This window comes from Cyprinodon variegatus, unplaced genomic scaffold (genome assembly GCF_000732505.1).
Source record: "Cyprinodon variegatus isolate N-32 unplaced genomic scaffold, C_variegatus-1.0 Scaffold310, whole genome shotgun sequence".
NCBI lineage: Eukaryota > Metazoa > Chordata > Actinopteri > Cyprinodontiformes > Cyprinodontidae > Cyprinodon > Cyprinodon variegatus.
Window position 1 is genome coordinate 500,295 of NW_015150763.1, and position 71,276 is coordinate 571,570.

A 71,276-nucleotide genomic window follows, 5' to 3' on the forward strand; every position below is an offset into this window, starting at 1 on the left:
AAAGTCAGAGTTCCCCTGTTTTCAGGTTTAGAAAACATAAAGTTTTCGGTAAACCTGCTTCGTGAAACGTAGCCCAGGTTTGAGAACTGCTCGTCTTATCCCTATTTTTGGTTGAGGTCAGGCTTTAAAGACTTCCACACCAAACATGCACTCATTTCTTCATGAACCTTGCTTTGTGCACTGGTTTACAGTTGTGCTGTAACAGGAAGGGGCCTAAATTGTTCCCACAGAGTTGGAAGTTCTGAAAACCTCTCCACAGCATAATTCCTCTCTTCACAGACCTTCACCACCTTCAGCTTTTTCTTGTGCTAATCAGAACCCAACATTAACGTTGGGGGTCTGCCGTGGTATAATTACAGTTACTTCTAGTCACCTCCATTTTGTTGTATTACCAGTAAAATCTGGCCGTGGAATATTTTGGCAAAGTAATGTAATGACTGGTTAGGTCTGGATTTCATCTCATGCAAGGCAAAAGAACACCTGATAATAGTGAATATACTCTAGGAAACATTTATTTTTAAAAAGCTAAAATGACTGTCTTTCTTAGGAATAAAAGAAAAGTTGGCCTTGTTCTTTTATCCTTCAGCCTGGGAGGGCAGATCACCATGTAAGAAAGGATAGACTCAGTCAAAGCCCTGTACAACTAAGGAAAGTACCTTCAGTCAGTTTAGCAATATCTTTGGCACATTATCAAAAAGACTTTAAACCTTTTAATTGGGTACATACTGTATTTTTATTCTACTGTATTAAAAAATAAAAAGATCCAAACTCTGCTAAAAACCATACTTAAATGACATAATCCTTTTAAAAATGTTTAAGAAAGCAAACATTTGTGTTAAGAACAATCCCTGTTTGCAGAATTATGTTAAAGCCTTGTTTTCAAAGGTATCACTATCTAGGACTCTCAGATGAGATCCTGACTTTGTATTTCAGCCATAGCTTGAGGGCAGGGATGCGCTTTGTGTGATTCACACAGCCAACCTCTACCTCTAGCTTTACATTGTGTTTATAGTAATAAAATGTTTTGATGAAAAACCTGATCTCTGTTGCTCCAAGCTGCTGTAACTATGTTTTTGTTACCCTAAAACCCAGACCTCAATGGAGGCATCTCTGTAATAGCAAATGACTGTTTAGTCTAACAAAAAGTTTTAATGTCAGCAGAGGATTGGATCTTTATCTTGATAAAAATCCTTTTTTATATCTCTTGGAAAGATTTAATACCTTATAAATACTTAAAAATTGGATCACATTAGAAATATAGCAGATAAAGAATTTTTTATAGAAAAGAAAGATAACAAATCAATAAATTAATCAGTCATCTTAATTTGTCAACTCAACATTAGTTAGACAGTACATATAAATCTAAATATCATATTTCTCCTTAGAAAACCTGGATAATAAAATGAAAACAGGAGAAAGTGAATATGCCAGGTTATCCACAGAAGAAAGACACCAGAGTTCCTTAAACTGATGTTTACTGTGGTCTTGTATCTATATATAGAGCATAAACGCAATATTACTTTACTTGCAGCAACTTATACAAAATATACTTTTTTTTTAACCTATAATTTAAGTAACTAAAATAATAAACATACCACTTTGGCCTGCTACTGGACAAACCATAAGCTTGAAAACCCTTGTCTTTCTTCTCAGTTGCTCTTGTAGAGTCTGTTTGCATCACTTATTGCCTATCTTGACGAAGAACTGGAAGTGACGTCACTGTATTCTGAAACTTAACTTATCAACTGTTCACCATAATAAGTTACTCAAAAAATAAATCTGCTCTTCTTTGATCTCATAGCTAATAAACACCATAAAATAATAAGAAAACACAGCACTTGAAAATAAAAGCATTAAAATGAACTTATTTATGGCATCAAAGGTGCCACAGCTACCTCTAGTGGTGAAAAGATGAACTAAAATGACTGCCACTACTGTTACAGTGAATTTAACAATTAAAGCAATACTACTAGTGGAATAAAGAGGTAGGAATCATTCAGAAGATAGGGGACAGAGTTCAGCCTCCTGACATCCTGGTCGATAATGCTGCTTAGAAGTGTTCTTGGATGCTCTGGTACCCTCTCCCTGAGGGATAATGTAAGGATGGGAGGTCTCGCCAGCAATGCTGAAAGATCTGCAAATGAGGCAGCTGTCAGAAATATACATTATGGAGACCAGAATGGAGCTACTGATCTGTCATTTTCAATTTTCATTGTAGGGTCATTCAGCAGGTGGCATTGCAAACTCTGTACCACTCAAAGACTGCCCTGTCATTCTCCTTCCCTCTTTATTACAAACTAGTTATTAAATTTTTTCTATCTTTAAACGTGTGACTTATTTTTTATGAACACTAAAGTGAGAAAAAAAATATTTTTTCCTACTATTTCATGTGCATCTTCAATATTTGCGGAGATAAAAGTATTTGCTGTTTGTATTGAATAAAAAGAAATGTTAATGTAGAAAGAGAAGAAAACTGAATTCATTAACTAAGCCATTGTTCTGACTACAGACGTGAAACATACTTTTCCTCTCTTTTGACGAGCTTATTATATGCTGTAAACTAAAGATGACTGTTTATTTTTATAGAATGAAGGTAACAATTGGTATATTTTCTAAGATAAAGGCTTAGATCTGTATGTAAAAAGTGACCCCTAAATCTTTCTAATCATGTGTTTTTTTTTGTTTTTTTCTCTTCTCTTGTACTTTCCTGTCCAGGTTTTACCTGTAAATTCCCTGTGGCTCAAATGACTTAAATATTTTTATTTGGTCCCTAAGACCCAACGAGTGCCCAGCTCTACGCTCCTGTTCAACCTGAGCCTTCCATACCGAGGCAAGCTGTCCCACCCTGCATCCTCTCCTTCCTCCTCTCCTTCGGCTTGTCATTCTCCTTCCTCCTGGCATCCACAGGTCCATCTGGACTCCCAGTCAGCGCTCTACCCCAATGAGGGGCAGAAGGAGGCACCGGGGGCCCTGGATGAGGACCCCCAGCCTCTCCAGCAGTCTACACCAAAGAATGGTCGAAACTCAGGGCAGCAATCCTACCATGATGCTTCTACTATAACAGGTAGAAAATTACATTTCTAAAAGCTTAACTAGTGTACATAAAACAAACAGCATAAAACATTTAAATAAATGAAACTAATGAAAGCAAACAATGAATATCAATCATAAAACCTGGAAAGATGTCTTTGTCTGACAGACTTTGCTCATAAAGCAGCAGTCAGCGGTGCGCCATGAATTTTGGGCCCCATGAAAGACATTGATATTGTTCAAATTTGTACATACATAAAAAAGTTTCATTTAAATTTTTTGAAATGGTAAATAGATGGTTAGTTGAGCATTATGGAGGATCAACTAAGTAGTATTACTAAGTAGTAGTTTACTCAACAATATATGGTATAGTGTTCTTGGAATGCAACTCAGCATTCTTCTTTCTCACAAAGAGTTGAGTTTTTGCCAAAAAATTATATTTAGTTTTTTTATCTGACCACATAATCTTCTTCTAATACTCTTCTGGATAATCTATATGCTCTCTGGCAAACTCCAGACGAGCCGGGCCATGTACCTACTTGAGTGGTGGGACACCATTTGGCACCGCAGAAATGGAGCCTTGTTACTTTTGTCTCCAGCTCTCTGCAGGTCATTCCTCAGGTCCGTCCATGTAGTTATGGGATTGTGCTCACTGTTCTCATGATTATTTTAATCCCATGGGATGAGCTTGAGGGAGAGAGATCATTAGTCTTACATTATATGTCTTCCCTGTTCTTACAATGTTCCCACAATTGATTTATTCACACCACCCTGCTTGGCTATTGTAGATTAACTCTTCCCAGCATTGTGCAGGTCTACAGGTTTATTCCTGGTGTTCTTCACCATCCCTTCGGTCTTTGCCATAGTTAAGTTTGGAGTCTGACTATCTAAGCCCTTGGACAGGTGTCTTTTATACAGAGGATGAGTTTAAACAAGTGCCATTAATACAATAACGTCCTAAAGAAGACATGTTATATACTTATTTTTCACTTTAATTTACAAACCAATTATTAAAAAATCCTACAATGTTAATTCTATAATTGAAGTGTACCTATTATGACGATTAATGACCTCTCTTATCATTTGAAGTAGGACAACTTCCACAATTGTTGGTTGAATAAATACTTTTTTGCACATGACTCATTCCAAAACCTAAAACAAATCTAAGGCGAAATACATGTAGCGAGTGAGTATAGAAAACATCAGAGTACCTAAACAATTAAGCCATATCTTAACAAACTGAGCATATATTTTAGCTTTATAGTGTTATATTCTTGCCTAAAAAAAATCTAAAATGTAGTTTTTTGTCCAAGAAAGGATTTTTAAATTTTTTTTACAACTTTTCTTTTTTCCCTCTTTTTTTGGCAATCACTGCTCTCTGAGTCACAGTGAGTCACAGTGAGTCTTGTGACAAGGTGGTCTTGGGAACCGACGCCACACTGCTTCCAGCAGCTGCCTTCGTGAAATGCATGCAATTTAAACCATACACCGAGAATTGGCAATTATTGTATTATGGCAATTTGTATAGCCATAATAAAAATTCTATCTATTCAGTAGGGCTATCAGCTGGGTATCCATCTGACTTCTGCACAACACAACTGATGGTCTAAACCCCATTTATAAGGCAAGAAATCCCACTTATTAAACCTGACAGGGGACACCTGTAAAGTGAAAACCATTTCAGGGGACTACCTCCTGAAACTCATCAAGAGAATACCAAGAGTTTGCGAAGCAGTGATCAAAGCAAAAGGTGGCTACTTTGAATAAGACATATTATCACTTGTTTCACACTTTTTGGTTAAGTATATAATTCCACATGCGTTAATTCATAGTTGTTATGCCTTCAGTGTGAATCTACAATTTTCATAGTCATAAAAATAAAGAAAACTCTTTGAATGAGAAGGTGTGTCCAAACTTTTGGTCTGTACAGTATGTAATTGAGGAATGTGTGTCAACTATTTTCATGATGGATGTTGTTGACTATGTCAACTTATCATTGCAGCACTACCCATATTCTGGATAGTATCTTTGCGGCCAAATCCTTACTGTTGGTGTACCATTTAATGCTTTCATCACAAATCCTTGGCTTGTTCTTCACCTACTTTTTAAGAACCGATGACAGGTTTCGGGGGGTATTTAAGTGTCCTAATGTCCAATATATCCATGTGTTAATCATTGAGACACTTTTTTTAATTACCTTTTGACTTGTGGCATGGTGCTCTGCCATGCTGTAAAATACATAGATTTTAATTAGATTGTATCTGGGTCATTGGGAATTACTTTTTGAGGATGTTTTAATTCTGAACTGTGATAAAGTCTTCTCTGGGATGAGAAGAACATTTCTCTGTCCACACATTGATTGTATCTGTATCTGGACACAGTAAGGAAAAATTGTTGTTAAAGCAGAGGCAAAAGGTTGTAGTGAAAGTGGTCACAATGTGGACCGTAAAATTTTTTTAAATAAAAATAACAATAAACTAATAAAATACTGTACTGTACAGTGTTTTTTTAAATATAAAAACTGTGTATCTGGAGATGCATAATCACTTTAAAGCTGTGGACATGTTTACATCAGTGGATATGTGAAAATAGCAGCAACACCAGAGATGTACAAACAATGACAGCAGCATGTTATTTAAGTGATTAAGACTTAAAACTGTGCAAAAAATCAGCATGAATGTAACAACTTATTGAGTTTGTTGGGAACAGTGATGGTTATCAAGTCTTACAGCTGCTGGGAGGAAGGATCTGTGATAACGCTCCCTGGTGCATTTAAGGTGCAGCTGTCTGTCACTGAAGGAGTTTCCCAGTTCAGCAACAGCTTCATGTATGGGGTGGGAAACATTATCCAACAGAGATGTTGTTTTAGTTAGGGTACTTTCATATCTGGACAAAAGATTTTTCCTGAGGTCCCAAAAAGTTAGAAGAAACATTCATCAGAGAAAATCACCATTGAAAAGCACCTGGTCTGCTTTTTAGTGTTTCATCTATATTTGTTAATGATGCTGAAATTAAATTGCAGTAGTGGTCTTTTAAGACCAGTACCGGGGACAGTTATTTTGACATTATTCCAACCGATCTCTGACATTTGCCACCAAGTGATTTATTTATGTAATAATTTTTTAATTGATTCTTAAGGCCGGTTTGACTTAAACCACAACTGGAGTGAGTGGTAATGCATGTGCCTTATTGATCCCAAGGCATGGCTGCTGAAGGCATTTATCTAATCAGTGAAAATATCCACCTATTTAACAAAAAAACACTCACATTGGACAAGAATATCTTGAGGCCAATGTGTTGGTGTATCTTTAAATTAAACTTAAACGTGGTTTTGGTCATATTTTATTTAGCTATTTTAAGCTCATTGCAATGAAAAAAATATATGCACCTCATCATTCTGCAAATTGATCTAACAAAAAATGTGGATTATCAGCACAAAAGTATGCAACACCTACACAACAACAAGCTTTAGGCCATGAGTTTACAGAAGATCATTGGATCATTTTAAATACATAGTTTTACCACTAGAAGTCAGTATAACATTGTGAGTGACTACTGTTTGTTTAAATGTTTTTTTGTTCTTTTCTTTCCTCTTCCCACTATTCTCAAACCTGTCCATTAATGAACCTCACAAACTATTGGAACGCTCAGACCTTTGCTCAGACCTGCCGGAGCTGGAGATAGTAAGTCTGCTGTCAGAAGGTCAGCCCAAGTACACCCTTCGAGCAGATACAGTGTTTGGATATGACAATGACGACTGGCTGCACACCCCTCTGGTGCCACAAGATGTCGTACTGGGACTCACATATGAACAGATTGAAGAGACGTTCAAATATTTCTGTGAGTAAAACCCATTTGTATTTAATAACACAAAGTCCTCCTATATTCTCATCTAAAAATCCAATCAATTTCAAATCCAATTAATCTTTTTATTTTCACCTCTTTTTTTCCTCCCAAAGCATTTTTGCTGCTGAGATGGAATATCAAGTTTATTTCATTTAGTAAAGGCTTTTGGCCAGGTTGTCTGTAGTAATCTTGAGGATTCAATATCCCAAATAACTTATTTTGGGATGTGTTAAAAATGCTGCATTTTGCTCCTGCTGCTTTTTTTAAATGGCTTTTGTGCCCATTTTTAATTTGATTTAAATCAACATAATGCAGTGGTAAAGGGATAAAAGTTTGGATAGCTGATTTTTTTTCTCTCCATTCAACTTATTTGTGAAATATCAGGAAAACAAAACTAGAAATGTTAAAAAAGTATTTTTTCTGTATCTCTGGTTTGGATCTTTAGTCACACTTTTTCAGTTCTTCAAACAGTTTTTTGTGTCAAACAAGTGATGACCCATAAGGACACAATTTGGTTTTCATTTGTTAAGAGGTAAAAAGCTATTCAAACTTAGCTGACCTTATGAAAAAATAACTTCCCCCAACATGTTAAACCATTACTTTTTATTTAGATTTTGAAAAGCTGAATTTAGATTTCTCTAGTCAGGATTGATTCTTGCTTTGATAAATCATTTAAATAGTACATGTGTGACAACACTAAATAGGCTAAAATATATTTAAAAGCAACACATAATGTTATAAAATAATGATATTTACATACAGATTAATAGCAAAACTATATATATCTATTAGTCTGGAACTGTTTACAAATCAATTTTCTTCAGGACTTTTTCTTGAATGACAATGACACCCATTACTCAAAAAAATAAATAAAACATGAGTGCTGGAGCTTCCCAGGAATTCAATGACTGCCAAACTTGCCTAAAGAGTAATGTGGCAAAAAGAACAGAACCCGGGCATGCTTGGGTTAAACAGGGGAAAAAATATCTCTAATAAACATCAAGTTTACATCTGGATTGGTTAAAACGAAGAGAATTTGGAATGTTTTAATGAAACTGAGGATTTAAATTAAATTTAAATTCTGTTCTGTGACCTTAAATAACTTTTTATTCTCATACGCCCTTCTTGGTGGCGTAATCAAAACAATCCTAGCTCAGTGATGGTAAAGGACCATCATCCAGTCATCACAAATGATTGATGATCTGTATGGCAAGCTTTGTGCTCTTAATTTATTATTAAGTCATTATTTGGAAAAAAAAATAAAAAAAATAAATCGATATATTTTTAGCTATTTGTCAGGCTGTCTTTGTACGATATTTAAATATTCAGTTACAAGTTCTCAAAGATAATAACTCACTTTGGATTGTTATTTGGGCTCTAAATGCAGCTTGTCAGGTGTGAGGAAAATGAGCACTCTCTGATGAAGCTTATCATTAACAGGCAGACTTTAATACAAACACCCTGTACTGCTAAGGGTTGTGTTTAAGGAAGGAGAGGGCAGACAAAAACTCACAGCCACACTGGTACAGGGAATTCTAGTGTTGGCCTTTAATAAAACACACTCTTCACCAACCTTACAAAGCCCTGTTGAACGGCTGCTATATTCTCACACATGAGCAGAGTCCAAACAACCTGTAACATTACAAAGAAACTAGGTAATTAATATATCCGTCTGAGTACATGTATCTCTCTGCATTATGTCTCCTGTGCTCTCTAGAGAAGCAGTGACATGTAGCAATACAAGACTATCTTAACGAGACAGTACTCAATTAAAACTGTTAGAACCAAAATCCGAGCAGCATATCCACTTGACATTTCCCATTGTATACTGGTTTGATTAAAGTATTGAGGTTGTCTCTGTAAAGTGCCTTGAGATGACATGTGTTGTGAATTGGCGTTATATACAGCAAATTAACTGAATTTAATTGAATTGAACACAGTTTGAATAACGTTCTTTCATAAACAGATCTCAAACTCTTTTTCTCTCCTGTTTGCAGTTTAATTGTTGATTTTATTTTTTTTTTTTAGAGATTTGGATAGAGAGGCGGCCTATAGCTTGCTATTAAGACACTTTACTACTAGAAGTAGTGTTTTTGTAAGTGTTTTTTAAAGTCCTAATTATCTTAGTCTGAATAATAAAAACAACTCTGTTGTTTTGCTGTCAGGGCTCCACAAGCCTCCACGAGTCTCTTATTTTCCGATCACAAAAATATCCAGGTTAAGTGCTTAATTTTGAAGTCATTGATGTCAAATACCATTAAGCCAATTACAGTATTGTGCCATGCCACCCTAAACAGGTTATGCTGAAGACTGTGTATCCTCTGACATCATGATGACAGGGTTGGCATGCTGGCTGCTCCTGCAGCCCAGAGACGGTTTATTTTTAGACGAACAGGTTGTCTAGACTATGTAGGGTGATGACCGGATGTGCTGTGAGGTTGAGATATTCTGCTGTCTATGAGCTTTTTAACAACTCAATATCCATTTACCTTTTTTTATTCTTTAAGTGAAAGATATTTGCTTTAAAATATAGATGCTTCATTTGTGTATTAGATATAGTTTTATAGTTAACCCTATATATTTTTCAAACTGTTCAATGTAATCTATCCATAATTTTCTACATCATTCCCAATGACCTGTTCACTTTAGAGTCTTTTTATTTAGACATTGGGGTCATATAAGTAAATATTAAGAGCTTTCTAAAGTTTCAATCTGCCTCAGTTTTATATAGGCTTTTGGTGACATCTGTTAATCTTTATAGACCAAACTGTGTAGGGTTTGGTGAAAAAAACAGAACTGGCTTACACCAAGGATTTAATGAGATTGTACAGGTATGTCCTTTTAATTCCAAATAGTGACCCCGGCTGATGACAAACCACATGTTATCAGGAACAGGACAGACTAATCTGATTGATGGAAATTGTGCCACAACGTGCCACTGCTTGAACTGTTTAAGGAAGTGACATGTGGTGCTGTTTGTCAGTGCTACTGATTATTTTGGTATTCTCTCTCTCTGTTGTTTGTTATCTCTTTTGTATATTTACTATCATGGACTCAAATGCATTTGGTCACATTTGTCTTAACTGAAACACTGACAAATAGAAACCGTACATCAGATGATTATTGAAGAGAAAACAAAATGGGAAAAAGTTGTTTTATATATCGGTTATTGTTTATTTTAATCTTTTAATTTGATTCTTTTCTCCAAGTGTGAACCTGCATTTCACAGGCTAGCCTCAAGTTAGCAGAGGCTTCCACATTATACAAATGACTTGAAATAAAACTAAAGATCACAGAGTGATGAAAGCACGGACAATAAAAAAATAATAAGATTATATATATATTATTATAACTGATAATGGTTATCGCAGTTTTAATCTTTAATGTTGTTATTGCAACATCTTCAAATATCATACAGCACTAACATTACGTGTAATCACCTTACTGGTCTGGCTGCTGCTGGACCTGCCTCTTGTTGCACTGATATCAAGTGCGTTTTGTCTTTGTCCTTCAACATTTAATTACTGGTACGAAAAGTGTTTTGAATGGAGAGATTGTGTTTGTTGGTTGAAAATAAATACTTTCTATTCAGCTTTACAAATTTCACCTACTTTTTCTGCAGAGAGAATCACTGGAAGAGAACCCTCTGTAAACCTTTCTGTAGCAGCAAACTGGCATAATGAAATTAGAACAGCTATCTTTGTCAAGACTGCAATTAATCAATTGCAATAGTATTTGTGTAAATGACAGTAGACTGTCGTTTATACAACTACTGTTGTTTATAAAAGGCCACACTATTATCTCTTTGTTGTATTAATTAATATTATTAATTAATTCCCTTTTAGAAGTAGAATGTCTATGGAGATTGTTTTTGCACTAAAACAATTAGTATTGCTTTTTGTTTTTGCTTTAAAAGATGTAAAAGATGTTGGAAATGACTGTTGTGATTTGTACTCCATACAATGTATAATTTTCTATGGTGACCAGAAGGTGTAACACGCTTCAATTGTATGAATGAGATGGAAGCACAAAAACTATTAGAAACACCAAAATTATGAAAACATGAAAAGGAGAAATGCTGCAATATAGAGAACTTAAGGAAGAGGTATTAAATATCCTTTGTTTTGGAGCAGTGTAGTGAAAATAGTCCAGCCTTCTAGTTAGATCACAATCTTTATTATGGCTGGTATTTTGCTTGTTTAGTTTGAAGTTTATTGAGGGTGAAGCTCCTGATCTTAATCACGTATCCACAGATTATATATTAAGTTTATTAAAGGCACGTCGCTGCTCAGGGTGTTTTTATTTCGATTTTATGGACAAGGAAGCAAATCACCTCCCTTGTTTCCTCTAACAAAGAAGTATTTTTGATATCAGCTTTGCTGTTTGAACATGTAACAGAGTAGGAGACCCTGGTTAATATTTGAAAATTGAGATAAATTAATTTGTAAACCTTTGTGACAATGTTTTGAGTGATTGCTTGATAATAATCATGTTCTTGGGATATAGTGTTGTTTTTGTGTCTTTGTTTGGCTTTCTAAAGTTGAAAAGAAAGTGAAGAGTAAAGGGCTTTCTGCATATCTACCTTTAATTTATGATTTATTCTTTAAAGGGATTTTATTGATGCACCAACACAATGAGCAGATATCTGTAAAGTATATTGAGCCTGTGTTTTTAAATTGTTTATAGGTCTGAGGGATTCGCTTCTCATTTTTATTCAGTTTTTGTTATGCTGGAAAGAGATTCCTCATTTCTTCTCAAAGTCTTAGGTTTTCTCTTAGAATTACCCTGAATGTACTTTATAATTATGTCCAAGTTTTATATTGTGTGAAGGACGAGCATTTTTTTTTTAAATACATTGAGTCAGTTAGCACAGCCAAGAAATGCAACTTTAGTTGTATAGCACAATTCAGTATAAGGACAATCAAAGTGCTTTAAATGAATTAAACAATAAAATAGAAGAAAATAAAAGCAGAAAAATAGCAAATGATGATTAAAAAGGGGATTAAAACAGATCGTGAAACAAAAACAAAAAACAGTTAGAGGACACAACTAATGATACATCAGCTAACAGTTTAGCTCCAACAGTCAAAGACAACTTAAAAGAATTCTGGTTTTCAGCACTTTTACAGTCTTTTGAAAGTTTGTTCCAGTTAAGTGGAGAATATGAACTAAATGCTGCTTCCTCATGTTTGGTTCTAGTTCTGGGTGTACAGAGCAGACTTAGAAGAACTGAGTGGTTGATACACTGGCAACAATTCTGCTATTTTTTGAGGTGCTGATCCATTCAGTGATTTATAGACTAACAGAAGGATTTTAAAGTCTATTCTCTGAGCTACAGGGAACCAGTGCAAGGACTTCAGAACTGGGCTGATGTGCTCCAGTTTCTTAATTCTAACAACACGGGCAGCAGAGATCAGCTGCAGCTGTCTGATAAACTTTCTATGCCAAACCCTAGAAGACTCGATTGCAGTAATCAATTCTACTAAAGATAAATGGATGAGTGAGTTTCACTAGATCCTGCTTGGACATTAGTCCTTTAATCCTGAAGATGTTCTTCAGCAGATAAAAAGCAGACTTTGTAACTGCCTTTATGTGACTCTGAAGGTTCATGTCTGAGTCCATAATGACATCAAGATTTCGGCCAGAATCAGTTGTTTCTAGCTGTAGTAAAACCTCAGTTTTGTTGTATTCAGTTGGAAAAAATTGTGCCGCATCCACATATTAATCTCTTCTAGGCATCTAACCAATGCTCTGATGGGTTCATAGTCACCTGGTGACATTATGTAAAACTGTGTGTTGTCTGCACAGCAAGGGTAACTGATGTTGTCTGCTATACTGTAGGCTGAACAACACATTGTTAAATATAAAGATGTGCTACTTTTTTCAGGCAGTTGTAAAAACTGAAAAAATATTTTCATTGTTATGGAAGAATCTTCTTGCTCCAAATTAATCATTACTCAATCGATAAGATCAGCTGACTTTTAGTTAACTCATGAACTGTTCTGACATGGTATTTTTGGCTTGACTGTAGCTCTCACCACCTTCCCTGTCCCTAATAAAGATGATTTCATGGTGGATGTGTGGTGTTAATTTTGGACAGAAAATGTATTTATTAGTCATCAGCCAGGGAATATTAATTAACAATTTAGAGCCATTTTATGGCTTCCTTTCCATAATTGTTTCGTTCTTAACGCCCTTCCATAATGGCCAGTGAGGGACTAATGGTTGAGAGATTCTCCTACCTGTTATGTCTCCATTCCTAGTCTTTCAGTTGGTGCAGTTGAGGAGCAAGGTAACATCTTAGGTGGGTTTGCCATCCTCTTTGTATTTGCAGATGATGCAGTTTGCAATGCTTAGGAAACCTTTTATCACCTAATCCTACTCTAAACCTCTCAGTAGCCTCCTCCGTCACCTATCTGCTGTGATCCTTGCTGTCTTGATGTAGTTTGTTGACTAATGGCTCTTGTAAACCTCTAAGACGTTATTCTACATGTATACTGGGATTAGATTACACACAGGACTTAATAATTGGGTGAGTTTTAAAGGAATTTTATTTAGAGGTCAGAACAAAGGCTGTATGAAAATGAAAAGGACCCTTTTCATATTTTTATTTTGACGATGATGTACTCCTTGTCCGGAGTTTCTGGCCATCATGTAGAGCAGTGATTCTTAACCACGCTGTGCAGTTCCCACTGTCCTTAATGTTTAGCTACATCTCTACTCAAGCACACCTGATTCAAATGATTGCATTACATCCTAGGCAGCCATAAAATACTGAAAAGGCTGTTAGTCACTGTTTCATACAGGCCAGGTGTGTGGAGGCAGGGGAAAACCTAAAACATGTAGGACAGTTGGCCCTGAGGACCTGGGTTAAAAAACCCTGTTTTAGAGGAACCTCGTTTCGGTTGCTTGTATCTGATATCTGGCTCTTTCTGTCATGACTCAAATGTCATTATCATTGGTGAGGGTAGGAATTTAGACAGACTGGTAAATTAAAGCTTTTGCCATTTGGCTCATCTCTCTCCTCATCCCAATGAAGTGCTGTGGCTTTTTCATTACGACAACAGCTGAACCAATCCATCTGTAAACCTCCCACTTCATTCTACCCTCACTCAAGAACAGTAACTTAATGATCTCAGAGGTTATGTTTTTGGTGTTTTCCAATGCAAACAGGTTCTGGGTGATGGTAAGACAAAAGCCAGTGAGATTTGAGATTAGATTTGGGTTGTTTCAGTGAGTACAGTATCTGTAGGTCCAATTAACCCCTTGCAGGTTCCCGCCAGACTAAGCCTGAACTAGTGCCATGAAGCCATCCACCAAGGAACCATGAGGAGACCAGTGAAAAGAGAGTTGAGATTCAGTCAGAGGCGGCTGTCACCTGATCCACGGACACATACACTGGAAAAACGATCTAGAAATAAGTAAAAATTTCTTAAATTAAGTGCATTTAGATAACTTGCCAATGGAATGAGTCTTTCTACTCTTAAAATAAAATAATTAGATAATATGCACTTGAAATAAGACAATGGAATTGTGTTTTCTTATTTAAGATCTAAATTGTCTGTTTGCATTGGCAAAATATCTATTTTATCGCCTCAAATCAAGAACAAATTCACTTAATTTTTTTTTACGGCTCGTTTTTATGGACAGTAGGCTGACAGGAAAGGGGGTATGAGAGATATGAGACATGCGGCAAAGGACCACAGGCCAGATTCAAACCCAAGTCACCTGGTCGAGGACTAAAGCCTGGGTCGTGTGCGCTAACCTCTGCGCCACCCAAATGCACTTATTTTAAGAAAAAAATGACAATTATAAACTAATATGTGATAAGATCCTAATATGACACACTGTAATTGGTTCATGACATGGTATTCTTTAAGTGGCATAACTTTTAATGTATTTTTTGAGGTTTTTAATGAAAAGTAGTTTTAATGTATGAATTTGAATAACCAATAATTAAAATAATTGTTAACTAATTCAATAATGAATTATTCTTTAACTGGAGTATAGAGTTGTAAGACATGCCTTTAGCTAACAGAGCAAATCGCTTAGAGCAGTAACTATACCCCCATTGTGAAAAAATATATAAATATTTAGCATTTAAGATAAAAAAAAAAGTTTTCTCCTGTTAATATGATCTATTTAGAACTCCACAAGTCAAAAAGTTTAGGTTCACCTGGTTTGATTCTATAAAAAATCTTCTTTAAGGAAGCTTTCACTAGAATAATAGACAGAATAATTGATTGTGAAAATAATCATTAATTGCAGCCCTTATATAGAGTTAAAGGCATACTTCTTCCCAAATAAACAGATACAGAAAGATAGACTTGGACGTTTGTGGTTGTTACGTGAAAAACGTGAGACACTTGGAAGGCACTGTAGATTTCAATATTTAACTAGCAGATGGTGTTTAAGTGAGGCACGTGACTTTTGTTTGTTTGATTTTAGGATCAGAGTCCTTAGTCCCTTCCTTCCTTTAACCTGTTTTTCTTCGAGTCTTGCTGTAATAAAACGTTTTATGCTTGTAGATATAAGTAGCTATTCAGGAATGTATAATCTAGCAGAAACATGTTTACTGGTAATAAAGACGAGATACACCACCAGTGATGGAGAAAGTTGTGTGTGTTACTGTTCAGGTGATACACTTCATGGTCACTGAATTTTTAATGAGGTTAATATGTGATTGTTAGAAACTCCCATGTCTAGTTCACAGTTGTTTTGGCTGACTGGACAGGGAAATATGTTCGCAGGCAGCAAACTCCATAAGATTCACAAAGTTTTTGTGTTTTATTCTTTATGCAAAACTATGAAATATGAACATACAGTATAGTTTATAACAATAGAAGAACTCCTTTAGTAAACATTCTGGTAGCTTTTCCTGGGTTTATTTCAATATCAGTTTGTAAAATTGTTGTAAAATTAATTTCCGCATCTTTCAATATTTAGCTTTTTTTGTATTTTGACACACTACCTAGGTTTTATTTACCAATTTTCTTAATGGGGTCAGAAGATGAATTGCTTTAAGAAGGCTCTTAGGTGTTCTGCAAAGTAAGACATGATTTGTGCTTACTGTGTGTTTTTTATATTTTGCTTACAGAACTTTGATCAACCTTATTATAAAAGTTCTTTTTAGTAAACTGGGATTAGCAGGTCATTATTGGCCTGATATTGAAATTTCTGTGCAGGTTGCAGGCTTCATCAGGACCCCGTGGGTGTGGCTCTCTCTGCAGCAGAGTTATGCTCAGCCTCCTCTCTGTCTGTTACGTATGAGAGGAGAAAAGAGCAGCTGCTTGGATTCTGGGAGCATACCATCTCAATCAAATCATGGGGGGCTTTGTGCAGCATCCTTTTTAACTGCGTCATCCTCTGAATTATCTCTTCACCTCTATTCGCATCTCAATGATCTTCCTGTGGATGTTTTCAAGTCAGAATGATTAATTTGAATAATTAATTAATTGATCCTCCTTTTCCTCCTAAGCTTCAGCTCTTGATCACTCCTTCACGTCCTCCTTAGCATCTCCCTCTTTCTTTCCAACCCGGTAGTCCAACGTGGCCAGGTGAATGGAGGCAGGCATGACGACAGATGGCGTGCACAGTCAGGGATTATATATTAACTCCCAGCAGCCCAGATTCTCTCACACACAGCCAGCCTCACACAGACTCACAGAGAAGCCAGCAGAACCATGCAGCAGAGACAGGCAGCGCATCACAGCACAGCCAGCAAACAGTAAACTTAGATGAACAGAGGATTTAACTTATGGACAAAGTAACAGAGGCCAGTTTTTCTGCTGTCACCATGGAGGTATGGAGCTCCTCAGCTTCTGAGGGGGAAGAAGACGACAAGAGCATGACCAGTTGTGTGGAGGAAATAGTTGAAGAAGATATAATCTGCAACAACAGCAATAATAACAACAACAATACAAACAACAGCCTTTGCAAGGAGGTAACACAAGGTGAGCTATGGCAGTGAATATTTTTATTGAGGTATGCAGAGGATGCAGAGTGATGTGCAGAGATTATATCATTACAGGAAAGGAGATTCTTAACGTTCAGGGTTATAAAAGGCAGCATAACACGTAGAAGCAGCACTGTGTCAAATTATGTTGTTTACAGATGGTGAGCTGCAGCATGGAGATTTGATTTGTTAATTGTGCGTATAGTTTAGACTGCAGAGGCGTCATTTGGAGTCCTTCATGCATTATGATATAAATGCTAAAAACAACATGCTGATCCCAGGTTTGAGTATGTTAGCTCTTAAAAAAATTGCTAGCATGAAAAAAGAAATACAGCTTTAGGTCATTTCCATTTATTCTGTTGAAGGTCACTGAGATAAATACTGTATGTGTGTGTGTACAGTCTGCAGCTGTACAGGGAAAGCCTTAACTGTGTGCGTCATCACTTATTATCATTGTTGTAAAGCTTCTCTTCTCAAATGGCATTTGCAAATTTGGCACTTTTTTTTTCTATTGCAGCAACTATGACACCAAATCTTAAATTAGTTAATACTGTCTAGACTGAAGAAAGAGGTAAAAACCTACCTGTCTTTATTATTTTTGCTTCAGTAATTGTTGTTTAAAAAGACAAATACTGAAGATTGATGTTATTTTAAGCAGCTTTCATTCCAACAGTGAAAAAAGTTTTGGTGTAATTGTATTGTTACTTAAAAAGCTTTAAAAGCTAAAAAGGCTTAAAAAGCACACTCCTAACCTGTAAAGCCTGGACCATGAAGTAATTGACAAAAAAAAAATCTAAATATTATTAAAGTTGTCATTAAACCTTCTAACAAATGAAATAGAAAAACAAACATTTTGCAAAAGTTAAATTTGATGATTTATTTGCACCAATTTTAAAACAATGGGCATTTCTGTATAACCTTTTATACGTTTTCTGTTCACTACATGTCTCTGATTGTGTAAGTGAGGGTTTTGAAGAACAAATCAAAACAATCAGAACAATCAAATATGATACACTTGACTTTTAAGGGATGAATATAAGAATCTACTTAATGAACATCTTCTTAAAAATTGTAACCAGCTGGTATTGACTGCCTCTAAGATTGTTAATGCACTTGTTATAATTGGCTCTTCCTGTAATATGGCGAGTCTTTGTCTGAATGGACATGTGAAGGGTAAAAACACTGCAATATGCTGGCACCCCTCCAGAGAGCAGGACAGGATGAACATCTCCAGCAATGATTTGTTCAGGTGATCATAAGTGTTTTAATTTTATGAAAGGGAGGTTTCGATTGTTCTAAAACAAAACTCCCTTTGATGCTCTAGATTACAGCTGAAGTTTTACACTACGCTGCAATTCACTACATATGTACACTACACTACTTTCCTGCGAAGGTTTTATTTCTAGAAAAAAGGATAAATTTTGCTCAAGCAAGGCTGCTCTTTGTACAACAAAGCTAATCCTCACCTGTCTGATTCACTCAACATAACAGATGTCATAAGAACATCTAAGTCAACGAGACTTATCTGCTCGAACAGTATAAGTCACAGTCACAGTTCAAACCACCTGCTTGGGTTTAGCTTCATCCACTATGTCAAACCTGTTGATTTATCTCTGTTCTGCGGCGGCCTGGTCAGCAGGTTCAGGTCAAGGATTTTACTCAGATCAGCCTGAATGGATGTTCAGTCTGCATCAGTCTAATTAGATACATTCAACCAGAACTAAACAAAATACATTCAGCAAAGTTTTGCTTATAAAATGTAAACCAATCTGGAATAAGGAAAATTTTATTTAAAGTATTTTCTATTGTGATTTGCTAGATAAATGGCCTTGTTAAGAGCTGATGAGTTTACTTAGTGTCCCTTGGTGAGTTGTCTTTTCAGCAAAGGAAATGCTCCAATCTGCTTTGAGAACAATAGGATTTGTGGAACGGTTATCTCATTAAGCTTTGTTAATTTATAGACTCTGTCTCAGATAGTAGTTTAGGGCTCAGAGAGACTTCTGTGTGAGTGATCTTAAGCCTGCATTATTTAGGAATAGGATTTATTTTATTGTACATTAGGCCTGTTGTTGGTGTACCCTCAAGCAGGTGGCTGCTTCTTTTAAAACATATTGTTTATGGAAGAATACATTTTTGCTAGTCAGGTTTGTTTTTCTTAAAGTTAAAATAACTTTATTGCAGAAATCTGACAATACATATGATCACACATTTAAAGGAGCGATGAACAAACCTAATGTTGGGCAATATATTCAATATTTTTAAACTGAATTGCCATTTATCTTGAGAATTTGATCTTTTAATAAATTAACTGTAAACAGGCACTTCAGAATAAAGGTCTGTTTAAATGTTGTAGAGTTATAGAAAAACAGGTTAAATTGCTGGAAAATACTGGCATTTGTAAAAGTATAATTATAATGCTACGTAGATAATCGTAATTGCCTAAGTTCTGCTTTGTTTTCTGAGGATTAGGGTCACTAACAGATACAGAATTTTCAGTTTGTTTTAAACGAATGTATTTTTTATGACCAAATCTGGTATTTAAAGGGTTTATGCTATTTATTCAAATTATTTCAAGTTGTTTTTAAAGAATAATATACCATTATTATTTTTTTTACTTCATTTTAGAAAACAGTTACAGCAAGTTTGATTAAACTGAAGACAGAATTTGGTTAAATAAAAATAAAATGCATTAATTAGTGTGATGATTAAACACTAAAGCTTTTTTGTCTTTTACTTCGATGTAAATCCATGAATTAGTTTTGTCTTAGTAAATTTCATAAAAGTAAAATAAAATTTTACATACATTGTTAATACTTGTTTTTATATATATAATCATGAAAATCTAAAGAAATTATAAAAGTCTGCTCTATATAATTAGGTTTAATAGTGGGACTGCAGTGGGAAAGCTTATTATTTAAAGAAAAGATCAAGACAGCTCTGTAAACAACAGAACGCTTGGACACAAAGCATCCTATGCCCCTGAACAAGCATACAAAAATGACGTTTAAATTCAGATTTTTTTTTTTTAGCTTGTCAAAAATGTTTTTCATCTGGATTACAGGTTTTTATTTTGCTGTCAAGAAAGATATGTAACAAACTCAAGACGGATATTTTCTCTGGAGTCAGAAGCTAAACAGCTAAGCAAAAGAAGGAAAATAACTCATACAGCAAATGCAATATTTTTAACCATGTTAGAGTTAAGAATCACCTTTTCTACAACGCATCAATATAAACACCTACCTCATTTTATGGAAATTATTTTATTATCTTCAATTAACCTACTTATTTTGCTCAATACTTAAGTTTAAACTTAAGTTTAAAATTGTAATAACTGGTTTATTCTTTTTAAAAATAAATAAATAAATAAAAACAGTTGTAAGCTGATTTTAAAAACTTTCTTCAGATTAAACAGTTTTGGTTCTTATAAATAAAAATACCTTAAACTAAATAAAGATATTTCAGAGATTTTTGTTTAAAAAATAAAAACAAAACTAAACAAAAACAACAAAAAAGTCATCATATATTAAACATTTTAATTATTTAGTCTATTTTAAAAATTGCCAAATGAGCTTTTTTTTTCTTTTTTCTTGGAATATTAGTAGGATTATGGAAATACAGCACCGTTTTAATTTAGTAATACGCAATCACTATTAGGACCAGTGACAATGATGGGGACATGAATGGCTGTGCTCCAAACTCTGAGCACGTCAATGCTAAATCTCTTCAAACTGACTAATGAATTAATCCTTTGTTCTTGTTCTGCCTTAATGACTTTTAAGTGAAGGAAAACAAACCATTGTTCAGGATGTAAACAGATTTTCTCATCAGTACTGTCCCTCCCTAAGTCTCCAGGTGATACAGACACCATCAGGTTAATTCTGCAGGCTGCTGTGCGAAGCTATTTTGGTGTCTCAGGGGAGCAGTGCCTTCATTGGCATCTTAACTGGGCTAAAAGGGATCAGGCTAAGAGGATCAGTTAATGGTGAACCACATGGGGATGTTTTGGTCTGGCTCCTAAAACTTCAATGGAAGGACACAAAGTAAATACTCTTCAACTAAGTAAATGCATATAGTCAGTAATGATGTGTAATAAATTAATTTTTAGTTTTTTTTAAAAACTTGCTACCTTCTCCAACAATTAAAAAGATATCACCCTCCTCATCTCATTAAAATGTATTTTTGTTTCTTAGTGTTGTGCTCAGATAGAGTGGGCCAAATCACCAAGACGTACCACGACATCAAGGCGGTCACCCACCTGCTGGAGGAGGTAAGAGGGAAACACACAGCAGATGCGCTGGATTACAGAGGATTAGACATATGTTCCTCCCCCTTCAGCTCTGTTTTTCCACGGTTTAAGCACACGTGTTCGGGACATCTTCATAACTATTAATTTTTCATTGATTTATCCCTGCGTAGAAAGAGCGGGATCTGGAGTTAGCGGCTCGAATTGGTCAGTCCCTTCTAAAGCAGAACCAAGAGCTAACAGCTCGCAATGAAACCCTGGACGAACAGCTGGAGTTTGCAAAAGAAGAGGTAAGTGATCCTCATTATTTACGTGTGTAGAGCAGAAACTGCTGAGCTCCATTGATCAATGATATATGATTTTTTTCTAGATCTCTCAACTTCGCCATGAGCTATCGATGCGAGATGACCTGCTGCAGTTTTACGCCAGCACAGAGGAGACGGAGAACGCACAGAGCCTGTCCCCGTGAGTAATTCAAAACACAAAAACACACACATCACCTCATTTGCTGCTTTACACAAAGGCTGATATTTAGCCTGAAATTAAGCAAGCATTGCATCAGCAGAGGTACTCACAAAAGTATTATTTGCTTTTGACAAGAAAATAATACCTTTTGAGGTCTGCAGAGGTACTCACCAGCCTCATAAGGTATTATTTGCTTTTAAAAAGCAAATTAAATGTAATGTTTATTTTTTTCAAATGATCAACAATAAAAAACATTCGAAGTTTTCTGACAAAAAAAATTAAGTAATTTTATCAGGGCATCTGTAAATTGCTGAGAATCGGAAATTTAAAATTTTTCTCATTTAAAATAAATGTATTTTCTTATCAACGGTTTACGGGTAGATTTTCTCTGAACATTTGTCTATTTAGCAAGACATGATGAATGACGGTGCCAAAGTCTGCTTTGACCTAGAACTATTTAATTGTTTTTGGACCTTTTTATAATTGGCCTAAATGAGCAAACAGCATGGTTAATACAAAAACCCAGCCCTTCCTTTACACCAACATTTTCTAAATTATTAAAAAATTTTTTGCGCTAGTATCATTTGTCATCAGACAGGAAACGGGAGGGAAAGAGAATGGAGGAAAGACATCCATTAAGGTCCACAGGTGGGAAATAAAACCCCAGGAACATTTAGAACTCATAGTTTCTGTATATAAAGGGGCCTGCTCTACCTCTGCGGCATTGCTGACCTCAAATTTACAATTTCATCCTTGAAATTAGAGAAGACAGCAACTTCCCCTCTCCTGGTAGGTCAGGCTGAACCATTTTTGTGTCAAGTGATGACATGTCAAGGACTGCAAATGGTCTTTCAAAAAGTCCTATCACTAAACACGTCTGAGCAGCACTTCTGATCTATTTAATGATCCCAGCTTAGCTTTCTAGAAATTGCCTTCATGTTAGCTACTCTTCAAATCTGCTTATGTGGAGAAACGTAAAAATGTAAACGTAAAAATGTAACCTGTAAAATATTGTGATTTTTAATTCAAAATACTTTTTGGAGATAATAAATCTATGATAAATTCCTGCTGTGGTCCAAACAAAGTTTGCATGCATACACTAACAGTCTAAGAGCAGCCTATTAGGGCAGCTGGGGCTCAATATAGTCGTACTGTAGTCCTTCTGCAACTTGAAAGTTTAATTTCAGCCTCCTCCTGCCACATACTAAATGCCCAAGGCACTTAACCCGGATTCACCTTCCGATCTGCTTTTTTAAGTCATAAATTGTGGCCACAATGCTTTAGTGTGTTAGAACCCTGTCGAACCTGCAGGGGGCCAAATTACCACAGTAGGTAAAAGTGTTTATTTTGTCCTTTCATTTGAGGAAACCGTGCAGATGAACACATCTCAGACTCTGTGACAATCAGGTGTTTGCTTTTACTTTTAAAGCAAAACTTAGATGGTTTATCAGAACAGGGTAGCAAAGGTCAACAGTGCTGGGAAAGTGAAACAAAGGCTAAGGGACCTTCTATGAATTTGCCTGTAAGATTTGGTAACTGCAGTAATGATTAGGTTAGATATCTATGAATCTGTTTTGATATTTGAGGATGTTTCTTTTTGTGTTGATTGTTTGGTTCTTCTGCATTCATATCTGATATATTCAAAATGAAGTTAACAGCAGGAGCAGCAGTGTAGCATTTGCCACAGTCTTTAGAAGCCGACTGAGTCAGTTTCCAATTGGAACCCGTCAAACAGTAATAAACCAAACATTGAAAAAGTTGTATTTAGCTGTATTTCCCTAAAACTGCTTTTTTGCATCAAACCAAACAGACATTTTCTTTAACAAATTAACTCTTATTAGTGTCCAAAATGTATTTAATCTTATCTATTGTATATTTAAAGTAACACATTTTTACGATAGGGTGTAAAGCGATTTTTTTGTTTAAAGGATAATTGTGGGAATATTTTTGCTTTCTGCAGAATTAAGAGAAATGAATCCAGCAGTTCTCTCAGCAACTTCGTCCATTATGACTTTCTGCATCAAAAGCTGAAGGGTTTGGAGGAGGAGAACCGCAAACTGAGAATAGAGGTATGTAAAAGGAACCGCATGGTCTGAAATTCAAAAACCCAATTTAAGAGAGATGGAATTAACTAAAAAAAAAAAAGTATTTGTCTTCTACATTATGTAAACATTGTGCTGTTTCGGTTAACATGAAGCTGTCTCCTCAGGCCAATGAGCTCTCATCAGAGACGACCAACTATGAGGAGCAGGAACAGGAGCTGATGATGGTGTGTGTGGAGGAGCTCTGTAAGTTTTTCTCCAATTTATGGCAAAATGGTTTAAGCCTTCTATGCCATTTTGTTCATGACTTCTATGTGTTTCAGCATCTGCAAATAAACAGGTGGTGGACCTGTCTGAGGAGCTGGCTCGAAAGGTAGAGGACACTCTCCGGCAGCAGGAAGAGATCAGCTCACTGCTCGCTCAGATTGTTGACCTGCAGGCGCGCTGCAAAGGGGTGAGAAGCTAAAATACAAAGTTATGCTGACGTTTGGCTTAAATATTGCTTAGAAAAAGAAATGTCATGAATATTGCTGGCAGTTCTAAAGGTTCCAGGTTTTCAAATTTCCTTTTAGTTAAATAATTGTTTTCCTATTTGTTATGTTATTGTAATCTCTATGAAATCTTTGTGCTGTTCCTCAGCTTGGTCATGAGAACGAGGCGCTGAACCAGCAACTGAGTGCCTCCAGAGAAAACGAGTCAAAACTGAAATCAGAGGTAATTGACTCCAGCATCATTTCTTAAATTGTTTTCCATGTAGTTAAAATTTGTATCTTGGTGTTTTAATCCATCAACAGTTTTATGGTTACTGTGATGTATTTCTAAAAGCTTATTTTAATTATTTAATGGGTCGCTTTTTCTCTTTATTTTGCAGCTCAAGGACTTGCAGGACAAGTACTCTGAGTGTGAGGACATGCTCCACGAGGCCCAGAAGGACATTAAAAACCTGCGAAACAAAAGTCTGCCTAACAGTACGGTGCAGCGGTACACCGCCCTGGCCTCCGTCCTCCCCATGGACTCTCTGGCTGCGGAGATAGAGGGCACCTTTAGGAAAGGTCTGGACTCTCCCACCCCGTCAGAGTACAAGTAAGTCTGTCTTCACAAACAATAACCATCTTTGATATCTGTATACCCTTTAGGAATCCAAAAGGAGACTAATCTTTTTGAGATGATATTTTATTTTTATTTTTTTGTTTTTTTTTACTGTGTAACATTTATTTGCTCATCAGTAGATCATACATATATTGATGTTACATACATTGTACAAAGCTTACATGACTTCTCAGATTTTTTGTTTTCTTTTTTACACAGTTTTTTTTTTCCCCCTTCCCTCTTCCTTCCCTCCTTCTCCTCCCCCCACATTCCCTCTTCTTTCCCTCTTCCCTTCCCTTTCCCCGTAGCGAACTTAAGTCCCTGTATTAACATAACAAAAACAGGACCAAATTTGAGATGATATTTTAATAAAATTAAAAGACCCACCCTGTCAATTTGAAAGAAATGGGCGTGCGTGAGCATGCAGAGCCCATTTCTTCTCGTGCAGACTCTGTTTAAAGGTTGCCGTTCTCATAGCTAATACAAGCTTATTGTGCCTGAACATCCGCCCTAATCCCTAAATCGCTAAGTCACTATATAGAGCGGGGGCTATATAGTGGACTTTATAGTGAACTTAGTTAACTGACATCCGCTATTATTTTTTATATTTATATTTTTAAAACAAAGCAGAGGGTGTATGACATCTTCCGCACCCTGGCTACCATTCCTTCATCCTGTCCACTGAACTGCTGCCTGTTTTACTGATATTCCTGGAAGATGTCTAGTGCTACTACCACAGATGATCTCCCTCTCCAAATGAAATTAAACGATTCAGATTAGCTAGCCTAACAAATAGAACGGGTAGAGCGTAGCCACCTGTAGCCCGGGCTGCCTGTCACAACTCCAGTCCGGCGCGCGAATGACGTCATACACACTCCGCTTTGTTTTTAAAAGATATAAATATAAAAAATATAACCGCGGATGTCTGGGGGACAGTGATTCACCTACATGTCATGAATGCTGGCGTAGCATAAAGAATAAATTATAAGCAGTTTGTTTGTGCCTTCAACTCGTTGCCCATAGGAAGACGTTACTTGTATATAACAAAACCGAATATCTTCAGAACAGCTCCAAATGACACAAAACTCATATGGGTGAGTAGAACATGATGTAATAACGTAAAATCAAGGGGCCAATGTAAGAAAACCGGTGTTCTCCTTTAAAGCATATCTGTGTGTAAGAAATGGTCCAGTCCAAGTCCAGAACTAAATCTAATGAAGAATATGAGGCAGTATATGAAACTCACTACTGTAACTGAGTGACCTTGAAATGCTTTAGAAAGAATAATGGGTGACAAATTTAGCCATCCCACTTAGACCATCAAAACACTCTCAGAGAAAATATGTATATCTGAAAGCAAATATAGAAAAATAGAATAGAACTGAACAACCTTTAAAATAGACAGTTGTGCTTTTTAATCCATGTTAAAAATAATAAGCTTGTATTATTCAGATTATTTTCATAAATTTCTGGAATGTTTTCCAGGTTTCAGTGTTCCACTATCAGAGGTTTGCAGCTTTTTTTCTGACATTACGGTCCTCTCCTGGCAGGAACCATCCATGGCGTGTGTTTGAAACAGTGAAGGTGGTAAACAAAGCGGTGAGAATGCGGTCCCAGTGTCTCTCACCAGGGCTGCCAGGATCCAGCCCTGTGTCCGCACCCTCCAGTTGCACCAGCACCCCTCGAACCAGCTACTACGGCTCTGACAATGCCAGCTTCATTCTGGAGGACAAGCCGAGCTCCAGTTCGGCTCAAAAAGAGGATAACAGGTGAGCTTCCAAAGCGTAATAAAGGAGCTGATCTTCACTTTTAATTGGTCAATGCCAATCACCATTTTTTTTCCTTTCTTTCCACAGTGTCAGTGGGCCGAAACGGCTGGGTCAGCCAGGCACACCAGGAGGTCAGGACCTGGAAGCTGCTCTACGCAACCTCTCTGCTCGGCAGCAGAGCCACTCCTCTGACCGGCCCTTCTTTGACGTGGAGAGAGAACGGAAACTCCGCGCCCTGGCGGCAAACTGTGAGGAGGGCGACGGCTCCAGTGGCTTTCTGACACCTAATGACAGCCTGCCGTCTAGCTCAGCTGCATCAACAAGCACCAACTACTCAAACGGAAGCTCACGGCACTCCTGCGGCTCCTCGGGTGGATCCAGGTCCTACCTGCCAGACCGCCTGCAGATCGTTAAGCCTCTAGAAGGTAAAAGGAGGTCTAAGTTTCAAGCATGATTAAAAGCACACCAATTAAAACAAAATAGAAATGATTGGAAAATCATTTTATCTCTGAATCCATAGATGACTAAATGGAGGGTTTAAAAATCAACTCAATCAAATTAACTCATATATGATTTTTCTTCACCATCCAAATCTACGTTACGAACACATTATTTTAAAAAAATCTAGGTGTTGATGTGTTACCCTTTTGTGAGCTCATGGGCCCCATTTTTTAAATGTTTAAAGACACATTTTTGTCTGAGAATTCGAACTATTTTACTGTTGTCATTGAAAAGAAAAGAAAGAACTCTAAAGTGGTCTTTGAAACAAAACTGTATGTGCAAAAATGAATGTCAATTCTCTCGTTTGGTACAAGTACTGGATGCACCCCACAGTTTTTATTCAACACGTACATCACTGAAAATGACCAAACAACTTAAAGTGTTGGGTTTTAAAAAAATAACTTATGTAGGTTTATTTGTCCTTATGACTTTACATTTCTTAGATGGGCAAAAATTTATTTTTTATTCTGTTTTTGGATAAGCAGTTTGACGGAGCACTTTTGCTTTTGTTTTATTTTTCTAGCAGTGTTGCCTTCTTAAAAATTTGTTTGACTTCAACTGAGATAGGGGTTAGTTTTTTAGTAATCAAATATGGTTAATGATTTAGTATTCAGCACCTTTTTAAATGTTTTAATAACAATAACTATTAAGGAATTTATTTTTATAATTCTGAGTTTTATGTGAATTTCCAGATTCAACTCATTAAAAATGTGATCATATTATAAACTTTTCATAAATGCAAGAGTGTGTTGATCACAAAAAACTCTGGTTATGAGGGGGTTTATCAAGGCATCCATTGCATACTCAGCATCCAGCTGAGTATGCAATGGATGGTCACATTTTTAGGAAACAAAAGATCTCCTAAACAGGAGTAAAAAAATAACATTTTAGAAATCAAATCCTTTGTTTTAAAGGAACAGAATTTCTTTTTAGATCAACTATAAATTAATCTCACATTGCAGGCTTTATGCTATTTTATTCTGAGGTGGAAAAACTAGATTTTCTACAGAGAAAATATTGAAGTTACCAATTACACGTCAACTTTAGCACTTTTAGCAGCTAATGGTTAGGCAGTCTCAGTGTTTTACAGTGTTTACAAATCATTTGTGTGTTTTCTCTCAATCTGTCAATGTTTCTGTTTAGCTACATAAAATGCTGACAGATGATCAATTTAAAAGTTTGTTTATATATTCAGGCGAGTAGGCAACACAACTAAAGAACTACTACCTGCATCACTTTAAAATAAAAGTCTTAGAAATAAACAGCACAGGTGTTAAGTTGAAAGCTCCCTGCTGCATATTGCAGCCCACGGTAATATTGTTAACTAGAAAAAAATCATGTTCAGCAGAGATATTTGTTGTGTTTCTGTGTGAGAAGAATCAGGGTTTTTTATCCTGTGTGTTTTCCTGTCAGGCTCTGTGACTCTGCACCACTGGCAGCAGCTGGCTAAGCCAAACCTGGGGGGCATCCTCCACCCTCGCCCTGGAGTCCTGACCAAAGACTTCAAGGAACTAGAGGTGGACACTCAGCACGTCTACAGCCTGAACGACCTGGAGGAGGATGAGCCTGACCTGTCGCAGCTTTCTGCAGCTCATGGTTTGGGTAAGAGTGACGCTGTTTGAAATTAATATTTCTGTATTCCCTTTTAAATGTTTTCAAGGTCTAGTATCTTCTGAATCAGTCCTCCTTTAAAAGCCTATTAAGATGTAAGGATTTTCCTCTACATGAGGTTTAATATGTGTGTCTCCTCCCATAAACTGACAGCCTCCTCATCGGGTCCCAACCTCCCTCAGACCTTCCCCACACATCCCACCTGCAAAGTCCTCCAACCCTCCCCTCTCATCCCCTCCTTCTCCAATCGGTAAGAACTCTGTAGAAATCTCAATTCCACCGCTGCTGCCTGTTGATTTTCACAACTTTGAGCTCATCTGAGTTAATCTCAGTTTATAAAATGAAAAGCAGCTGATCAACCCTTTCCTTCAATCAAACTTTTCCCCTGGTGTCTGTCTTTTTTCCTGCTGCTTTCCCCCTCTTGACTTTTCCCCCTTTGCGCCTTCCCTGGTAGAAAGCGTCTATCGAGGGTCATTCTGAAACTTTAGAGGCAGCCTTCAGGAAAAGTAAGAGCATGATTTAATGGACACCTGCAAAACAACTAATTCTCTTCAATGTTGGCTCGGCATTTCAATTATTAATAACAGAGACAAAGTAGCATGTTTTATTTATCTGTGTTATAGTTTAATAAAATGTTACTGCTGCAGGAAAACTGTTACGTTTCTGATATCTACCGGTACATCTCAACTGCTGGAAAAACCAGCTAGCAAAATTTTATACTCTTAAGGACACAAGATTAAATTTAGCGCCATGAATAAAGTTAATCGTTAAAAAAACTTGCTGGAATGTCGAACGATTTTTTTTAACAATAATATTGGGAGTTACTCATCAGACCTCCATAATTCCTTAAACAACATCTGAACGTGGTGACAGTCCAGACAGCTGGACCTTTTTTTCCAAAACCACTTTAGGTTGGGTTCTGTTCTTTTGGGTCGCTATCTCTGACTTTCATCCTAATACTTTATTGGGAAATAATCCAAGACGTATTTCAAGATTAGCTGGATTTCTTTAGATAGAAAACTTTTTTATTCTGTAGTATTTGATTGAATCGTCTCAGTAAAGTACCTTAAAATTATATGGGTTGTGTATTGCTGAATAAATAAAAAGAATAATCACTATTTGGAGGGGAGGGGTTTCCTTCTAGAAAGCAGACATAGTTTTACAAACAGCTGCAGTCTCTAATAGCTACTTTTTCTATACAGAAGAACAGAAGTTCTGAATTTCCTGACTTTGTCTACATTTAGATTTATTTTTCGCAGCTCTGATCACTTTTTTAATACACTGCAAATACTGAAATGTCCATCCATTTTCTGTCACACTAATCCCAAGGTCGGGAGGTTTGCTGGAGCCTATCTCCAGCTGTCTACAGGCGTGAGTCGGGGTACACCCTGGATAGGTCGCCAGTCCATCGCAGGGCAACACAGAGACAAATGGGACAAACAACCATTCACACACACACTCACACCTAAGGAGAATGTAGAGAAGTCAATTAACGCAACAGTCATGTTTTTGGACTGTGGAATTAAACCGGAGTACCCTGAGATAACCCACTCATGCTCAGGGAGAACATGCAGACTCCATGCAGAAAGACCCCGGGCCGGGAATCAAACCTGGAACCTTCTTCCTGCAAGGCAAGAAGGTTCCTGCAGACAGCTGGAGATAGGCACCAGCAAACCTCACGACCCCTGCTTCAAAAGATAAGATAAAAAAAAATGAAATATAAGTAAGTCACTTTGCAAATGGAATAAGACAATTTATATTTAAAATAAAACAGCAGAAAAAAACTGCATTGTCTTGTTTCAAGTGCATAGTATCTAATTATCCTATTTAAAGGTTAACAATACTCATTCCATTGGCCGATTGTCTTATTTACCTGCTTAAATTAAGGGTAAATTCACTTATTTTAAGAAATTTGTACTTACTTTGTGATAGTCTTTGCAGTGTAGTACTTTGTGCAACTATTATTCTAACATCCTGCTATGCTAAAATGTTTGTAAGCAGTCAGGCTTTCATGATAAAAAAAAATAACACTGTGTCACTCATTTGAGTTTTTATGCTATATTATTTAACAAAGTTTAGTGTTGTAACTCACTTTTCAATCATTATGTTACCACAAGTTGGGTTTTTATGATCACAGAGATTCAGCTCCCCATTTTCAGCTGAACTGTGGACAACATTTAAACATAAAAAAAAACTTAAACTCTAGTGACTCTTATAACATAAATGAACCCATGTTCTCTGTCTCTGTATACAACAGCTTGTACTAACGTTATATTACATTTAAAACCCTCTCTAAGTTGGTTGGACTTTCTACTGTCATTTTAAGTAAAATCTCTGCCTCTTTTTAAGGTCTCCATTAAACAATCAGATGCTGTCTTATTGCTGTGAACTAACTGATATGCTTCTCCACCTTAAGAGATAATCCACCCAACTAACCAAAGCTTGTTTTACACACAAAGGTTTCATCTCTCAGTTCATGTTTTCCTTTGAAGGAGCCACACTTTGTTTTTTTGCATTTTGAAAAATCATATCAATGAATGTTTCTTCAGACTTTCTTTTTTATTAGGACTGCTTAGACAGCTTAAATAGCAGCAAACATTTTGGATGGAAAGCACTGTTTGTAGATGGTTGCATGTATCTAAAGCTGATCAAATATTTGCTTTTATTAATATGAACCGTGTTTTTATATTTTGGTATGCAGCCTTCGCTCTTTCAGCCTGCCACCTCATCGGGACGGTGAGCACGTGAACGCCTCGTCATCCTCCCAACTCAAGCACTTTCACCGCAGAAGCCTCAACTCCACCCCCGGAAGCACCTTCTCCTTGGGACTCCTGCAGCTGCTGCAGCAGCACGGCATCTCTGCCTCCACTGACCCCTACAGCAACCTGCACTATGCCCAGACTGTGGCGCATCCTCTGTCCTCTGATGTGAAACAGGGAGGAGGATCTGGATTGTCCTCAGACAGAAACCAAGGGAGGGGCGTCTTTAGTCTGAACTTAGTGGAGAAGCTTCAGAGCCTCGGGCTGCACAGAGTGGCAGCCTGGGGAATGATGGGCCGGGGTGGGCATGAGAGACAACACAAAACCTTCACATGCTCCCCCAACTCCTCTTCTTCACCATCGTGACTTTGCATTAAGCCATGAGATTCCAAAATGTGCAATCCATGACCCACCACAGCACCCGTGTCTTGAAAAAGAGAACGCCACAGAATGTGTTGAAGCCACGCTGGAGATGTTATCTCTTTAGAAGGATGGACTTACAGTATGTTCATTCAACCAGTCTTCATCTCAGGAGCTGATTACTTCAGCTTGTTATCACACACACACTACACCACTAACAGAATCTTTTTATGTGTTTGTGAATGTCCTTTTACTATTTTCTGCATCGCTTGTTTTATTAATGTAATCACTTGTGTATTTTTTTTTAGTTTAAAAAGTGTAAATAGTAGTATTCCTCTTTGATATTTAAGTTAAAAAAAAGTCAACATGCAGTATAAACTGAGGCTGTGATACTTAAAAAACCAAAAGCTCTGGTTTTCGTGTATTTCTGAACTCCTGCAGTGAGGAAACAAAGCTCTGATTAAAAACGTGCTGTTGTGGTTTCCTTCATCCATCTCTCTCCGGCTCTCACGCCATGCAGACCTCCTCATCTCTAATTATTTGGTAAATCTATATACATCAGAAAGAACTGGACAGACTTTCAGCTTCAACATATGGTTGTCAACTTTTCTGTTTCACCATTCAAGGAATCTGTCTAAATGCTGGGATCCGTATCTGATCATGTATTTCTGGGCATTACGAGTTATTTTCCAATCTTTTAATGTTTGAACAATGTGTTGCATACAGAACAATCAAATCTAGCTTCATAGAATACTGTGGATTTAAAAGGGAATAAATCTTAAAAGCTGAATGTCTAGTTTTTGACCTAAACTCGCTGATTCCTGTTTCTCTCCTCTGCTCTTCACTGTAGTCTGCCAACTATGTGGAAGTGTTCCTTTTACCAACCGAGAATAAAATATGCATCACCATCAAACTTGTCCCCAAATGTATTTCAGCACTCTTAGTAAACAGTAATCAGTCCAGAATGCTGTGTTCATTCTGCAAAGTAGTTTATTCAAACATTTTCAGTGGTTAAACTTCAACTTTTCTGTACAGTCTGAACAAAAAAAAAGCAAGCCGAGCAGGTTGGCCTCTCTCACTCTGCTGCTTCCCTGCGTCCGAAGTCCACCCAGCCCTGGTAGTCCCGATCCGACATGCAGTCAGAATTCATCACCTCTGTGAACAAACCATTCCTACATTGAACCACAGACAGAATGGATCACTTTCTGCACGTTCACCCACCTGATCTGATAATCAGCGGGAACATCAGCACTTGAACTGCATACCTGAGATGGCTTGCATGATCTGTTTGGTCATTATCTCCCGCTCGTCCTCAGACAGGTGTGCCCGTCTCTCCGCCCGAGCCGACTCCCGCACTTTCTCCCTCTTGGCCAGAAGCTGCTGGAGGACGTTTCTTTCCTTTGTCTCCACGGCTGCAGAGCTTTCAGGGGAGGATGCACAGTCGGAAACCAGCAGGGCCACCAACAGTGCAAAGACCAAAACTATTTTCCCAGCCATATCTGGAGCCAGTACAGAAAAGAATAGAAACCTTCCTTTTAGAAATGCATAAAAAAAAACAACAAAAAAAACCATGTATATATAAAAAGATAAAACATACCTGTGAGGATTAGATGTGATGTTCACCCTGAAGAAGAGAGGTGCTTCTGCAGATCTGCCAGGTGGGTCAACCCTTTTATAGCAAAGGGGGAATGAAAGCAGCACTGCCTAAAATCAAAGATTGATAACTTTCAGCGGAGAACATTTGATGGATTGGCGGATACTTGGGAAGGAAGTGCGTAAAGGAAACGACACGTCTAAAACCTGTTATAATGCTTTTCACCTCAATGGAAAGACCTTTTCCTGCTGCAATAAAAGTAAAGTCAATGTGTTTAAAGAAGAAACTCAATAAGGTTTTAGAGCTGCTTGGAATCAAAACAAAGCCTCTAGTGTAACTATGGATTCAGCTTTAAAGGAGATTCAAACACAAACAAACATAAACCAAAGCAGTGAAACAGAAAATTGCAAGGCAAACTTTTTACACTATTTCATATGAGAATATTTATGAAATCAGATAATGCTCACTACAGCAATTCATAAGGTTTTAGTTATTTTTCTTTTTATAAGGTAGAAATTCTTGTATTTTTTTTTGGCCATTTGGGTCCATACTAATTTCAACCCAATAAATTACTCTAAATTTGACTTTCATGTTTCTTTTCACTGAAACTAATAACATTTCAGAGTGACTCAACAAGAATATATATGAATCTGATGGAGAATCAGTGGAAGGAGCTACAGATTAGAATGATGGCAAGGAGGCCTTCCAACCCAGATGATGTGGAGCTCATCCAATCCAATCCACTTTATTTATATAGCACGGTTTCAATAAACACAAGGTTTCCAAAGTGCTGCACAAAAAGATCAAATAAATAAAATAAAACTAAATAAAATGAAAGCACTGCCCGCACAGGATAAAAATATGCATGTAAATACATAAAATCAACGCTCTACATGGTGTCAAACGCCAAAGAAAAGAGGTGGGTTTTAAGAAGAGTTTTAAAATGAAACAGAGGTGGCCTTTCTAATATTCAGCTCCAAAGTTTTGGAACGGAAAACACTCGATCCCATCTGAGCTTAAGCCTTGCTTTCGGCACTGTCAGGAGCAGCTGGTCAGCTGACCTGAGAGATCGGCTGGGGGTGTAGGGGTGCAGCAGCTCAGAGAGATAAAATGGGGCAAGGCCATTCAAGACTTTAAAAGTGAATCCCCAAAGACAAACCCTCAAAATACCTTTTCGAAAAGCATTTATAAGAATGGGATATGCTATAATGCCTATAAAGTATAGAAATTGACATGAGAGTTAAAATTTGTTCAATATACATATATATTTACTTTCTTCCTTTTGGTACTTATTCTTAGTTTCCTTTGGCTTATTTCTATTGAGAAACAAAGATTTTGGATTATAGAAATTTACTTTAAATCAAACTCTACTATGAATAATTTGACGTTTTATAACACCCAAAAGTTTTGGTTGTTTGCACCTGGTTTAAATGGACTCATCTGTAGAGGGATGATTTCTATCTATTTCTGAAAAAAATTCAAAGGGAAGGAAATGTGTACGTAATTGTCTTCAGGTGTCCTAATATATTCCATTGGGAGCAACTGGTTCAAACAGGGATCATCTATGGAGTCAATGCAAAGAAATTTATATACAAAGTATTGTACTATTTGTTAAATAGTTTAACTTATCGCTATAACTGATCAAAATGTTAATGGTTAGAAATTAGCGAAGGGTAATTGACCCAAACACTCTGTTGCTTTGAACGTCTGTGACTTTAAAGCAGCTGCTTTTGTTTGAGGGTAAAAAGGGCGACAATTGCCCCCACGTCGTCTTTATCTTTATGACAGCAGCTGTAGGGTAAAGAAAACTCTCTAAAACGATCGGCTGCAGGAGAGCTGCTGCTCTCTGTGCTTCCCCTCCTTTCTAGTGACTTCATCTCAGGCGTTAAAGGCATTAATCCTGTGTTTATTGGGTATAGATTTTTCTTTCTGAAGAGGTTGAGCCCCTGTTTGGTTCGATGTGATTTATATTCTCATAAAGTAGCAGGATCACTGGATTTAGAAAGAGTGAAACATCAGCAGAGTTGTGTCCTGTCACCTGCCCTTCACTGAGTGACCCGTCTCACATTTGTACTAAAATAATTATCCATGCATCAACATCCCTCCTCCCAAAAGTTATTAAAACTTATTTTTCTCACAGATTGTGGTGGTTCTGACCTTTGTGAACTTTCCCGAAGGATTTTCTCATACTGCAGGTTTTTGTTATGCTGTTTCGGGTCCACCCGACCTGCCCACGCCCCACTGTTTACTGTTGCTGCTGCCCTTTTAACATCCTGCCATCACTAACAGGTCTGAGCAGTCAGACGCCTTTCTAACATCTTGTTCCTCTCATTCCCAAATGTCCCTTTTAAAATGATCTTGTCTAAATAAAGATTCTAGATTCTTTAAAGTTCTGTATAAAATGAAACTAAGATCAACCCAACCTTTATCTACAGAAAGTAGATTAAGACATCAACTTTTTATTTCTTAATTCTGGTTTTTGGTAGTAATCACCAATATTTGTCCTACATTGCACGCATGAGTCTTATCTGATAAAGGGCCACAGACAGAGACAGCTTTCTGACACGACTAGTTTCCCAGATCAGACTCCCACATTCAGACATGCACACACACCCTCTTAATCTGTAGAAGGCAGCAGATAATTGTCTCTGTTGCTTTTAGATTGTTTGGACAGATAAAAACAGACAGATTCCTCTTGGAATTGTTTAAACCAAGGTAATGTCTTGTGGTAAGCAGGTTGGTGACCTCGATACAACAAACAGTTGGGATGAGTAGGTGTTTCATCATGTGTCCATCCACCCTTCTCCTTTCAGTCTTCACCAAGAACAAAAGACTGTAGTAAAAATATCCGACTGGCCTTATTTTGGGAGGAATCTGACTTCCCACATAAATGAATTATAGTGAAATCATACCCTGATAATAAGGATTTAAAATTTTTGGTTGATATGAACATTGAATGTGTTATTTTGTGATTAAATGTTATTTTGTCTTTAGTTGTCAGCTGTTATTATTTCCCTCATCTCAGTCTTAGCTTCAGCTCTCCCACAGCTGCTGTTCATTAGCACCAATCCAACGCCTCCTTTAATGTGAAAATTGATAAATAAAATAAGTTATGAAATGTTTAGGAATAAATCCAGTTAGGGAGAGCTTTAAAGGTCCTGGAGGTTGTTTCCTTAGTGCAAGGTGGCAGTTTAATTTCACATTGTGCGTACTATCCAGTTCAGCCCATTCAGAATATAATGGATTCCCTAAAATCTATTGACATTGATGCCACCTATAACAATTAAAATAAAAACTGATACCTAAATCTTCAGGGTAAACATGGGGGATTGCTCTTGTTATAATAGTATCATTCTTTTCTAGAAATTAACCCACTATTTATTCACTGATTCATTGAGACCAGCAAAAACATCCTAAAAACAGTTGGTTTTATTCTGAGGTAGGATTTTATCATTATATACTTCTTACACCATAACATTACATTAGGCTGTTAGGGTGAGAATAGTGTGTAATAACCAGTTTATTATCCAGATATTATTTTTGTTTTACACCTATGTTTTCGAAACATACTTGAATTAAAGGTACGTGCCATGCTTGGCTCTGTGTCGAGGCTCTTTGTGGAGATTCTGTTGAGTTTCAGGTTTTCTTTACCAACAGCTTGTCTGTCAGGACGCTCCTGGTAGGCTGCATTTCTCCATAATGAAGAAGTCATTTAGGATAATTAGTCTCACATTTAAATGTTTTTATTTTCCAACTAGTTTCTAATTTCTTTATGGTCGCAACCCATTATTTACTGAACAGTGCAGAGTGTAGCTTTTGTTTGTACTTAGAAAATAAAAATACCAAAACGTTGCAATAAAAACAGAGACTTCCCAGAACCGTTGCCAGTTAGGGCTACATCTCTTGAGTTTTCCCACTGAGAGAAAGTTGCAGCTGCTATGAAAGTGTCCTTCTGTCCCCTCAGGTCTGCACTTTCAAGTTTTAACGACAACTGACAGATTTTCCAAGAAGTCAGTGGGAATATAAGGAGAAATCATAAAATTTTATTTTTAACATAACAACTATAGTTCTAACACATTTATTTGAGATTACAACAAACAAAACTGTCCCTGTAAAACTGTGATGTAGAAGGACAATGAAAGATCTTTTTTTTTTTAGCTAATGAAACATCAACAGTGTTATGTACATTGTTATTAAATTTGACGTCTTGGTCAATAATTTGTAGAACCCCCTTTTGTTGCAGTTGCAGATGCAGGTTTTTTGGGGTACATCTAAAATTTGGTGGACTAAAATTTCTAACAAAGTCTATACATAGAGGACATCAAACATTTACACACCTTTCCTCTATATGTCAGCACAGCTCAGATAATATGGTCATTTGAATGTCTGTTTAAAACTCATCTTTATTCCTCTGCCTTGGACCGATGTCAACCGTCTGTTAAATGGACGTATCAGACACTGTCTGTAATAGAACTCTTTACTCTTCTGTGCTTTTTTTGTTTGTGAAACACTTTTGACAACTTGTTTGCTTTTAAATTATTCAGAAAATGTGATTACAATTGTTTCCATCCATCCATCCATCCATCCATCCATCCATCCATCCATCCATCCATCCATCCATCCATCCATCCATCCATCCATCCATCTCCTACTTATTCCACCAGGGTGGGTCCAGCACCCTGGACAGGTCGCAAGTCGGTTGCAAACTATTTTTACCCATTCCTTTTAATTAAAATAGCTCTCTGAACCTTTTTCTGCTGTTGTTGTTGACCCACTTTTATTAGGCCATTTTTTTTTAACTGAACCTTAACACCCGGATCTGACTGCATATTAATGTTTCTCATTATATATAGTCTTTGTTTGCATCTTCACATACAGTAACATACTGCACGTGAAGAAAGGTTTAGGTTTGGTTTTATCTGATCACAGCACTTTTTTCATTCATTTGCTGTTTTTCCTACATGACTTTATTCTTGCTGTTTGCATAAAAACCAAAGAGTGCATGGGGATAAGTGCACTGATCTCTATTTATTCTCTGGATATCTGATAGGCCGTTGGTATTACACAATGCCATGAGGTCACCAGTCACCATATTGATACTGCCTAGTTACCACCAGTCAGAATGTAAACAATATGTGAGCTATAGAATCGAACAATAATGATTTCCTCAATTTCAAAAGGACTTTCAGAGGGACTTTTACAATAAAGATCAATTCATCACCTTGACACACACTTGCTATTTCATAGCATTAGTAGATTACAGTCAGTCATGGTAAAAAATGGGTACATCATATTGCATATTAAGTATAAAGTCTATAAATCCTGTAATATAACATTCTATTCAAATATATATATATATATATATATATATATATATATATATACATACATACATACATACATACATACATATATATGTATATATATAGTTGCTTTTTTGTTATTTTAATATAATATTTTTAGTACATCATCCACTGATTGTAAAATTACCTATGAAACATCTTCTCAGAGCCAGAAAACTGCTTGTTGTTGCAACCAAATTCTACACACGTTGGCATGTTTATGCCGTGACTCTGTGAGAGTAGGAAGTATCAAGATGGTGGCAAGTGGCTTCAGGTTTTTGACCAATCGGATATCCTGAGAATAAACAGAGATCAGTGGATAAATGTCCTATGAACAGATTCCCCACTGAACCTGCGGATCTCGGCAGCTCCTCCAGAGTCAGCATTGATCCGCTTGCTGCACCTCAAATCTATGGTCTTCTTGTCAGGCCTTTGGTCAGCCATCTTTTGGTTGTAGTGGATGCATTTTTTGAATGATAAGTTAAGCAGTGTCTCTGTGAGAGGTATGAATTTTGGGATATTGTTCTAAAACCACTTTAGACACACTTCACAACTTTTTTCTTGTTACTTCTGCTATATTATTTGGTCCATTGCTTGCTTACAAACCTCTGACGTTTTCACAGAAAAGCTGTATTTACAACAGATTAACATATACAGACTGATCCTTCCCACTTTCCCAACAATTTACTATGTTGGTTTGGTTTATGGCACAATTCCAGTGAAAAAAATTTTGTTTGTTTTTGTGCTCAGAAGTAAAACATTTATAAGGGTTACTTAATGATGTCATAAAAGCTATGGCAATGGAACAACCTCAGTCCATGCTTGAAGCTGTTTGGGAAAAGGCTCAAACATGTTTTTTCTTAAAAAGATATGAGATGGAAGAATGGTGATGAACATCTATAGGCTCTGTTAATGACTGTAGATGGCTGTATAAGTATTTTTGCAATGGTTGTGGTAATGTGGTAATAAATGTATCATTGAAGACCTGTGTAGACACATGAATGTGCATGTTTGTAAATAATTTTGATTAAAGAGTTTGTTCTCTTAATGGACTGCATGGACTCATAAATAGGTTTCGAGAAAATAATTGGTGATCAGGACTATTGGGAGAGGTATAATAATAATCTTTTCAGACATTACCACTAAATTACACATAATTTCTATAATGTTTGCATATGTTTCCTTCTTAATTTTATTGGATTGTCTAAAATTATAGTTGTTATTTAATCCATTTAAGTTATTTATTCATGCTTTTTTCTTGGGATATCTGCCCTCCTTTTAAGATCCTGTCTTCAAAGATATTTCAGTAATTACAGCATTTCAACCTCAGCAGTGTTTAAAGCCATAGAGGCAAGTCTCATGCTCTAGTATCTTATCAGTCTAATTGTCAGTTTCAAGCTGTAGAACGAGATCATTTAACCTGTTTGGTAAAAAGGGGCCCCCACACACCCATTCAGCTATTTGCAAATATCTGTTATCCACATGCAAGGCATACCTGTGATTGTTATGCTGCAGGCCCTGATGTTGTCTCTCCTTTATAAAGCATCCAGCTGTCCACAGCAGTGTCAGAGCAGTCTCCTGTTGCAGGCCTTCATCTCCTCCTCCTGCAGCCCAGTAACATCATGTCTGTGTCTGTCAGCCAGCAGAGCTTCAGCTCCAGCTCATCTGCCATAGGATGGATGCAGCAGCGCGCACCCAGCGGGCCTTTTCAAAAACGCGCACCCAGCGTGTATGGAGGAGCGGGCGGCTACGGGACGCGCATCTCCAATGGGTCCTCTTCTATCTCCTCTGTCTTCAGCTCCAATGGCTCTCTAAGCACCGGGGCAGACTTAACTGGGATCAACGGTGGGAAGATCACAATGCAGAACCTCAATGACCGTCTGGCCTCTTACCTGGAGAAGGTAAGACAATCTCTAGCTCCTCATCCCTGATCAGAGAATCTCTCATCTGCAATCATAAGGATATTTGGTTTGTTTTCTACGAATTAAATTATATTAAATTGATGCACGCATCATTTTTGGGTGATCAACAATAGATGAGAAGATATGATAGAGAAACATCACAAACCAGAAACTCTTCTTTTTTTTTTATAATCTTCTGGTAAGTTCCCTCTAAGCTCTTTGCCAAATAAAATGTTGCAAAAAAGAGATGTCATCAGTGATACCACACAGTAGAATTTGTACTCATGTATTTGTTCCCCTAATGAAAACAGCTTGTATTTTAATTAACTCTGTGTGTCTTTTTTCACTGCAGTTTTGTGTTCGAAACATATTAGGCTTATTGATGCAAGATTCAGCTAAAAAAAAAAAAAAGAGAGATAAAAAAAACAGCTTCAATAAAATTCCTAAAATAACTTACTGCGGATTATTAATATCTGTGTATAAGATTTTATTGCTAAGATTTCCTCATTAGAAACTAGTAATGGAAAATTACTATATTCCATTTTGCTGTTTGATTAAAAAAAAACTCCATAAAAATACATGAGTGGTCAAAATCGATTAAAAGAAACTTACATTTCTTTTGATTTAATTTTCACATAAAAAGGTCACCCATTCCTGCTTCTTCTTCTTTTTTTTTTTTTTTTTTTTTTTTTTTTTTTTTTTTATATATTAACTTTTTATATAAATATCTAATGTTGCCATCTCTAAGTCCCGGACATCATTTTGACAATCTTCTGCATTTTTCATTAAAATCCTGCTTTTGTGTCGGAAAGCGTCTGTTTGGCGCCATCTGCTGGTTTAAAACGGGATTACTTAATCTGATATTTTAGTGCCCATTCACACAGAACTGATGCAACCATGTGCACCATGAAACAAATCATTATTTGTTTCCAATTAACTAGTTGATGAATATTTGTTCATTATTATTATTATTATTATTATTATTATTATTATTATTATTATTATTATTATTATTATTATTATTATTATTATTAAATATTTTATTCCCATAAATCTCATCTGGGCTCCGCCCAGTAAAATCTCTGCCCAACTGTGGGGACTATCAACAAAACGACCTCTTATTCTCACTCATAAATTTCATTATTTTATAATTTGCGGTGAAAATTGGATTTATGGGATTTATGGGGTTCTACTGGTTCCCGTGTCATGGAATAATTATTTTAAACCTGCAAAGAAAATTAAACCAAGTGCTACAATCTCTACTCATCAGGATTTGATCAGTAGAATAAGAAATTATTCGTGTTATTTCATGGTTTATATATTTTAATAAAAAAACATGCAAAGATTTCTTTGTTACCTGTTAAACAACTAAACAGAAAAAATGTATTTTAAAAATGTATTTTAAAGGAAAAATATAACTTCCAGCAACAATAAAATCTGGAAGAACCATCATTATATTCAGATTATATTTGTTCCCGGACAGTCCAATAGTTTTAAGTTTATATAAAAAAAAAAAAAAACTGCTACTTTTTTATAAGATTCAGAAGTTTTTGAAGTTTGTAGAAAACATAGAGACCACTGAGAAAAGATGCTGTTTTAGTTATCTGTAATAGACTCTTTAGTTTTAATCTACAGGCTACTGAAATTTAATTTCCAAACAAAGTTAATTTTTATTCAAAATGTGTTTTCACCTATGTTTTCCCTCAGAAAGATTCAGGAACTCCATATTTTTACTCACACGTAACAAAATCAGTGATGAACAGAATATAGCTGAACGTGTCTCCTTGTTTGTTTTCCATATAGCTTGTCTTTCATCTCTAACATATTGTATGTCAATATAGATCAGCCTAAACAAGATTAAATATTTTCAAAGAATTAATATTTAAGAATTTAAGATAAGACTCTGGGTTTCTTTAACCGAAGCATCTCAATAAACTGACTGAACCCGCTTCATGTGTGTTTCTGTAGGTTCGCTCTTTGGAGGAGAGGAACAGGAGGCTGCAGCTAAACATCGAGGAGTTCTGTGTGAAGAACACATATATAACCAAAGACTACAAGTCCTACTTTTCCACCATTACTGACCTGAAAGCAGAGGTATCCCTCACATTTTGCATCACAATCATAGATGAATGAGAAAAAAGAGGGGTAGTCCTGCAAAGATAGAAAGGAATGCTTCTTGATTTCATTTAAGCTCCATAAATATTTAATTAATTTCGAAGTACTAAAAAATAGTGAAGAAAAATAGCTCAGTATGTCAATAACACACTATATGTGCTCAAACAAAAACAAACAATCATTTATTTTTTGATTAAATCGGTCTGTTGCTCAACAGATGATTGTAATGGAGTAGAAGAAAAAAGCTCATACTGTAATAATAATATACTGTATCTTTCTAAGGAAACACTGGAACAAGAGGAGATAGGGTTTTACAAATCATTTTGAGGGACACGGGAATGTATTTTCAGAAATAAAAGTTTTACTTTTAAACAACCTGTTTATGTCTGACTACCCCATATATTATAGGTTTCCTGCTTTTCTTAATATTTTTTAAAATCTTTATCTATAGTGGTGCTAATAGCTACACAACCCAGGAAAATACTAAAAGCAGCATAGCTGACTTGATACCCTTTGTTAAAAAAAAAAAGAAAAAAAGAAGAAGAAGAATGTCAACATCAGACGTTTGGTAAAGATTCACTGTTTTGATAAATAAAAAATCTCTAAGGTTGATTTGAATCACTGTGGAGCGTTATGTGGGGAACTAGTCCTAAACTCTCAACAGTAAGTAGATTTTCTGCAGGTCAGTGACCTCGCTAACTAATCACTTCCTACTGAGTCATTTTACAGCTCTAAAAGACGATACAGATCAATCCTGTATAGATGGTGGAAGATAAATGTCATGTTTCCTTCCTTTCAGATCGCAAGAACAATTTCAGAGAACCATGGATTGCGTCTGCATATTGACAACTCCCGATTTGCATCAGAGGACTTTAAAATGAAGTAAGTTAGCTCTTAAATACCTTTAGGCCCCTAAAGCTTAACAATCAGATACCAGAAGTGTTTATTTTTTAGACGATCAGGAGGTCTTAAAATAGGATTTTATTATTCTTTGATTGCACTTCAACATAATGATGATATACTGTAATGAATGAATAAATGTGACGTGTAGGTATGAGATGGAGGTTAACTTGCAGAAGACAGTGGAGGCTGATGTGTTTCGTCTCCGAGGGATCCGGGACAGCCTGACTCTCAGCATCAGCAACCTGGAGATGAGTGTGGAGGGGCTGAAGGAGGAGTTAATCTGCATGGCCAACAGCCACAAGGAGGTAGGATTTTCTGAAAATAAAACACAATAGTCTCTAGAAAATGAGGAGGGGAAGGTGGAATAAAACAATTCATGTGTGGCCTGCTGCAGGAGATGGAGAAGCTGAAACTCCAGGGCTCTGGGAAAGTTAACGTGGAGGTGGACAACACAGGGTCCTCTGACCTGATGAGGGTCTTGCAGGAGATGAGGGAGCGCTATGAAACCGTAATGAAAGACAACAAGCTGGAGGTCGAGAAGTGGTTCCAGTCCAAGGTGAGGCTATCCCAGACCTTTAGACATCTAAAAATAGATAAATAAATAAACTTGTTGTTAATATTTCTTCTCCGCTTGAAGATGGAAACTCTCCAAAACCAAATCATCACCTGCAAGACAGAGGTGAAGACGTATCATTCTGAGATTTCAGAGCTGAAGAGGACCTACCAGTCTCTAGTGATAAGCCGACAGTCTCTGTACACTGAGGTGAGGCACATAGCTAAGTGCTCCTGGTTTTAAAGATTCAACCTCTAAATTCATCATAAATCTAAGGATACATGCATTAATAGAGCGTGTGACAAAACAATTATAATTTCCCTTGATTGAACAAAGTATTAGAATCATTCTTAATGTCCCTTTTAAATAAAAGATCGACATGAAATCCTCTCCACTGCTGTCAGGGTCTGCAGTGGGTCCCCAGTGGGAGAGTCTTAATGTGAACAAGTTCTTATTTTTATTGAGATTAATCCGTCAATTATAATTCAAACTTCCATTGTTTATTTAAATAAAAAAGAATAAGAAGGAAGCTTCAGACTTCAGTTCTTTAAAGCTGTAACAGTTTAAATCAATGTAATGATGACATGTCCTCAAATCAAAAACATGTATTTTGTCATGCTAGCCAGCATGAACAGCTTATTTACAAGATTACATCCACTGACTATCAGTATAAATGTCATGTTCATTTTAGGGTTTTTTTCAGTTATGCTGAGCCAATTTTTTATCTTGTGGCTCAAACCCATGAAATTACACAAAATATACACAATTGTTCTGCAGCAAGTAGCTAAGTATTCACCAATCTTTTTAACTGAAGAGAAAATTATTTTTTTTAGATGTGTTTGGTGTAGTTTTAGCATAGTTTATATGTTTGTTATTGAGGTTGATCTCTGGGCCATTCTTAAAACGAATCTATTCCAAAAACAGTTTGAAGGTGTGGTAGGGTACATCTTCCAGATGGAATAGCCAGAAGCGGCAAGTTTAAAAAAATCCAGCTGCCAATTGTTGAAGTTAGAGAATGTGAAGGCAGGACTGATTTTATTATTCCTTCCGCTTGGTGCAAATCACCACTCCCATAGGCAGGGAAACAATAATTAAATTAAACCACCACAATGGCTGCCTGAAGGTACAATATTCCTTGGCATTAAAGCCAAAGCATACTAAATGGTTTAAACCAGCCCTGTCAGTAAGGTAGCTCATCTATTCAGCCTGAATTATAAGTTTAAATTGTGATGTTTGGAGGCTGTGATGTGCAACCTTTTATTTTTATCAGGTAGAGCTCAAATGCATTCATTTAAAATCCAAAATTGTATATGAGGATTACCTGCATGATGGGTTGATGTAAATCAAAATTGAACTTAATCAAAAGCTTGCAAACTACCAAACAGTAGTCCCTAATGAAAAAAATGTGCATTAGAAATTTTCATGTCCAAGTCCACAAACATATTTCTGTTATCCAGTTGTCAAGAATTTGATGCTGTCTGGTGACAGAAAACATATGTAGTCAAATGAGCAAATATACTTTAAGAAGGGGAGAGTTGAAAATATTGCAGAAGATATGTTAAGGCAAAAACAGACAAAAAGCAGATAAACGGCTTTTCAAATCTGCAAAGCAGATGACTGCAAAGCCACCTTAAAATCTATATTTGATCGTACAATCAGGTTGAAATGACACCCGTCCTCATATTTCCCCTGTCTGTCCTTTAGGTTGAGTGCCTGCAGCAGAATGTCTCTGAGGTCAACACGCAGTACTCTGTTCAGCTCAGCCAGTACCAGTCGATCATCACCACTCTGGAGACAGAGCTGCAGAACATGAAGGCCTCTCTGCAGCAGCTGCAGAACAACTACAGCGTGCTGCTGGAGCTTAAGCCAAGGCTGGAGAAGGAGATTGATGAGTACAGAAGGCTGCTGGAAGGAGAGGCATATGAGCAAAAGAAGTGAGTCATTTCTACCTAGAAATAAACAGCATCTATTCACAGCAGTTAAAGTTAAACTTTATTATGAATTCCATCTCTTCTAAAGGGTTGTGATCATCAAACAAGTGAGGGAGGAAGTTGAAGGTAAGAATGACAACCTTTTAACCTTTAATCCTGGTGTTTTAGTGATAAAATCTTGGAAAAGTCCCCTTCTTGTTGCATCAGACTGACTTTGTGTTCCCTCTGCAGAGCAAAAACCTCACATTGAGAAGAGAGTGAAAACCATCATAGAGCAAATTATTGATGGAAAGGTTGTGTCCCACTCTGTGGACACCCAAGTGCACACCATTCAGTGACCTATCTGCCTCTTCTAAAGCCTGTTAAGTTAGTAATTTGTGTGTGCTTTTGTCAGAACTTTTGGTATTTTCTTTTGAGTTGAAATAAGTAAAACACTGGATTTATCTGAGAGTCTTTGTGTCATAAATGTGTATAAATTTCACCCCCAATCATTAAAGATGTCAAACATATTAAAAGTAAGTGTTTTAACTGTCTTCCCTTTAAATAGTGATCCTGACATAATAAAAAGTAAATTTAATAAATTCTTGAGTTCTGACCACCAGAGGTCTCTATTGTCTTTCTGTGAACATGCTCTGGCACAGCCTCAAATTGCATAACCCTAGTTTGCTAAAATGGAAACAGATTTTTGCTCTAAGAAGAGAACTTTCCAAATCAGTAAGGTGCTGGGTATGTAAAAGTGAGGCTCAAATACCAGTGGCATTTTAAAAGTCTCAGAGGAAAAGGAGCCAAACCTGGAAGTGGTTTACTGTAGCAGAGGGACCAGCAGAGAGGAAAAACTTGTGTAAGTGCATGGATGAGAGGTTAAAAATGTTCAAGAATAAAAAAATGATGCCTTCCCACTCTTTCCAAAAACATCAAAGATTTATTTTGTTAAAGTGTAATTAATTCAAGCAGAGGTTAAGGATTAGTTTTTGATTCACTTGGTAAAAGTGACTCACTAGTTTTGGACCGCCCTCTTTGGAATGCTTTTGTGCTATAACATTCTTCAAAAGGCTAAAGTTGTTTAGATTCAGCACTGCAATTTGTAATCCTCTGACAAAAAGCTTTTCACACAGTTTCAACTGTGTTGAGGAAAAAAGGTTGAGGCTTATCAGTCTCATCAATTCACATATTAAACCAGTAGTGTTAAACCATGGCAACTGTGTGTTTAACTTGCAAAAAATTATGTTTCAAAGTAAAGTTTTTGTTGTCAGATTTGCCCTGATGATCTCTGGTGAAGGTATGTTTGGGCTACTGGTCTTGCAGCCTTAAGGGCTGTGTATACTCCCGCAGCAGTGTGTCTCGGTTATCTTGTTGCAGGTAAGATGCAGATATTTTTGATGTATACCCAATTTTTAAGCGTGGTCTGCGCTATGTTATTCCATGCCACAATGCAAGAGGGACAATCACGAACTAGCTAGGATTGTGGGTGTCCATGTAACGGTTTGACGAGCTCATATGACAAGCTCATATCTGCGTTAACTTTGACACACTCACAGATGACCTGGTTTCTGAGCATAAACCAGGCTTTGCCTCTTGTATGATAAATAACACTGCTCAGAAAAATAGAGGGAACACGTAAACAACACACTTCAATCAAATCAAACATCCACTTAGGAGGCCACACTGATTGATAATCAATTTCACATGCTGCTGTGCAAGTGGAATAAACAACACGTGGACATTTTTGGCAATTAGCAAGACACAATCAATAAAGCAGTGGTTTTGCAGGTAGGGACCACAGACCACTTCTCAGTACCAATGCTTTATGGCTTATGTTTTGGTTACTTTTGAATGTTGGTGCTGCTTTCACACTGGAGGTGGCATTAGACGGACTCTACAACCCACACAAATTGGCCAGGTAGTGCAGCTCATCCAGGATGGCAAATCAACGGAAGCTCTGGCAAGAAGGTTTTCCTGTGTCCGTCAGCATAGTGGCCAGAGCCAGGAGGTGCTACCAGGAGAAAGGCCACCAAGAGAACACCAGGAGACATGATGGAGGCCTTAGGAGGATAACAACCCAGCAGCAGGACCGCTAACCCCACCTTTGTGCAAGGAGAAACAGGAGGAGCACTGCCAGAGCCCTGCAAAAGGACCTCCATCAGGCCACACATGTGCATGTGTCTGTGCAAATGGTCAGAAGCCAACTCCATGAGGATGGTATGAGGGTCCTCACAGATAGAGGTTGTGCTCACACCCCAACAGCAGGGTGCTTGGCATTTGCCAGAGAACATTAGGATTAGCAAATTCGCCACTGGTGCCCTGTGCTCTACACAGATGAGTTTCATACTGAGCACATGTGACAGACATGACAGAATCTGGAGGCAGCTGGAGACACCTTGGAGAGTGATCTGCTGTCTGTGACATCCTTCAGCATGACCAGTTTGGTGGGTCAGTAATGGTGTAGGGTGCCATTTTTTTGGAGGGCCGCACAGCCCTGCATGTGCTCACCAGAGGTAGCCGGACTGTCATTAGGTACCAAGTGGAGATCCTTACACCCCTTGCGAGACCATATGCTGGTGTGGTTGGTCCTGAGTTCCTCCTAATGCAGGACAATGCTAACTAATGTGGCTCGATTGTGTTAGCAGTTCCTGCAAGATGAAGGCATTGAAGCTATGGACTGGCCAGCCTGATCTCCAGACCTGAATCCCATTGAACAAATCTGGGACATCATGTCTCAATCCATTAACCACTGTCAAGTTTCACCACAGACTGTCCAGGAGTTTGTGAATACTTTAGTCCAAGTCAGGCAGGAGATCCCACAGGAGACCATCCACCACATTATCAGGAGCATACCTAGGAGTTATAAGGAGGTTATACAGAGATGTGGAGGCCACACACAATACTGGGCCTCATTTAAGGACCTGTTTAAAGGAGTTTACATTTTTTCCCCACTTTTATTTTGTGTGTGACTCCAATTCCAGGCCTCCATTAGTTAATAAATGTGATTTCCATTTCTTTTTTTTGTGTGATTCATTTGTTCGCACATTCACATTCATGTACAAAACAAAGTATTCAATGATATTTCATTCATTCAGATCTATGATAATATTGAGTGTTCCCTTTATATGTTTTGAGTAGAGAACACTGCAACTAAACTACACTGAAATTTAACACAAAGATATGTATTTTAATAGAAAAATTAGTTTGTGCTGCGACAGGAGGGCCCCCGGTTTAAACCCCAACTCCATCTGTCCCAGTCATTGTTTCCTTGGGCAAGACACCTAATCTACATTGCTGATGGTGGTCAGATGACAGTACAATGTAGTTTGTCACCATCGAAGTGTGAATGTAGAGTAAAGCTCTTTTAAGTATCTTGCCTCAAATGGGTGTTCTATAAGTCCATGCCATTTATCATGTACCTATCCTTTGTTTGTTCTTAACCCAGCCCTTAGACCAAAGGTTCAAGAGGTTAAATGCAGGGCAACCACATTTACACAATCTTTTAAGTTAGGAGAAAATTACCACAGAAGGATCTGTCTTTGATAGCTGTCATAAAAGCTGACAGGGAATCAGCACCAGAGATTGGTATTTGGCTGAGGTCTGGAAGATTGATGTACCTCTCATTCCTCATCAAGAACAAAAAGCAGCTTAAATCTAAACATAAAGTCATGGCATATTTTTTAATCTGCATACTAATTTTTCCATGCTGAAGCCATTTTGATAGATTGTTTCCATTGTACCAGAATTGATTGCCATGAGGCCTACTAGAAGTCTTTCTTCAGGAACTCTTCCAATAGCTCTCTGGCCTGAGTTTTCGTCTCTGCAGCCCCCCCAGAGGGACACACCTCACGAGTCTCACTAACCAAAAGGGCTAAATAAAACATCTTCTCTAGCTTGACAGTTTTTCTTACTGCAAGTGTCCACCACCAGGTTTGGGGGTTGTTTCCATTAACGATACTACAGAGCGTACGGCCACAAGAGGCAGCTGTTTGCCAATAGAGGCAAAAAACGTGGTCAAATCAAACTCTATTCCCGCAGCCTCCGGTGAAATCTCAGAGAAGCTCTCAGAGAGGTGGGAGTTTAATATGTCCCTGACCGAGGTCTCAGTGAGCAGCATTCCAGCACACCCTAACTACTTGTTTGCGCTTGCTGAGGCTGTCCAGCATCCTCCCCTTCCAGCATGTTCAACTATTCACCAGGTGGTAATTGGTGGAGAGCTCCACCCTTCTCTTGGTCTAGAAGCCCCAGATATTTATAAGACTTTATAAGCGATCATCCATGCCTGTCCTATGGTGTCCTGGTGCCAAGTGTACTGTTGGAAATCCTTATGCCTGAACATCATGTTCAATTCATGACTTACACAGAATTCCAATAATGAAACTACACTCGGACTCACAGCTGGGGTGGAAGGATTACTTTGAGTATTTCCTTAACCCAGCTTACCTGAGCAGGTCTGGTTTGGGGACCATTGGATTTCATCCCTACTTTTTGTGGATGACATGGATCTGCTGGCTCCCTCCAGCCAAGACCTACAGATGGTGGTGGGATGGTCTGTAGCTGAGAGTGAAGCAGCTGGGATGAGGTTCAGCTCCTCCAAGTCTAATGGCCACGGTTCCTGACAAGAAAAGGTGGCTCTCAGAGGAGAATTATTGCCTCAATGGGAAGAGTTAAAATATCATGTGGTTCTGTTCATGAGTGAGGGGAGAAGGCAGTGAGAGATCAATAAATGTAATTGGACTGGCTGTTTTAAGTAGTAAAAATGCTAAGTCCTAATAGAAGGTGCTAAATTTAGGTCCAATTTTAGGTCCAAAGGTTAACCCCCAGGTACAACCTTGTTCCATGTCTGCTCCACCGTCCATCACTAATTAGGTGGTGTGGTAATCCACATTGGATACATTTTCCTCTTACCTTGTCTGAATTTCAATTTGGTCTTTAGAAATAGACAGTGTTTGCTACATGATCCACCAAAAATAGACTTTATGCCTATCTCTACAACAGCACCAACAGGTTAATGAGAATTTGAAAATAATATCCTCTATTTGCGACAGAGAATAAAATGGATCGATGTTGGAGTCTTTATAAACCCACGGTAAATCCTTATTCCTGCTCTCTCACAGCTGGCTTGGCCTCTCCCCGTCTCCTGATATAAGTAATGCTATTAAGGGCACTAAGACAAGTAAAGATATATCTTGAATAATATACTTTTATGGTCTTATGTAATTGTTCTTTTAGATAGGTTGGAATTGTCCTCATAAATTACATTCCTTTGCCTCAAGTTTGTCTGCTTTTGTCAGCTACAGTTGATGAGTTTAACCTGTACTTTCCAGTGGTTCAGTTTCTTTTCACACAGATAAGGGGAAAATAAACACCTGTAACAACAAACCACTTGAGAACATGGTTTGTAGTTTCCTGTGTCAATGTACTTGTCAGATGTGTTTGGAACCAGATGTAAATGATTGAATAAAATGCCATGTTTGGAACTATTGCAGTAGACAATATTGAGAATGTACTTTTGTTGTTAGGATTTTCCTGGACACAATTTCAGGTATAGTTACCTATGACTTATTTTGAGAAAACTTAAAGACATTCAACTTCTGCTTATTAGTTTGCTGACTCTACTGTGTCCTATATTGCAACACAAATTTGCTACAGAAATGTGCTATGGCTTAAATGGTACACCTTGTAGGTGACTCAGTTTGTGGTGCGATAACTCTTACAACACAAGTTAAGGCAGGGCAGGGCAAATTTATTTATACAGCACATTTCAGTAACATGACAATTCAAAGTGCTGTATATGGGAAGAAAAAAAAACAGCATTACACAAGTAGGTCAAGAGAATAGAAATTAATACTTAAATTAAGTTGATTATATTAAAAGACTAAATGATTAATAAAACATGGAATGGAAAATTGGACAGAAAATGTAATAATATATTTTTTAGATAGCACAGTCAAATGGTACTCTTGTCAAATCAATTTTTAATCTTGATTTACAGCAACTGATGGCTCCAGGAGTTTGTTTCAGATTAGAGGAGCATAAAATTGAAGAGCTGCTTCTCAATATTTAGTGCTGGTTCTTAGTAGGCAGCATAGACCTGAACCAAATACCTGAGAGGTCAGGGTGGTCTTTAGACTGACAGTATGTCTGTAATGCATTTTAGAACTAAGCCATTCAGTGATTCATAGACTAACAAGTTACAAAGAGCCACTTTAATGATTTTAGAACTGAGGTTATGTGCTTCCCTTTCTTGGTTTTAGCGAGGATGTGGATAGCAACATTCTGGATCAACTGCTGCTGTCTGAGCAACTTCTTAGACAGCTGTGATGACACCATTGCAGTAATCAATTCTACTACAGATGCATACAGGAGTTATCAAAGTGATAGAAGACCAACTTTGCTACTGTCTTTATGGGCCTCTGACAGGCCTGAGTCTATAAATACACCAAGATTTCAAGCCTGATTGAGGATTTAGCTATGAAATGAATGTATGTACAGACATCCCCCCCACCCCATCCCCTGTCCTTCATGGAGAATTAAACAGTTCCTCCAGCGCACATGACTTTTGCCCAGGAGTCTGGGTATCGAATCCTGCCTGGGTCCTCTGTTGTGCACCTTGCCGCATTCTGGCATTGCTGGCAGGACCCATGTTCAAAACTGTTCACTTTCTCCACAGCTTCTTAAATGGGTGTGGCAGCCTTAGTGGAGCACAAGCATGTGCTTGTGAAAAGAGGGGGAGAGCTGTGACAGTGTGGTCCTGTAACTATGCCTCTGGCTGATCATGCCCTGGCTACTTAGCCTGGGGAATATCCGTTTGGCTGATTTGCCCTCTGTTGTGTACCTTGCATTACGAATATGTTGTACTGTTGAAACACAGATCTTTCAAGATCGAGGTTTGGGATGAGCCTGTAGTTCTGCAGAAGCAGCTTGTTTAGACAAACCGCTTTGAGACCCTCTTGAAGAGTTGAGTTTAACATTTTAGTTTTGGTCCACAACCTAAAGTGATTGTTTGCATCAACAAAAATAAACTGTCCCAAAGTGGACATGAACCAGAATTTTAGTTTAACTAGCTAAACATGTCCAAATTCAAAGTGCTTCCTCCTTGTCTAACAGTGTTGGAAGAGCCATTATAGAGGGAAGCACAATGGGAGTACAGTATTTTGTTTTGGGTTTTGGGTGAAGGTCTTCAAGAAACAAAATTTTTCCACTGCTTGATGGGGGTTATCTCTTTTCTTACCACAACACCACACAATTAAAGAGTTTAAAGGGGTCATAGAACGATTATATACTGTATTTGGTGCTAGTCCTTAAGGTCTCTGAATAGTGTGTGTAACATTGGTTGGGCTGAATATGGCATTTTTGCTGTTCTATGAGCCCTAATGGAAGCCTGGTTAAGAGCCTAAGAATGAAACAGGTTTTCTTCCTTTTATGGTAAGCTCATGAATATTTAGATGAGCTGTGCACTGATTGGTTGATTTACAATGCGCTACTGAGCAAAGACACATCATAGTAACAAGCACTCACTCACTGAAACATGGAAATTGTTGATATGGTAGGGTGACCCGACGTTCTCCTTTTCTGCAGTATGTCTGGGATTTTGGTCGACTACAGTGCAGCACATTGTCCAAACATACCAGCCATTCGACCCAAGCAGTCAGCTTCAGGCTTGACCCGGGAACCCCGGTGGATGGGGGCAGGGAGCCAGTGCGAGACGGAGCAACCGAACCCTACCCGGCGACGGTAGCCTTGATACAGGCGGCCCCGTGCTTTACCCCCCTTGCTTACCGGCCCCCTGTCCCCCTCCTCCGGCTGAGGAAGGGTGGCTCATGGCTTTTTGCTCCGGTCCAACATGCCCTAGTTTATGTCAACTCGGAGCTTAGTTTGGATTCGCCCGTTTTATGGTGAAAGTAGAATTGTGAGATTTGCAGAGAAAGGAGATGTCGATGGGGTTTGAACTTCTCTGTACGTTCATTTCACCCACTGAACTATCATTTTTCATCTATGGCAATGTAAACTCGGTTTTGCATCCTATGACCCCTTTACGGGTGCCTCATGGGCTTTTGGTTTAAATAACAAACTTAATTGCTAATTGAGGAAAAAATAAGTTCTGTCAGATAGCTGGAACTTTCCAGATCTTTTAAATAAATGCAGCCTTTGCATGCAAGTGTGGCTAAGGTGTGGTCAGTCCCTACAGGGTATTGGAAGAAACTACTACAGGAAACAGGGCATCTAACAAAACACAAAGACAAGGGAGGACTTCAAAAAAATTACCTGACTGAGCTGTGAGTCATCTTGGCACTTGGTCCTTCCTTTTCAACAGATTTGAATGCTTTTTATATTTGGCATACACAGAGTGGATCCACACCCAGAGAAAAGCATGCTGGGAATATCTATCACGTTTCTGCACATTGCAGACATACTGTTCTTCTCTACAGTTTATTGAATGTGGGTTGTTTTGATAAACTAAGAAAGCCTTCTCAACTTACTTTTGCATCATCCTTAGAGCTTGCAAGGCCGGAAATGTGTTAGAAGGAATTATGCATATTTTTTAACCGCAGCTGCATCTCTAACTTATGTGCGGTAATAATCCACTTAGCAAGTCAAAGATATATTATAACCTGTGGTGAGGTTTGGATTGTCTTAGCAAACGAAATGCTCCTTACTTCATTCATTAAAAGGAGCGTGCAAATACCAAGCCTTTTAAAGTCTGTTCACACAGAAACCACAACCACACCTTGGTTTATCACCACACATACCATCAATCACTCGGCACTCAGAAAAATACAATACCTTCACAATGACTATATAAAAGGTGAGTGTGCGCAGGATTCAACAGCATTAAAATGAGAAAAATCTCTTACATAAAAGCAAAATAAACAAAACAGAAAGCAGGTGAATGAATGTATTAAGTTTTATTTACGTGAGTATTTTCACCTGTTTGCTCTTGTGTAGTTCCACAAATCTAAGGGATTTAAAGGGTCCAAAAGAGTTCATGTTGTGTTGTGGGAAAGATTTGTACACTTTGTACCACTCTGGTGGTTTTTTTGGGTTGCAGTAATAATGTATTTTGATGATTGATTTTGTTACTTGTCTGAATGAATCTTTGATTAAAGAAGAAGATTGGACAAGATTTGAGAGGTAAATTGAATAATAACAAAGCTCAGCAGTCAATGGTTGGACATCAGGTCAGTTTGTTTATCTCTGTCTGGGGCATGAAACTACAGAAACATGTCTGTACATTGCATGCTAAAAATTCAATTTGTTTTTGTAACATTTTCTTTCCTACTGGCTGTTGATGTTTAAGTACTGGAATTTTGTACAGAGATGATGTCATTTCATCGGGTTATAATGCCGTTTACTTACCTGAGGCAAAACCACAAACTGCAAAGGTTTTTAAAACAACAACAGAGCCATGAGCTATCCTCTTTCATTCGTTTGTGCAGGTTACATCATGCAAAAAAATGTCTTAAAGAGTGAATGTACTGTCCTGAAATGACATGTCAACAATTTCTGTTTCTGAAAGTAGGCTTGGCTTTTTGAAACTATTCAGGATCATTTCAATTACAGACATTAAATGGATTAAAGATAGTGCTCTTGAACATGCATCTTATATGAGAATGTATTTATGTGGAATTGATATGTTGTTGGTCTTGGTCAAACTTTATGTTTTTTTAGTTATAAGTTTATAAAATTGTTTTTCATGTAGCTTTAATACTTTTAACTGGGTTGTATTACATTTGAAATCCTTCTCCTATTGGGCACAGATTTAGCTTTATCACAAACCTAGTATCCTTGCAAAGAGATGCCAATATAAATAGGAAAGCATGTTATGAATATTCTAGAACTACAGACAGTTTACAGTGAACAGGCAGGGATGGCCTGCAGACATGCTTGTTTCCAAATGGCTGCTGCAGGGGACCTTCAGTTGCTTAAAATTGAGTAACAAGATAGTTCTTCTTCTTCTCATCAATGCCAAACACTAAAGCCTGTCTTTGCATGTCTTATAGCTGCTCTAAAACATTTCTTGTATGTCTTAAATGTGCAACACAGTGAAAGATACATTGGGTGATAATTCACTGCCTGAGGAGAAACAACCTTTGAAACATCTCAGTCAGGCCAGATCAACACTGAATTTTACTATGCACATTTTACTACTTACTCATTCATGTTTTTATCATATAAATTGATATGAATTATACTATTGCTGTCTATTTTCAGAAGACTAGAAGTTTTCCATCCTGTGACTGGTTTGGGGTGTGCTGAGATGAACTGCTGGATACTTGCACCAGCTCCCCTAAAAGGAATATAGGGGAACAGAAAATTAATATAAATTTACTTTCTAAATTAAGAATATGCACAAAACAACTAAGAGGCACAGGTAAATATTGCTTAAAAAGGTAATGATATTACATCAGGATGGAAATAAAATTGGATATCAATCTAGAACTACACAAGACAGAAAAAAGTAATACTAAAGTCTGAAGTTAAAATGTCATTTAAAAACATGCATTTATGTAAGGATTTAGCTTGTGAGGAGGAGAAGTTTGGAGACGTACTGTCTAAGAAATGTAACTTGGAAGGCTTAATACATTTGCACCCCATTGATGGATTTAAAAGCTAATGTTTCCACCGTAGTAGGAAATTAAACCTATATGTATGTTGTATTATTGTTGCCGTTCTGAAAACCGCTGATACTTGGATTTTTCCACCCGAATTTTGATGAATAATCCTGGCAATTACCTTACACTCTCAGAGAGGAAAGGCCTTCTTGTCATCACCTTAACTCTAAGCTCCCCCACATATTTTCTATCAATATAAGTCAGGATTCTGTCTCAGTCTCTAAAATACCTTAATATTACTTCCACTTAGGAGAAACATCTATACACCCATCGTTTGGGATGACTTTCTATGTCCACCAGGAGGCTGGGCAATACTCAGACTATTGCCCTCCTACATCTGTAATTTAATCACACAGAGAAATGTTGACGCCTACTCTTTATTTGTTGCTTTCTGTTCCATTTGCTCAAACAGAACTTGGAAAAATGGCTTTTATTTATTCTGCTCCATCAAATGAAAAACTCTTCAAAAAAGACTGGAAATTAATATGATTTATTACACTGAACACTTTTAAGACAAGGCAAACAGCACTTGAGATGACCTCCTTAAACTGCAAATGTTATTGTTGTGATATAACTTTTGCTGCCTTTGGCCCAGGGCCTCCTTAAAAACAGATCTCACAGAGCCACAAAAGACAAACCACCATACTTGCTCAAAAATAATGCCTAAAGTGCAATATAGAAAGATTGCTAAACCATCCATTTTTTTAAACTGGGGTAGGAAGCTGAGAAAACCAATGCACGGGCAGACAATAGAAACTGTGCAGAATAACACCTTGATGGAATTCAAACTCAGAACATCTTTGCTGCAAGGCATTAGTGCTACCAATGGCTGCAGCCCTAGGAGACAATTGATGGTATATTAAAAACATAACATGAAAGATTTATCTGGCCAATATATGAATAATTCTGAGCCTTTCTGTATTTCCAGCTAATGTTTGAAAACAGTTTTAAATCTATCAAGAGCCACAGTATATCACTTGGTGAAATATTGTAGTGCTGTTAAGTTGTTGTTTAAGGACATCTGTGTGGTGATGTCACTATTTCTCCTCTCTGGTGTCTTTATTAGACCAGAGTTTTATATGTGTAATTATTTACAGGTTATACCAAAGTGGCTTTAAGGGGCTTAACTTTACTTTTGCCAAAGCATTTATGTTGTTGCAAAATATACCGCGATGCAGGACAATTTGCTGTGCAGGAAGGTATATATAAGTATGCCATGCTTTATTGGTCTGAAATCCTGTTGTGTCTTCCCTGCAATATAACTGCACACTCGTACTGCTCAGTGTCCCTGACATCTGTTTCCTGTTTAGCAGAGAGGAGTCGAGTGTGGAACCTTAAAATCAGAAGCAGCAGCTAAAAAGAAAGTGTGTGTATGCACATTTAGCAACAGACATCTGTTAAATGGAGGCAATGAAAAATATAAAACATAAAAACAAAAACATATATTGGTGACAAACCTGTTACCTTTTCTGTCATTAATTCCGAACTAGAGTGAAATAGTTATTGGTGATACCTTTTCAAACTCTTACCTTTTTGAAACTTGAATAATCATTTCCAAAGGTTTTATGTGACACGCTTAAGCCAACACTTCTGGAGGGGGCATTCTGAAAGAGCGCAGGATGGAAAGAAGCAAACAGGCAAGAGCTTGTTCTCTTTCAGCTTATGTACATGCCAGGATTTAACTCTGCAGTCGGCTCTGTGCTAAGCCAAGTGGTTAATGGAGCCAAAAAGAGATGTAAGAAGAAAAAATGACTTCAGGCTGTTGCTAAACAAAAGGACTGAAAAATAAGATTTGCACAAGATTTTGAAGGAAAGTTTCTTTTTTAGCAGTTGGAAAATATGTCATATAAAGTCCACCTCATCCATCTTTGTGTTTGTTCTGATTGTTGTCCTGGTAACGAAACAGGTTAGGTTGGCTATGGGTGACCCGCATATTAACTATGGCAGTAAATCAAAAGAGGTGACTTAACCTGAGATAATCTTGGCAGGATTTAAAGCCTGTCCGAGGTGAAACTGAACAAACAGTAATGGGTGCGGCTGTTCTACTCAGCCTGTTTCAGATACAATAAGGTTTTCACAGAAACATTGTTTTTTTTTTAGAAAAACAGCACAAGTTTATGTTGTGTGCTTGTTTGCAATTTTACCACAGGGATTGAAGAAAATATCATTTTTGCTCTCCTACGAAGTTACTTAAAGAGACTGAAGTCAGTGTTTTTGAAGGGTGGGACTCTGCACCCATTTTAGATCATGTTCACCTCAGGCATTCGGCATCGCTCCGCCCACACTGGTAGCAGCTGTGTGCAGCATAAAAAGAGGGGGGCAGCAGAGCTGTACATCTCAGCCATCTCTTCACTCCAAAGCAGGCAGACCTACTGAGCAGCTCCAACAATGAGCAACCTATCAAGAATCAGCATGTCCAGCTCTTACTCAGGGAGAAACCTTGGTGGTGGAAGCCTGGGCGGAGGCCGGGTACAAAGGCAGTATGCCTCTAGTGTTTATGGTGGTGCAGGTGGAAGCGGATCAAGGATCTCTGTTTCCAGCTCTGGGTTTGGTGCTGGAGGTGGAAGTTATGGGATGGGAGGGGGTGCAGGTTTCGGGGCTGGTGGAGGAGTGGACCTCCACGTTGGAGCGAATGAGAAAGCCACCATGCAGAACTTGAACGATCGTCTGGCCTCTTATCTTGAGAAGGTGCGCAAACTGGAGAGTGCCAATGCTGAGCTGGAGCTGAAGATCCGACAGTACTTGGAAAGCAAAACTGGCCCTTCTGCCCGGGACTACTCAGCATACTACGCTACCATTGCCGACCTCCAGGGAAAGGTGAGTTGCTATTTTCCATGCATGCATTGGAAAAACACTGTGTGATTCCTTGCAGTCAATGTTAAGAGCTGCATCTTCTTCCTACAGATCCAGGATGCTATTTCTGTTAATGGAGGCATCTTCTTGGCCCAGGAGAATGCAAAGTTGGCAGCAGATGACTTTAAAACCAAGTAAGAGGGGTTTAATACTTGATATGCTCATTCACTTGGAAGTAGCAAATCAATGATGAAACACTTTTTACTGCCCTACAGGTATGAAAATGAGCTTGGCATGCGCACATCAGTGGAGGCAGACATTGCGGAGTTGAAGAGAGTTCTGGATCAGCTGACATTATCCAGATCTGACTTGGAGATGCAGATAGAGGGTCTCAGGGAAGAACTGGTCTTCCTTAAGAAGAATCATTTAGAGGTGGGGAGAGAACAGTAAAGTTTAGATCCATAAGCTGTCTCAAATGTTTCATAAAATACAGAAAAACACAACTAAACAAATCATGCCCTATTATTGTACAGGAAATGGAAGCTATGAGGAACCAGATGAGTGGTCAGATCAATGTAGAGGTGGATGCAAAACCGCAAGTAGACCTGTCCAAAATTATGGCTGAGATCCGTGAGCAGTATGAAGGTGTGACCGCAAAGAACCAGAGAGAACTCCAGTCCTGGTTCGACTCAAAGGTGAGACTTGGCTTTTTGTTGAAAAAGTTGTGTAAAAGTTTGATATGTTTTTCGTCTATGACATTTCAACACATCTGCTGCAGACGGAGGAACTTAACAAAGAGGTGGTCCAGCACACAGAAGTTCTGCAGACGTCTAAGTCAGAGATCTCTGAGCTCCGTCGCACATTACAAGGCCTGGAAATCGAGTTACAGTCACAACACAGCATGGTAAGTCATTTCATCTGGGCTGTACTTCTGTTCCCATACACAGAATGTTTTTCTGCTGCATTTATGCATCCACCCCTTACCCCTCCTCTCCTCAGAAAGCGGGTCTGGAAGGCACTTTGGCTGAAACAGAGGCCCGGTACTCTATGAAGCTCCAAGGGCTTCAGATGCAGGTGACATCTCTTGAGCAACAGCTAACCAATCTGCGTGCCGATATAGAATCACAAAGCCACGAGTATAAGATGCTGCTAGACATCAAGACACGATTGGAGATGGAGATTGCAGAATACAGGAGGCTGCTGGATGGAGAGGCCAGGTAATTTAATAAAGAAAAATACCTTTTTTATCAATAAATAACTGATCATAGTGATATTCATTATTAACTCTGTATTTTTCTGTCTTTGCAGCATCGGGGGCTCAGAAAGCACCACAGTGAAAAAGGTCATTGTGGTCACAGAGGAGATTAAAGATGGCAAAGTGATCTCCTCCTCCAAAACCTCCTCATAACTTGGGGCTTGCAGAAAACAAAAGGAGCAACTCCTGAAGGATATGTTACCATCTAGATCAACTTAACTCCCTTCATGTACCACTGCCCATGCAATAAACGCCTCTACGCCTTTATCTGTGTCTTCATAATGCTTGGTATTGTCATGTCAGAAGAAAAATATGCTTTCAGGAAACTGATGTTTAACCGAGAGTTTGTTGAGTTATCAACTCTGAGGGTGCTGGTGTTTTAATAAATGAAAAAGAGAATAGAAAATAGAGAAGCAAAGAGAATAAAAAAAATGTTAAGATCTGAGACAAAAAGAGTAACGTATATAATGATTATGACAACCACCTCACAATATCACTCTCATGAGTTGATACCTTCTGTCCTTCATGTGAATTATTTTTGATCAATATAGGAAAATAATCATTTGACTCACGTAAAGCTTGGAGTTTTAGTAAAAGTGAATGCTGTAACATAAACAAAAAATACTACTATTATTAAATAGTAGTACTACTAAAAGTAAAAAATTATGACACAGTCATCCCTCTCATAATTCATAAAACTGATAAATTAGTAATCTTTGTTCCTTTAGTGTGCATTTTCATCTTTTTATGACTCTAGGATTAAAGGAATATTAAAAGTAATATAAATATCTGTCTATCTATTGAAAATGAAATAAAAACAGTTCTTGTCTTTAGTTTTCAGTAATAAGTTATAAGAGACCATCAACTTTTTCAAAGTTATGCATGAACAAAAATTCAACTAGATATTCGTTAAAAAGAAAATAAATAAAATAATATAGGGCTAGGTCAAGCTTCTATAAGGCCTTAAGAACAATTAGATTTTCGGCTCCTCTTCCTCTTAGGTTCTCTGCACTACTATAAGTGTGTCGCCATAGACTTAGTGGAATGTGGGAGAGGAGGCAAATTTGAAGTTGTAAAACTCGTCTGCTTAAAGGTGCAGTGGGAGATCTTGGAAAAAAGCTACACAACCATGCCTCTCCCTTTGGACCCCTCGAAACCACACCTTTATAACACATGAATGTGCATGCTGTCTGCAGCACGTCTACAGCAACAGGAGCAGCTGCTGGCAGGGAGACGGGAACCACTGTTGATGCAGAGCGCTATCATCACTCCTCTGAAATAGTTTATTAACGCCTAAATTAAATTAAAATACAGAAATCCTCTGGCAAAACATGTTCGCTTTTATTATACTGGTGCCTGCAGTTTGGATTATGGACATGGCCTTTCAGCCACTGCGGCAAACTGCAAAGAGGAATGTGATTTATAGGTGTACGGGGGTCTGATCGGCTCCGACAGAAACAGTATTTGAAGGCAGGATGGTATTCTGGATGAACTGACTGCACTGACAATGTTTTCAGGTGGACTTTCTCCCTTCAAAATAGATTCAAACTACTTTTTACCCACTGATCACAGCAAATATAGCTGCTATCGTTACAGGCAAAGAAAGGATAGGGTAACTCCGCCTGACCAGCCAGAGCAACAAATATGCTTCAGCCTCACGTCAGACTAAACTTGTACAATTTTCAAAAATGAAGCAGCACGCTCTTGCTACTTTAGGTGCGATGACCAGACGTCCTATTTTTCCTGGGGACAGAGCGACCGAACCTGCTTGGGGGCACCGGTGTCCAGGCTACCGTCACCGGATCGGGTTTGGTCGCTCTGTCCCCAGCTCTGGAGCTGACGGCTCGGTTCTGCTGCACTGTAGTCAACCAAAATCCCTGACGATTTTGAAATCCCCTCGGACCGAACCCGAACCGGTGAAGGTCGGGTTCGGTCCGACCTTCCCCCGCCTGCCTTACCTGGCAGACGGGGGAAGGTCTACCGTCACCAGGTCGGGTTGGTTACTCTATCCCCTGCCACCGGGGTTCCCGGTCCGAGCCAGTCAGCAACCCCAGCTGCCTCCTTTTCAGAAACCCAAATCTGGTCACCATAGGTGTGAATGTTGCATAACAGTGGCTAGCTTTCAGCCATGGCATCCTGCCAAAGCATTGGCAGGTTGATTCATTCCTGTGTCAGTGTACGCGCAAAGGGGGGAGGGACAAGCAGATGAGCATGACTGACGTGTCAGGAACCAATCGTGTACAACGGACCGGCTCTCCCTATTGGTTCAGGTTATTAATTGATTTCTCTCTGTAGCCTTTCATTTAGTTTCACTTACAGACCTTCTATTTCACTGCTTATTAAGCGGCTGTGGGGAGATCTTTAAACCACATGGTAAAAAATGTGTTTATTTTCCTACTGCACCTTTAACTTCTTTCCTTAATAGAGCCACTTGTGGTGCTAGCTTACCTTTACCTTTTCTACATAGAAATTTTTATGGACAGCTCCTATCAGTGTCAGCAACTCTTCTCTGGAACAGGGGAGACTGAACGGTAGTAGTCGAATCTAAACACTACGCATTCTATTTTCAAATGTCGAAACACAAGAAATTACTCCAACAGACTGAAAATAGCTGTAGTGAGCACTCTAAAATAATAAGGTCCAGAAATGACAGCAAGAGTTCAGCTCATGAGGAACACCTCCCTGCTATTTGGACACTTTATTTTTACGACCCTCGACCCTTTTTTATAGAACCATGGTGATAAAGGTCAGCTTCAATGACTGTCTGAAAACTTAGCTCACCACAGATATCTGCCTGAGAGTGCACATGCGCAGAAAAAGATAGCTACCTGGAGGAGCATGTGGGATGGCCTTCTATACGTTTAAGTTTAACCTGCCCTCTGCATTGAGCAGACAGCTTTATGATCCACCCCTCCTCCATTGATCCCCTTAGAGACTACTGGAAGGGATGTAGTTTTGCATGTTATTCACTTAGCACTCTACTTTATCACTGCTTGCTTCAATACACGGATGCTCAAGCCTCAATAATGATTTTCTCAAAAAGACTGACAGGTAGCGTTCTGCTGCTCCAGAGCTGAGTGGAGACTATGTCCTAGAGTGGGGTTAACAACTGATTAAAGCACAAAATACTAATGAAAATAATTGCATTTTAGTGCATAGTGCATATTTGATAGATTATTTTACAAAATTTACAGCAGAGGTTTAGCCTTCTGGGTATTCAATAAGAAATCGCCACTGACTTCTATGTTCATTCTGTTTCTCTGCTTCTTTCTCCAGGTGGCCTTGTGGTTAGGGCATAGAGCTTGAAATCGTGAGGTTCAGAGATCAAGCGCCACTCCCACAGACTGACTCTCACTCTCCACTGTGGCTGCATGCATGCTTGGTGTGAGGAATTGCCATAGAGTCAACAACAAAATGCAAGCAATTGTTAGAGACAGATGTAGGAAATGTTAACTGTGTACCCTGTTAGATTCTCCGCTTATTTCTGTTTCCTTTATATGAATACCATGTGGCCCGGGGGTGTCACAGTGATGCTGGAGGTTTGACAGGACCCAAATGCAGACTGAAGCTAAAGGGGTTTTCTTAAAGTTTAGTTCAACAGAAGCAAAAATCTAAAACATAAATCCACAAAAAAAAAAATAAAATACTGAAGACCAGGAATACTCAAAACAAGGGGGCAAAGAAAGACTTGAATGGAATCTAAGAAGGCATGGTTTTAGAATTCATAGAAGGAGACTACTTCCTCATAAACTTTTTTAACAATCTGACTGGATGATCTGATTGAACTGTCTGTAAAGTGTGTTGAGATGACAAACTGAACTGAATTAAATTTAATTACACAGCTTTGCAATTGATCAATGAATTACTAACAAGACTTTATGGGGCTACATCAATTGAATAATTAATTGCATTTCCATTTTGTTTTAAAACTAGAAAATATTTTTTCAATATTCATTCTGAGTCAAACCTACTCTGGTGTGGTTGTTTGCAGAAACAATGTTTCATGCGCTGCCTCCCCCATAGACAGCTTGAGATAGGCACCTGCAAGCTTTGCGACCTCGCATGGGAGAAGCGTGACAGAAAATGGATAGATGGATGGATGGATGGATGTTTCATGTGCTGTCCTTTAAAAAACGACTCTGCTTCTTGTTTAACTTGTCTGCTATTGTTTTTTCATACTGTGTGAAGAACTGCAGCCTTTGCTTGGCTTCATTCAGTGTATTGAGTCACAAAATCCCTCACTATCAATCATGCATATTGGCATCATGTCTTTCTCTGTCATGTTACAATACTTTATGTAATGTCCTCCACTTAACTGGCATCAAATACAAATTTCTGTTAGGTTTCTGTTTCTGTTATGTTTTTCTTTTGAGTATTCAGTCTTACTTTACTCCTTGATTTCTAGTGTTTAGTTTTCTTTTCACCATGTTTTATAGTCCTAGTTATTTGATTATCATTTTGATGTTATTTCCAGTCTTCCAGGTTTCTATTTGTTGCTCTCTGCTGCCCTCTTATGTTCTCCTTCTTCCCTAGCTCTTTCCCTCTCTTGTTCTGTGCACACCTGCTCCCAGTTTCCTCATTAGCCCCCTCTTTGTCTCAGTCTCCTTTAAAAGCCCTCTCTCTTTAGTTCCCCTTTGCTGGGTCCTCGTCAAACACTGTCTACATGCTCCAACTCCTTCTCTCTGTGCCTTCCTCGTTATGTTTGTGATTCCCCTGATGTCCCCATGGTTTCTGGTACGTTAGACTTGTTTTCATGTTTTTGATTTTTGGATTTTTGGACTTCTGGTTTCATGTTTGTTTGGACTTTGTTTTCCTTTTGGATTTTTGGATAACCAGCCTCTGATTTTTGTTAAGTCATTATTAAATCCACAACAGATTCACCTCTGCCTCTCTTCCTCTGCTTTTGGGTCAACAAACCATAGTCAAATCGTGACAATTTCTTTGTTAAACAGTGGAAACATACAGTGCGCCTGAATAAACGCTTTTAAGATGTTAATTTAAGGAGCTTGTTCAGTATTTACATTTCAAAACAGAGAGCCATAATGTGCATTTTGCATATTTTTTCCTATTACAGTAAACAAAGAAAACAATGCATTAAATTTCTGTGAAACCTTTACCAATAGAGACACCTGCTGTACAAACATCAACTGGCTGCAGTTAAGGATGAGCAGCTGCTTCTTTTTCTGAATATCAACCATACTAAAGTAGACATTATCAGTTAATCAGATGAACCAAATTCTAATATCAGAATTAACTATAAAATTTGCATTCCTCCTTCTGAACAAATCATCTTTGCAGACACCTTCAGTCAGCAGTTCTCTCCTTCAACTGAAGTGCCCCCTTTACCCAATTTTAACATGTTTTCTGAAACCTTGTTTATTTTTAGTTTTTCAATTAGGCAAGTCAGCCAGACTGATACTGAGCATGTCATTGAGGGTCTCTCTTTGTGCTCGGCTGTTCCTAAGGATATTTATGTAAAATATATCAAGTATCATGTTCTCTAATTTCCATTCCTTTAAACCTTTTTTTTTTCTACATGTGCCTTCTCAGTGCTAGTATGCTGCACACCTCCTATACATTAACAAAGGTGTTTGAGATTTATGACACCAACAATATGGAACAACATCAGCTACTAACGGCACTGTCAGTCATTAAAAATATCATCTTTAGTCAATTATTTAATCATTTGTCTAATATTGATAATCTCGTCTCTCAGTTTCAATTGGGATTTTGAAAAAAAAAAAAAATCAAGAAGCTCTTCACTACCAAAATTCACTAATGATATATTAATAAATTACTTACTGGAGCTTTATTCATTAACCCTACAAAGGCATTTGACATGGTTATTTGTTCTCCCCTGTTGGATAAAATACAACTGATTAATCTTGACAGGTCCTTCTTTTTTTGGTTTAATTTATATCTTTATCACTCAGATTTTAGTATTATAGATAGAAAGTGCCACAGGGTAATTCACTTGGTCACCGTCTTTCTTTATTGTTTTCCATCAACCTGACTCTTGCTTGCCCTGACGGTAATATTCAGTATTTGTAGTATTTGTGATACCATTATTTAGTGTTCAAAATCAAACCCGTTTCAACATGAATGTGACAGTACAATTAAGGCTTAAAGCCCATAGATTACTTCTAAATAAATAAAATTGAATTCATTTTTACTTTTGAAGAAAATAACTTTGCTTTCCTACACCTCTGTACTGTCATAAATAAAAAAATATCAGTCAGTTAATTATCTGACATCTACTAGTTTTCAACCACTTAATGTTTCTTATGTATACAGTTTGAAGATTTATTCTTTGATGAGAAAAAATTGATGCATTAGCTGGCTCACAGCAAACTAGAAAATATGCTTTCCTTTTTGTAGTCCTACCTTGCTGCCACAGTATCATCTGCACTGTCTACATCATATAATTGGTATAAATATTTGCTTAAATATAAAGAGTTGAGGTATGAGTTTGCCCCTCCTGCAGACTGACTCAAATAAATACAATTTAGAATAAAAATAACGTATTTTTGTGCATTAGATATCTGATATAAGTGCCACTTTAATACTATTATAAAAAAGAAAAAAAAATGGTGTTAATCAGTGTTTAGTTGCTATTGCAATCCAATAAAACTACTCTGGCTAGATGTAGACTGATAGGAAATAAAATGTAGAATATTTATCTAAAAATGTCCAGCTTATGGATTCAGTTCAAGCACAAATATTAGAGGGAATTTCAACAAAATAACCTTAAGGCTGGTCATGAGAAATAATGTATCAGGTGTAGTTAAAAACAACAAAAATAGCACATTTTGCACTGAGTACAATAAATGCCATAATTAAACTATATGACACTAGAATTTAATAATAAAAGCAATTCAATCTGAAAAACTCACACGAAGAGAAAAGACAATTAGAAGAAATTTATTGATACAATTACTTGGTCTTTGGCGCTCAGACCTCGGCAGGAAACATAGCGCTGCATTTTGATAAAAATACATGAACAGGAGTAAAGAACAGGGCTGTTCCCCCCCAAAACAATTGCTGGTTGAGGCTGATCCAACAGCATGCTCAGAAGGCAGAGACTGAATTAAAAGCTAAGAAATGTAGAGTAGAGTAACAGAAGAGATGAGTCGCAAAGGCTCACTAGAAGGCCGGTGCCGTGAAGGCTTACCAAAAGAGGGCCAGGTACAGTTGCTGCGAAGGACTACCAAAAGTTTGTGAAGGGATGGTGAGGTGAGGTGAGGTGAGGTGAGGGGAATGGTGATGGGAAGAATGAGGGGATGATTGCTATGATGAATGATAGGATGAATGATAGAAGGGAGCCTGGTAAAACAACCATCTGGCATGACGAATTACAGGAGAGAGATGAGTGATAAGAATGGGTTATAAACACAACTGAAATAATCAAACATTCAGATCTGATGAAGGATGTGAATGAGTTTTGAAACCACCAACAGTATTTGTAGTTAGCTTACCCTTAAAGGCTGAGAGAACATTGAGCAGTTCGGGTTGATGAATGCATGCTCAGGGCAGATGTATGAGGCATAAACTGATGAACGTCAGCCCCATTGCTGAGAAAAGTCAAGGAGATGCCACAGACCACTGTTGTGGCTGCTCCATTCTGAATGAATGGCCCGACAATGCAAGCTACAGCTAATGGTTAAACCTCACACAGCAGAGAATAAGAATTGATGAGGGGAGCAGGCCATGAACTGCAATCCAACTATTTGAAAGAACCCCCCCCAAAACCTATAGGGCATGAAGCATGGCTGTAGACAGAATGATGTGAGAGTAGAAAAGATTGCCGATCGAATCGAGAAGCAGTCTAGACCAAAAAGAAAAGTCAGAAGGCAGTGAACCAAGACAAGGAGGAAGGAAATGCAATTAGCCAGATCAAGCAGCCTGGAAATGAAAGAGCAACGCTCGGGATGATGCGCAATGGCAAAATTGGCTGACCAAGCAAGGAGACACTGACACTTGAAATAACAATGTGGTGATGACTGAGGTGATAACTGCAATGATAGGCTGTGGCTGAACACTCTGGCCCACCACAACCAAAGATAAGCTCTACGTAGTGATGAGCTGAGGGTGGGAGCACAAAACACACGCACATGCAGCCACGATAAGCTGAGAAAATGAGATGGGGAGGCGATAATCTAGGCTAGCCCGCAAGCCACGATGACCGAGGGACGAAACGAGCAGGCCGTGATTGTTATGTTTCAGTTGAGATATGTATACCATGATGTCCTAAGGGGTTTGGAGCGAAGCACCATTGTGATACGAACAGATGGATGGGTGTGGGTGCGATGCGCCTAGGGCAATGAGCTGACTGCGGCGGAAAAAGGGTGCCATGAAGTGCCCTCCGCAATGGGATAAAAGTGGGATTGGTCTGCTGCAATGGGTATCGGGTGCCATGAGTGCCCGCTGCAATGCCAGAAGGCGGCATAAAATGCCCGCCCCGAAGATGTAAGGTGCAATGAGGTGCCCACTGCGAAAGATGTAAGGCGTAATGAGGTGCCCGATGCAAAAGATGGAAAGAGCCATGAGGCGCCTGCTGCGATAATGGAAGGCGCCATGATGCGCCCGCTGTGATGATGGAAGGCACCATAATGCGCCTGTTGCGATGATGGGGGCACCATAATTGCATGCAGTGTTGAATAGAGGGCGCATGAGCGTCTGTAGTGATTGAAAAAGGGTGCCCAACAGATTTTGCTTGTGAAAGCAATCTTATTGTTATTGCCATATCGCAAGACAGGACACTGTTAAAAAAGAAAAAAGGAAAAGGGGGGCTCCATAAAGTGCTCTAATAGAAAGCACCATAGCAGAAAAGAGTGCCAAGAGCGCCTGTTGCGATGGAAAGAGGGGCGCCATAAGCTCCGCCGCAATGGATGGAAGGCACCATGAACACCTGTAGTGATGGGAAAAAGGCGCCATAGGCACCTGCATGATGGATGGAGGGCACCATGAGCACCTGCAGCGATAGGAAAAAGGCACCATGAGCACCTGCGGCAATGGGAATAGGGTACCATAACTGCTCGCCGCGATGATAGAGGGCATCATAACACCTGTAGCAATTAGAAAGGAATGCCAGAAAACGCTTGTTTTGATGGATGGTGGGTGCCTTAGGGTGCAAACCAAGATGAAATGCGGCGGGCACAATATTGAATGTGTCTAACGTGAAGCGGATTCAGATAGAAACTGCACTGAGGGAATGCCTGTGACTGTGCTGGCCTTGAGACATGCGGTTGATGATGAAAATGACCCATGATTTAGCTTAAAAGATTTAAAAATGGAGAGTCTACAACAGGAATAATACATCTCAACCTCAACGCTCCAACGGTGAAGATAAGCTGATAGACTCTGTAAAGATCGCTGCAGCTTAACCTATCATTTAGAGTGACAAGACATCCACTTGAAAATTCAACCCATCTATGCGGTGAAGTGAAGACTTTATTGAATGTACGTGATAAGCCATACCTAAAGAGCTTCTTTTTTTTTTTCAATAAATAATATAGACACCACTTTTATCTGGCTGAAACAAATCCAAGATTTTAAAATTCTGGTGCTTTCACTGGAAAAGGGGCTTATCCATATATGTTTAGATATGTCCATTCACTGCTGTCACAAACCTTTCTTCACAATGGTGAATCATATGACCACACTGGGCTTGGTAGACAGCAGTCTTTAAGTCCCAGTAAGAGGTGGTCTATCAGATCTCCCTGACTTCCTCTTCCACTTTGGACAAATTACCATCTAAATTGTCACGTTCTTGGATTTTAGCTGTAATAGGATTTGAACCTTTGTCTTTTATGTATTTGAAATGATGCTCTGATGCCCATCAGTGCTAATATTAGCATTTACACTTCATATGGCGTTTAAACTCTCCTATCCCACATAAACCAGTGATCCCAAAATTGGGATTGGTAACATAGAATTTACAACACACACGCTGAATTAAATCCCATGTAGGAACACTATTAAAAGATTTTTTTTTTCCCTAATTGGTATTAGATAGTAACAGTAATGTCAAAAAGAATACTTCTCTGCTGGAAGGATTGTATGTATATTACAAAACACACAGGAAAGTAAAATTTTACTGCAGAAACTTTATTGAATTTCTTGAATCATTTTGATCTTTTTACTCCACTTGATCCACATCCACATCCACAGTCTTTGTGGAATTGACCACCTTTCCATCCACAACTGTCTCCTGCACAATGATAGTCTTTGTGATCACTGCAGAAAAAAAAGAATTTTGTAAATCAATTCTTTACATTAATAAAGATTGTAAACTATTTTCTAAGGAAATATTTTTTACCTTGTTTTGAGCTGCATTTGGAAGAGAGAGAGATTAAAATCATTACTTCATGCATAATTAATATTAATATGGTATAGTCATTGCACCTTGACAGGTTCCTACCTGTCGTCCTCCCCATCCAGCAACCTCCTGTACTCTACAATCTCTGCCTCCAGACGGGTCTTAAGGTCCAACAATGTGCTATACTTATTTTGCATTTCAGAGATATCTGTGTTAAGGTTTGACATCTGGGCTTCCAGGCCTGTGACCATGGCTTGGAGACCTGCTAGCTGGACTCCATAGCGTTCATTAGTCTCTTGCAGA

At 38.0% G+C, this 71,276-nt stretch overlaps 5 protein-coding genes across 6 annotated transcripts in view; 3 read left to right on the forward strand and 2 right to left on the reverse strand.

Moving 5' to 3' along the window:
• The first annotated feature begins 16,433 nt into the window (after positions 1-16,433).
• Positions 16,434-32,569, forward strand: LOC107090742 (trafficking kinesin-binding protein 1-like). 2 transcript variants are annotated; one of them, XM_015384302.1, is made up of 15 exons: positions 16,434-16,829; positions 21,022-21,098; positions 21,248-21,364; positions 21,445-21,539; positions 23,500-23,608; positions 23,749-23,827; positions 23,905-24,035; positions 24,221-24,295; positions 24,453-24,664; positions 26,221-26,439; positions 26,527-26,864; positions 28,354-28,542; positions 28,705-28,801; positions 29,006-29,057; positions 31,253-31,380. In XM_015384302.1, exons 1-14 carry the CDS (start codon positions 16,634-16,636, stop codon positions 29,037-29,039), a joined length of 1,968 nt encoding a protein of 655 aa, XP_015239788.1. In that variant the 5' UTR covers positions 16,434-16,633; the 3' UTR covers positions 29,040-29,057; positions 31,253-31,380. The 2 variants fall into 2 exon arrangements, with proteins under 2 accessions (XP_015239788.1, XP_015239787.1); XM_015384301.1 differs by lacking the exon at positions 29,006-29,057 and having other exon boundaries at positions 31,253-32,569.
• Positions 32,570-32,686: 117 nt separating this feature from the next.
• Positions 32,687-33,427, reverse strand: LOC107090766 (gastrin/cholecystokinin-like peptide). The gene is made up of 3 exons (XM_015384330.1): positions 33,268-33,427; positions 32,936-33,169; positions 32,687-32,825 (listed from the first exon to the last, which is right to left on the reverse strand). Exons 2-3 carry the CDS (start codon positions 33,165-33,167, stop codon positions 32,746-32,748), a joined length of 312 nt encoding a protein of 103 aa, XP_015239816.1. The 5' UTR covers positions 33,168-33,169; positions 33,268-33,427; the 3' UTR covers positions 32,687-32,745.
• A 6,746-nt stretch (positions 33,428-40,173) lies between these two features.
• On the forward strand, positions 40,174-46,588 carry LOC107090752 (keratin, type I cytoskeletal 19-like). Its single transcript, XM_015384312.1, has 9 exons — positions 40,174-40,507; positions 42,476-42,601; positions 43,422-43,504; positions 43,674-43,830; positions 43,920-44,081; positions 44,163-44,288; positions 45,783-46,012; positions 46,098-46,135; positions 46,241-46,588. The coding sequence occupies exons 1-9, from the start codon at positions 40,229-40,231 to the stop codon at positions 46,345-46,347; spliced, it is 1,308 nt and encodes a 435-aa protein (XP_015239798.1). The 5' UTR covers positions 40,174-40,228; the 3' UTR covers positions 46,348-46,588.
• Positions 46,589-58,948: 12,360 nt separating this feature from the next.
• LOC107090753 (keratin, type I cytoskeletal 13-like) lies at positions 58,949-60,920 on the forward strand. The gene is made up of 7 exons (XM_015384313.1): positions 58,949-59,424; positions 59,512-59,594; positions 59,676-59,832; positions 59,934-60,095; positions 60,179-60,304; positions 60,400-60,617; positions 60,709-60,920. Exons 1-7 carry the CDS (start codon positions 58,996-58,998, stop codon positions 60,806-60,808), a joined length of 1,275 nt encoding a protein of 424 aa, XP_015239799.1. The 5' UTR covers positions 58,949-58,995; the 3' UTR covers positions 60,809-60,920.
• A 9,867-nt stretch (positions 60,921-70,787) lies between these two features.
• LOC107090755 (keratin, type I cytoskeletal 50 kDa-like) overlaps positions 70,788-71,276 on the reverse strand; it is a 2,767-nt gene continuing 2,278 nt past the window's right edge. Inside the window, exons 6-8 of the mRNA XM_015384316.1 lie at positions 71,076-71,276; positions 70,974-70,984; positions 70,788-70,891 (exon numbers count right to left, since the gene is read on the reverse strand). The exon at positions 71,076-71,276 is cut by the window's right edge and continues 20 nt beyond it. Coding sequence (XP_015239802.1) covers positions 70,794-70,891; positions 70,974-70,984; positions 71,076-71,276 — 310 coding nt within the window. The 3' untranslated portion in view covers positions 70,788-70,793. The remainder of the gene's footprint in view (positions 70,892-70,973; positions 70,985-71,075) is intronic.

Bases quoted from the DNA above. Each gene is read 5' to 3' on its own strand.
- LOC107090742 (XM_015384301.1), top strand. From the start codon at position 16,634: ATGGACAAAGTAACAGAGGCCAGTTTTTCTGCTGTCACCATGGAGGTA. The intron at 23,828-23,904 runs GTAAGTTTTTCT...TATGTGTTTCAG, and splicing joins GGTGTGTGTGGAGGAGCTCT to CATCTGCAAATAAACAGGTG. The intron at 24,296-24,452 runs GTAATTGACTCC...TTTATTTTGCAG, and splicing joins AGTCAAAACTGAAATCAGAG to CTCAAGGACTTGCAGGACAA.
- LOC107090766 (XM_015384330.1), bottom strand. From the start codon at position 33,167: ATGGCTGGGAAAATAGTTTTGGTCTTTGCACTGTTGGTGGCCCTGCTG. The intron at 32,826-32,935 runs GTATGCAGTTCA...GTTTGTTCACAG, and splicing joins GATCATGCAAGCCATCTCAG to AGGTGATGAATTCTGACTGC.
- LOC107090752 (XM_015384312.1), top strand. From the start codon at position 40,229: ATGTCTGTGTCTGTCAGCCAGCAGAGCTTCAGCTCCAGCTCATCTGCC. The intron at 44,082-44,162 runs GTGAGGCTATCC...CTCCGCTTGAAG, and splicing joins AGAAGTGGTTCCAGTCCAAG to ATGGAAACTCTCCAAAACCA. The intron at 44,289-45,782 runs GTGAGGCACATA...TCTGTCCTTTAG, and splicing joins GACAGTCTCTGTACACTGAG to GTTGAGTGCCTGCAGCAGAA.
- LOC107090753 (XM_015384313.1), top strand. From the start codon at position 58,996: ATGAGCAACCTATCAAGAATCAGCATGTCCAGCTCTTACTCAGGGAGA. The intron at 59,595-59,675 runs GTAAGAGGGGTT...ACTGCCCTACAG, and splicing joins GCAGATGACTTTAAAACCAA to GTATGAAAATGAGCTTGGCA. The intron at 60,305-60,399 runs GTAAGTCATTTC...TCCTCTCCTCAG, and splicing joins TACAGTCACAACACAGCATG to AAAGCGGGTCTGGAAGGCAC.